This window comes from Nannobrachium achirus, assembly GCF_963921795.1.
Source record: "Nannobrachium achirus genome assembly, chromosome: 5".
Taxonomy (NCBI): domain Eukaryota; kingdom Metazoa; phylum Chordata; class Actinopteri; order Myctophiformes; family Myctophidae; genus Nannobrachium; species Nannobrachium achirus.
Genome location: NC_137814.1, coordinates 35,121,397 through 35,193,485, shown reverse-complemented (window position 1 = coordinate 35,193,485; position 72,089 = coordinate 35,121,397). Strand labels below are relative to the sequence as shown.

The following is a 72,089-nucleotide window of genomic DNA, read 5'->3' as shown; positions in this document are numbered from 1 at the left end:
ACAGTGAACACACACACACACACACACACACACACACACACACACACACACCCTCAGTATTAGGTGGAGATCCCTGGTAGAGCTGTCACCGTGGCAGGTAAACTGAATGACACTATCTACACGTTCACCGTTGCCCTGGAGGTACAAACTGTAGGCTGCTGCTGACAGACAGCCTTGTGGTTGGAGCACGCCTGGAGCTATTAGGAAATCATTGGAGAAGTTCCTTTCCCCTTCACGTACTCTGAACTAGTGATTCACCTCTTTCACACAGTAGAGGACAGTGACAAATGTCAGCCATATTCCACCGTCATGAGGTGAGTATTTTACTGTGACTTCATACAAATCACAATACAATAGGTTACTTTATTGTTTGACCACTTAAACCCTTCGTACTTAGTTGACCGGATTGCAGAGATCTATATTTGGTCAACCTAGTTTTTTCCCTCTTTACCAAATCTCTTAGGCAAATATAGCCGCTCTACAAGCTCACATTGAGATTTGATATTTTTTGCGAATGTTCACCTATTATGACATTTCCAGAATGGAGATACCAGGCTTCATGTGGTTAAAACAGCTAAGTCGTACATACTGTACCACATCAGAAAGAACATCCAAGCACATTGGCGGCTGGTATTCCATACCACTTCCTTTCCTGATAGGCCAACTTTCATTTGAAAAATGTAACCACATGATTCACAAGTCATTACTCACAAGAAATTGAGATGAGAGTTGTCGTGCAGATTTTCTGTGGTTTGTTGGCGATCACCCACAATCAGGGGCGTCACAAGGGGGGGGGGGGGAGTGGGGGGAGTGGTACTGAGTTACTAGGGCCCAAGGTGGAGGGGCCTTAATTATTTTATATACTTTAGCTATTGAAAAATAGCATATCTACAAGCCCACAGCGCGGCACTGAGTGCAGCACTGTGAGCTTGTAGATCTGCTATTTTTGAAAAGTCGTGAAAATGTGTGCAAATCTTTGAATACATGAATTTTTTAAGCGAAGGTCCATGGTCAAATACATATCATTTTGGGGGTCCTTCACATGAAAAAGTTTGAGCACCCCTGACATAGAAACATAGGTTTTTCAACAAAAAAAAACATAGAAGGATTTGAAATATTCAAAGACTTGCACAAATGTTCACGATTTTTCAAAAATAGCAGATCTACAAGCTCGCAGCCCGGCACTCGGTGCCGCGCTGTGAGCTTGTATATCTGCTATTTTACCCAGGGCCCAGAATTTGGTGCGACACCCCTGCCCACAATCTCCAGAGGTGTCTGTCTGTATGGAGCTTGAGTGCCAGGTTTCTCTCCTCTTCTTTCCCCCTCTGTGACCGTTGACCTCAGTCAGTTCAGAATCAATCATGTTCTAAGTGTTCTGTATGATCTTATCTTCTTCTGTCTGCTTAAAAATTATGCCTTCTCCATCGGACAGTGAGCCCCAATGTCTGGACTGTTTCACCGTAGCTCGTCCCAGCATTGACGCCCATTGAACCCGACACAACTTCATTGTCAGGCACTCTTACCCTTATACAGAAAATGGTGTGTCCATGCGCTTTACATATTTCATAAAAGGCCCACACGGTAACACCCCATTTCAACAGAAAAAGGCGATATTCCTTACTATCACATGAAGCCCTTTCATATCTGGCCTCGGTGAATAAAAGGGGTCAGACAGTCAAGCGTAACTGCCGATACCCCAGGCCTCTGTGCAGCGCAGCGATAGGGGTTTGCAGTCATCACCACGGCAGTGAGCGCTCTATCTCCTGCTCTCGATGACGGAGATGCCATAAAAAAAGAGATTTATCTGTCTGCACATCCGCACAGACGTACGAGGTGCTGCGTGAGGTATCGCCACGACCGCCTTCCTTCGGTTTCACTGCTTCAGGTGCCTCATATTTCCTGCCCAGCACCCCTTCATTTGACTAGTGAAGGTATGCATTTATCAAGAGGAAGAAAGCTAAATCATTTCTTGCACCCAAGCTAGGGGTTGGAATGCTAACGGGTGGGGTGGAGGTTGTGTGTGTATGTGTTCACGTGCGCATCGGTGTGCATGTCTGATGTCCTTTAATGTTCAGTTTATCTCTTAGTGCTCTATATCGTCGTTGTCGGGTGGAAACCTTGTATGTCCAAAACCGATCGTTTTGCATTTATCATTTTAAAAATGAGTTAAACTAGTGAAAACAGCCGATCTACAAGCACACAACGCCTCGCACCATGAGGCGTTGTGTGCTAGATCTGCTGTTTTCACTACTTTTGTGCGACAGCCTCGTATGATGAAGCAGGGCTTTACTTGCGATTTAAAAAAAAAAAAACATACATTTGAAACTTGGAGATACGAGGTTTTTGCCTGACAGTGACGATATACATGTATACTCCACAGTGTTACCCCGGCGAAGATAGAGAAGCAAGCACCGGATCATAACAGAATTAAGTGAGGTAGGAATACACCGGTCTGCTGTTAATGCATTATTGTATGATAAGTGCCATCAATGCCAAGCCCACACTTTGGCACAACTGACAATATTTTTGGGAACATGGGACATTTATCTGGGGTTATTTGAGGTTGCTATTTCATTTGGCAAGGTGATTTAGGGGCAGGTTGACTCTAAATCATTCCATAAATCTTTCACACTGGGCATTGATGAGCCAGTAAAACAAAGTAAATTATTGCTTGGAATTGAGCCTATCGCTCACTGCCATTTCCTATGGAGTGTTAACCCATCAGCACCTCTAAAGTATCATCCTGTGAATTTCCCCCTCTGCATCAACAGGTTAACTATAAGTGGGCCATTTCAGTCTATGGATGCATCGATGGTGAAATGTGTATCTTGGTGTGAGCTAAAACGGAGAAAATGCATTGTTTTCTTATTTCAAACTATGATTTTGCAAAAACTTTTAAGCTATGAATTGTCAGGATATACAGTATGATTTATATCTAGCATGAAGCAGGGCACGTTGACTGCAAGTAAAATTAGATGTTACAAAAATCTAATTGCATAGCAACACATTGGATCCATTGGATGTTTTGGCCTGTGTTTATCTATGCCAGTGGTTCTCAAAGTGGATTTCAGGAACTCTCTAGTTTCCATTATGGGGGTCTAAATTGCCCCTTACAATGTGTAACTTTGACAGTGTACAAAATGGAACCGAATGGACCGTAAGGGGTCAATTTGGTTCCATTTGTACACTGTCAAAGTTAAGGGGAACCACTGTTCTATGCAGTGCTGTCCCACCCTGCTTGGTGAGACTGCTGCATAGCAGGTGGGGCTCACATGTAGGTTATTTAAGGGTCCTCTGCGTTCGCTCGTCATATGTACAGTATATGTCAATAACGTGCTCTGGACTTGATACTGTATGTATCCTGTTTTACTAGGCTTGTTGTAAAGCCAGCCAGCCAGAAGGGGATTTCTGCACTCCTCGCTGCAGTAATGCTGTGTGAAGTGATGGACAGCTTATTTCATTTTATTGGGTGAGTGGACAATGTGTATGACATGTTCGGATTTTCAGGATTTACAATTTTATCCTGGACGTTTGGTTTACAACCCGCGTAACTATGCCCATAAAATTCGCGACTGCTTGCGGGAGCCAACAGTCCGACGGATAGGACACATCTAATCTACCGTTGCGGAGACTTCCTGAAAAAAATGGCAATATAAGACACAATGCACAATGGCAATATAAGACACAATGCTCACTTCACTGACGAGCACCAACTTTCTTTTAAAAAGTAGTTGGGAGATCATCCAGGGGGGAGAGGAGCCGGAGAGGTTTTAGTCTCTTTTGATATCCCCTAAATCAGGGGTCTTCAACGTGTTCAGGCCAAGGACCCCTTAGTTCAGAGAGAGATGAAGCAGGGACCCCCACAACCTGTTCATAGACTCCATATGGTTTCATCGTTTGACAGCACAATCATCAGTGTATTTTGGATTCATGTCAATTTGTGTTTTCAGATATTTAACCACTTGAACCGTCAATACTTAATAAACTTGACCTTTCACTCTGTACTTAGGCTGCTCTTTTTCCCCTCTACACTAAGCTTCTTTGCCGAAAATAGCCGATCTGCTATTTTTGGCTAAAGTTTCAGAATATGGACACTAGGGTTCAAGTGGTTACAGGTAATATAAAAAAAAATGTTTCTATCACACAAAGACTTGGAGGACCTCCTGTAGTAACTCTGAGGACCCCCTAGGGGTCCCGGACCCCCTGTTGAAGACCCATGCCCTAAATAGCCACCAAAAGTCTTCCATTACATAACAGCAATAGTACCCTGGATCACGGCTAAAGAGAGAGAGAGAAAAAAAAAAGCTCCCCCTCAAGAGTTCCTCCTTCAGAGCTCAGCCATTTCCTGTTGGGATATCCCCTTCTCTTGACCTCCGAGGGGAAGAGGAGAGATGGCGGAGAGGAAAAAGTGAGCGCGAGACTGGCATGAGGCTCATTACGGGCGTGCCCTCTTGAGAGGAGCTGGGGTTTGGAGAGAGCAGCTATACGCCACGCCTGACCTATAATGGATGTTTGAGAGTGGCGGGCAGTCGGCCGCTGGAACAGGTGACGAGGAGCGTCTTGGAAAGAGGCCCCGTCTCCATTGTTCTCCCTGTGGCGTTCCCTGCCATGCTCCAGCGAGGGCAGGTGCTCTCGGGTGTGAAAAGAGGAAGCCCTTTTGGACAGGCTTGGCCGACGTCCATGCTCTCCTGACATAAGACAAAAGCGCCCACTCTCACCTCCAGCACAATAGGGCGAGTAAAAAGTGAGAGCAGGTCTTCTCCTGAAAGTTGCCAGAGACACTCATGCTCAAACAGGAAATGGCACTGACTAACCTTTAGACCTGCGTGTGTCTGCTCCCTGGAAAGAGTTGCTCATCTCCCTTGGTGTTGTTTGTCATATAGTAATGTTGATGATGCACTAATAATACTGTTTCAACCTTAATTCTATTCTTTTCGGCCTACGAATCATGGTCATCTATCTGACCAAAAACTTCTTATACTTCTAATACTCTAATTATATTTGGTATGCATAATTTTAAGAGTGAAATGATTCACAAAGTAGAGTAGGCCACTGTCCAAAGAAGACAAATTGTTTTTCTTAGTTTTTTTCTTTTTTATGATAGCCCCCATCTGAATATTTTCCACAAGATTTTCCTGTCAGGATGTTATGATTGTCTTCATGTTTGGTGGCCAGTGATAAATGGTGTCGCTCTTTCTGCGCCTGATGTCATACGACAGCTTCAAGGCCTAACTTCCCCTTCCAGTAAGTGTGAGCTGAAGGATGCATCCAGGGCAGCGCACGTGTGTGTGTGTGTGTGAGTGTGTGTGTGTGTGTGTGTGCGTGTCTACGCATAATAATGTACACGTGTGGCACACTCACACCACTTCTCTGCTCAAGTGGGTTGGCGAGAAGGGTTTGTTTCTGAGTGGCAGAGGTGTGGCAAAGTGCACAGGATCTGCACTTGTGTACTGCTCCAGAAGAGGTCCTTACTCCTTATATATTCCTTCAGATGCAAGTTTTCAAATGTATTAAAATCTTGAAATTCGCAAAAATACAAGCTCACAATGTGTCACATCACGAAACATTATGAGCTTGTAGATCGGCTATTTTCAAATAAATATATAAATGTATATAGGGCTTAAGTGGTTAATGTATGTTTTGTAATTATAATCAAGTAACTAGTAACTAATGTTTTCAAATAATTGAAAAAAGAAACATCTGTGAAAACACATGATTGGCAATGAATTAGTAAATGTGTTAACGGTTTAATTACAGACATAATCAACCATGGGTGCCAGCTCCCACCTCAAGTTATGTGGGAGTTCTGACTGTTCCAGACTGTACTGAATGACCGCTTGCTTGCATAACGTCTTCAGATTGGGAACTCTAGGATCTAAATCTAGGATGTACAGATCTTTAGGTGTTTCAAATCCTCTGAAGAGGATGACACGATCTCCCACCATGCAACAGCACATCCCAGACATCTTAGACGGTCCTTTCCCCTTGGGCTCAACCTTCTTCCAGGAGATGGTATCTGGATTGAATTTCCACAGATCACTGAAGGTCTGGTCCACGTTGCGACCACCAAATATGTACAGCTCTCCGTTGTAGGCAAAGACTGAATGATCCAAGCGTCCTTCTGGATGAAGCTGTGCAGAGGTATCGATTTTCCGCCAGTTGTTGGTCTTTGTGTCAAACACTCTGATGTCGTTGTAGGGGTACATCTGCCCATAGGCCCAGCCCCATAATACAAACATCTTTGTCCCGATGATAGTGGCAGAGTGATTAATAGCAGTATGTGGTTTACTGCCTCTGGTTTTAATTAAAGACCAGACCATTGTTGTGGTGTCCAACTTGTACATGTCATTAGTCCGTGCAGTCTGGGTCCATCCTCCATGGATAAAGATGACCTTCCCCAAGCCACAGGCTGAGTGGAGGCACCTTGCCTTTGGAACAGTCCCAGAACATCTGGGCTCGAACCATCTGTGGGTGTCCACATCAAACGCACAAAGCACAGAGACATATTTTTTATTTTTTAAGTCATTCCCACCCCAGATGTAGATGATATCTTCTATAAGCACAGCTGTGTAGCCACTGCGATGTTCCCCTGTTCCAGGTGTTACTGTTACTTTCCTCCAGTGCAAAGTCACTGTGTTGAAAACATGCACATCAATCTGACCATTGACCCAGTTCGTAAAGCAGTACACCTTGTGCTCCACTGCAACTGCTGCAGCATTATCACATAGTCCTGGTCCTCTTTTCAGATGCAGCGCCCAGGAAAACATTTCTAATATAGCTTAAGTCTTGCTATTAAGAGTAGAGTCCTAATATGTGCTCTGCTGCTTATATTGGTTCAGTGTCAGTGGCACAAATAACTCACAAAGTTTGACAAATGCACAAAGCAAAAGCTGATGAGTTGGGTTTGGCCAATCAAGTAAGCCGAATGGCTGTTGATAGAGAATCGATGGACAGACAATCACAGTCCAGGTATCTTCTGGGAATCCTTTTCTACGCAGCAGTGTTGACGACTAATGATGATGTTTTGGTTTAGTCAACATTATATTTGAAAGGACATGGTTGTGATGATGACATTGTGTTGTCATTAAGTGGTTGAGTGAGTCTAGGATGTACAGGCTATGCTACACACACACACACACACACACACACACACACACACACACACACACACACACACACACACAATGCTATGGCAAAACGCTGAGGAGAAATGGCTACAGACACACACCCAGCCACTCTATGGAGCGGTTTACCACCGCTCAATTATACCTAAATACAAAATAATTGATGTCTGGCAGACATGTTTTATTTTCTGCTCAAAAAAAGTGTATTTTATAGTGGTGGAGAGAGGTTTCCCACCACGAAGAATAGACTTTCATTAACACAAAACTACCTTTGCTTAGGTGAGTAGGCAAAGTAGTTTTGTTTATGTTGACTGAAGTTGAGCCCTCATAGGGCAGTGGTCCTGGTCCTGTCTGTGAGTCTGCTTCCTGGCAGAGTGTTCTGGACCAGAGCAAACTAAAGGTCCATTCTACAGGAGTATCTAGTCCAGGGGTTTTCAAAGTGGGTGACGGGGCACCCTGGGGTGCCGTGACGGCAGTCCAGGGGTGCCGCAAGATCATTTGATAATATTTGGGATTTATTTGGAGACTTGAAAAAATATTGAGTATAATTTTAAACTTGGAAGTACAAAGTTATTTTCAGTCAGTTCTAACCAAAATGGCTATTATCTCAACGTTTTCCTCACAACATAATCACTCACCTCGTATCTCCAAGTTTCAAATTTGTACGTCTTTTGGTAAAGCAAAGCCCTGCTTCATCATACAAGACTGTTGCACAAAACTAGTGAAAACAGCAGATCTACAAGCACACAACGCCTGTGCTTGTAGATCGGCTGTTTTCACTATAGTACATTTTATAGATGATAAATACGAAACAAACGGTTTGGGACATACAAGTTTTCCACCCGACAACGACGATATGCTATAAATATAAGGTGCTGGGAGTGAAAATTATAATGTAGGGGTGCCTCGGATTTAAAAAGAATATTCATGGGGTGCCCTGAGACAAAAAAGTTTGGGAACCCCTGATCTAGTCTATCCCCCTCAATTCTACCAACTCCTAGCAACAGACGGCACGTCCAGTTCTTCATCAACGGGTCCCGGGTCTATCGACGGCAAGAGTCTCTTGCCGACAAGCTCCCGATGGCTCCCTGTCGGCAGCAGATGCTTTCCGATGGCAAATCATGGCCGAATCGGCACAGTTAAAAGCTGCGATTTCTTTTTTCAGGAGGAGGTTTGGGGTGTTCATTTGTCCACACTTTCCATCATTGTACCTGTTTCCTGAGAAAACAACGGAGTCTTGACTTGGTTATACTCTGGTCTACTGGTGAACCAAAAAAAGCCTTCCCAGCCTGCATTAAGTTTCGGAAACAAGAATCCATATTGCTCAACAGAAGCAATTAGATCTATCATCGTATAGGCTCGGAGCCTGCCACAAATGCCGTTATTTGGTCGCTGTGCTTCTGGTTGTCCCTCAGTGCAGTGTGGAATTGTGAGGGGCGGAATGTATTTTCGTTGGCTGTCCCGAATGCTTCCCCAACAATAACGTATGCAATGACATTAAGTCAACAAGCGTATCTGTTTTGTTTGTTTTCACAATGTGGCTAACGCTCACTCTGCAATTGGTTGATTAGACTTAGATTTCCTGTAGTGTAATAAAAACCATTGCAGGAATGTGTCACGGGCACTAGCGGAGGCAGGGGCGTCACACCAAATTCTGGGCCCTGGGTACAAGGATTCACTGCGGGCCCCCCATGAATGTTAACTATTGAAAAATAGCAGATATACAAGCTCACAGCGCGGCAAGCTTGTATATCTGTTATTTTTTTTTTTTATCGTGAAAATGTGTGCACGAAACCTATGTCAAGGACCCCCAAGATGATATGTATTTTGCCACGGACCCCGATCTCAAAATATTTCGTTCCAGGGACCCCCAGAAGCTAAATTTGAGTTAGACATGTTCGCTTAAAAAATACATAATATATTCAAAGATTTTCACAACTTTTCAAAAATAGCAGATCTACAAGCTCGCAGCGCGGCACTCGGTGCCGCGCTGTGAGCTTGTATATCTGCTATTTTTCAATAGATAAAGTTACTAGGGCCCCTCCACCTTGGGGCCCCAGTAACTCGGTCCCACTTTCCTACCCCTTGTGACGCCCCTGAGCGTAGGGCACAGACACAAAGGAATGACCAGCACTTACTGTATGCCACTGCTAACCGTTTTGCAAATATTTTCATAGAAACATTAAAAACACATGCCTTACACACCAGGAGGGATATTAATTAAAAGTAACTTTTTAAACAATTATATATGCAATGTATATAAAATACGTCCAATAGGTTGATTGTTTATGAATGGACGTCTTCGGGAGTCGCACTGACGTGATGTTGATACATCAGCAATGCTAAATATATGAACGGAAATAATTTTAGTAACTGCCAGTGCTTGCAAATATGCCATTTATTTTGGTTAAAGAATTTGGGCATACAGCGGTGTCAGTTCAGCAAAAGCGAAGGTATGGCAACATGACTGGTGTCTTGCACGCGCACCTTCAAGACACCAGTCATGTTGCCATACCTTAGCAACAGGCATGATGACTTTATTTTAAGAACTTTTTTTCCCCCCTGTAGCCAAGGTATGGCAGCTGCCATACCTTGCCATACCCAATTGACGCCTCTGGGGGCATATTGTGAAAAAGGCACCTGAATGTGAAGGGGTTAATTGCAACTTGACCCAATGACTGCATTTTCCAGCCCTCTCATCTCTCTACCTCCTGGTGGGCTGGTAATCTTGATTGAGCAATTCATTATTTTGCAGACACCTCAGTGGTGATGTGTGTGTGTGTGTGTGTGTGTGTGTGTGTGTGTGTGTGTGTGTGTGTGTGTGTGTGTGTGTGTGTGTGTGTGTGTGTGTGTGTGTGTTTTGTGTTTGTTCTCTACTTGTGCGTGTGCAAGTGTGTTTATATGTGCTTGAGTGCATGCATGTGCAATACTGTTTATGTTTCTGTACAGTGCGTGTCTGTCTGTGTGTGCGTGTGTGTGTGTGTGTGTGTGTGTGTGTGTGTGTGTGTGTGTGTGTGTGTGGATGTGTGTGTGTGTGTGTGTGTGTGTGTGTCTGTGTGCGCGCGCGCGCACAAGTGTATCTTTTCTTTTTTCGTTTATCCTCTCTCATTTTTCCTATGTGCTTTATCTCCTCTGTCGGTGCTGGTGAGATTGCAGGCTGACTAAAGTTTCCCCGGCGATGCCAGAGGGAGCCTGTGTGGCCATTGTTCTGGGCTGTGACGGCATTCTACAGGGCTCTCGCTGATGGACAACAACACTGATTCACTTGTGCTTCCTGTGCAGACTCAGACAGAACTCACAGCTTGCCTCCGCAGCTCTTATCACGCCTGTCACCGACACAGCCAGCAGAGAAAATAAGAATAAACAGCAGGGGCGGGCGGAGTGGGAGTACTGAGTAAGAGCAAGAACGCCAGCGCCCGACTTATAATCCGTCGTACGAAGGCGTCCTGTGACAAAAATTGCAGATCTACAATCTCACAATGCATGGCACCATGAAGCATTGAAAGCTCATAGAGTTGTTATTTTTGCCATAGGCCAGGGGTCTTCAACGTTTTCAGGCCAAGGAAGGACCCCTTAGTTGAGAGAGAGATGAAGCAGGGACCCCCTCAACCTGTTCATAGATTCCATATCATCTTTTGACAGCACAGCCGTCAGTGTATTTTGGATTCTCAGATATTTTTCAGATTTCAGATTTTCAGATATTTAACCACTTGAACTGTCAATACTTAAAACAAACTTGAATTTTCACTCTGTACTTAGTCTGCTCTTTTTCCCCTCTACACCGAACCTCTTTGCCGAAAATAGCCGTTCTACCAGCTCACAACGCCTCGCAGCGCGAGGCGTTGTGAGCTTGTAGATCTGCTATTTTTGGCTACAGTTCTCAGAATATGGATGCTAGGGTTCAAGTTGTTGTATAAAAAGGATTGGAAGATTTGGAGGACCCCCTGTAGTAACTCTGAGGACCCCTTAGGGGTCCCGGACCCCCTGTTGAAGACCCCTGCCATAGGCACCATCGCAAGGCAGCGTATATGGCAGGTTTAAGAGGGCTGTCTCTCTGTGCTCTTTTAGTTGACAAAAAGCCGACAGCCATTCAAGCTTGAGACACTCATAATGAAAGTTGTATTTTGTCCCTCGCCTCCCTCCTCGTATATCACACGCATAATGCACATAATGAAATATACGTGGTGTGTTCTCACAGAAACCCTGTTTGGACACGACAAGATGTAAGATTGTTGCTAGCGATAAGATCAGAATGTAGCAGTCGCTTGCTCCAGTTGCAGAAGGAGGAAATTCCTATCAGATTGAATTTTCACTTTGTATTTTGAATGGCGAGGATGAGGAGTGATACGTTCAAGCATGTGACGTCCCCAGGGTGTGCGATGGCCTCCGGGCAGCATTCATTTAACTCCGAGAGTGTCCATGCGTCATTTGGACATTTTGGACACACTCAGAGTCACAATTGTTTGAATGTATGAGTAACGTTTGATGTAAATACCTGCAGTGGGCATGACTTTGTAGCTTCTAGCACTGCTCGGGCAGAGATTTGACGTGACACATTATGGCACCACGTTGTACAGCTTTCATGCCCGTTTGATACAGCTGTTTGAATCATTTGATGATTATACAAGGTAATGTAAAGCAATAGCTTTTTATAACAATCCTTGACATGTGGTGAAAACTGCTCAGCTGTCCTGCAGTCAAAAGGACAGGCTAAACATTTCTATTTGACACTGAGACCATTTAAGGTCAGCTCCCACAGTAGTGGCACCAGTATTAATCAGCAGCAGGGAGAATGACTAACTAGGAAAAGGCAGAGACTGGAAAGCGTAGGAAAGGGTTTCTGGAGATCCCCAGCATACTGAAGTCCTCCTCCGCCTGCTATTGTTGCAGCTTTTACATAGTCGAATCTTGAGTGTTCATTTAACTCTGATAGTATACCGATTTTCATTTACAGTTGTGCTCTCTCAGAGTTGCAAATGGAGTCAACAAAGAGGGTATTACTGAATAACCAGTGACTTCATGCAAACTTATTTCAAACTTAATAATAAAGATTTTCCAAGAACTTGTATTTTTCAGATAGATGGACGTCACCCAAAGAAGATGAATTAATTGCATTACTGGTTAGAAAATATACATTTTGTATAATAATATTCACACTCAAATGGCCAGGAAAATAGGTGTTTACTGCTGTACAAATTAGAGCTCAATGCTTTTATTCTGACACTTCACAGCAAGCGGATGAAGCTATGCCCTGTTATGCCCGATGTTGCACCAAATTCTGGGCCCTGGGTAAAGGATTCACTGCTTCACTATTTTGTGCTTTAACTATTGAAACAATTGAAAAAGCCCCTCCACCTTGGGCCCTAGTAACACTCAGTCCCACTCCCCCCCCCCCCCCCCCCCCTTGTGACACGCCTGATGCCCGCATCAGAGTCCTGAAGGTGAAGTGAAACGCAGCTCCGTACCTCTACAGCTGGCTGAGATGAGGGCTCTGTCTGCGTGGTGGCCCCTCCTTGCCCCTGTGTGCTCGCCCATACCCTCCACAAACGCAACGTCGTCCTTCCAAAATAGTCGTCCTTTCACAGCAACAAGAAAAGAGATCTTTGACAGTTGCCTTTGTGTTCTGATGCGGCGGGAGTGGTGAAGCATGGGCAAAGTATTGTCAACATTCAGGGAGGAAAAGGAAGGATTTGAGATGACAAACATGTCAAGATTGGATTCCTTTATCTTTCTGTTCTTTTTTCGAAGAAAGGAAAACCAATAAAAGGCCCTTCCGTCAGACCGATTGAGTCACTCAGAATGAAACCCCGGCTTCACGATCCCAATCACACACTCGGAGCCCTCCGTGAAGTCAATGCTGGGGTTTATTTTCATTAGCAGTAGCAGCATTTCCTGTATGCAACAACAAGGACTGGCTGCCTCAGTCCCTCTCAATTGCTCTGCTAAATACCAGAAAACCACAGACAGAAGCGGGGTTCATGACGTTTAAAGTGGACTGACGTACTGGACTCTTGACCTTACTGTCAGGCGCTTGTCAGACCCCATATGTTTGCTCACTCGTACGCGAGGAACGAGTTAATTATTAAGAAAGTTGCGAATGCATGTTGTTCCCAAGGTCGAATAACGTGTGTGACCTCAGACCTGTGCATTGTTGATTGATGGCTGCCTCACAACGTCGAATCACACACGCAGCTCTGAGTTTTCTTGTTGTTGTTGTTTGTTTTTTCTTTCTTAGCTTTTTTGCAGTGTGCGGTTCTGTGCCAGGTGGCTGAAGTGCAGAGCTGTTTATTTCTGCCCTCTAGTTGGGACTGCACACCCTGCAAGCGGTCACAGACAGAGCTTTCATGTTTCCCCACACGGCATGCCCTATGCAATCCACTCGCCTGTTATGAGCATAGAGTAAACAAAACATTAGGTCATCATTAATCACAGGCCAGTGACATGTCTGGGGCTGAGATTAGACAGCAGAGCGGCGGAGTGCGGAGCAGGGAGGACGGACTCCGGTAGCAGATCTACAAGCTCACAGTGATCACACTGCGACGTGTTGCATGAGCGTGTAGATCTGCTGCTTTCGGTGTGCGACGCCGCGTGACCAAGTATAAATCAGGCATCACCAGGGGCGTCACACCAAATTCTGGGCCCTGGGTACAAGGATTCACTGCGGGCCCCCCATGAATGTTAACTATTGAAAAATTGCAGATCTACAAGCTCGCAGCGCGGCACCGAGTGCCGCGCTGCGAGCTTGTAGATCTGCTATTTTTCAATAGCTAAAGTTACTAGGGCCCCTCCACCTTGGGCCCTAGTAACTCAGTCCCACTCCCCCCCCCCCCCTTGTGACGCCCCTGGGCATCACCCTCTCTCCGCTTGCAGCGGCTTCTCTCCTCTCTGGTCCCTATGTGTAAGATCATTATTGAAATTGGAGCCCAATTAAGATAAGACTAAATGACTTTCTCTGTCTCTCGCTTTGATGTCCAGGGGATTTTCTCCACTCTGCATCTGAAAAACAGACGGTGGAAATAGAGTAAAGAAAAAAGTAAAAGGAGGAACAAAGTGCTTTGATCTCGGAGAGTTGTAACTTTGCATGAGGTTTTGGTTTGATTGAAAATGCGGCTCATATTTTCACTGTGTGGTTAATTGTAGGCAAAAGCTACATTTTTGTAACAGAAAGCTACCAGTCCATTTACATAGTCAATTTAACCTTTTTTGCTGTTGTTTTCAACTTTTGATGAACTCCTGTGTTTGTTGCCACATGTGGCTCTGGATCATTCATTGTACATGCTGGATGTAATTGAGTGTAATTGAATATCTTTCCTACTGAGGGGGACTATGGGCAGGCCACAGCGTGTGAACTAAAGGGCTCAGTGTATGCCTGACAATCCCACTTTGCTCCACAGGGATGCTGACAAAAATAGTGTGTTGTTCAGCCCATATGAACATCCGATCCCCATCGGCAGTGGATCAGACAAACACTTAGAAAGGAAAGAAAAACACAATATGTACTAGTAATTGGGTGGTTATGCTTTTTGCTTGTTTTCTGAGCCTTGCATCCTCCGGCTCAATCCTGCAGTCAACAAAGTGGCGTCACACTCTTAAATGCACTCCAGCGTTGTGGTGCCGTTCATTGACATGCCTACGTGCCATTTCAGAATAAAAAAACGTTGTTGGATTCATGTACTAAACTACACACATCTCGTTTCTCACCACTTCAAGCCAATACATACCTACCACAAGAGTCTATTGTTCACCCGCCTCTTCTTTGTCCTAAAGTTCACGTATTTGCCTGACTTCTCACTGTAAACACAATGGTGAAAACATCAGAGGTCTGTGGACTGGGGATGTTTACACGAGCCCAGAGCTTGGAGATGGAACAGAGATACGAGGCACTGATCTGTGAGAGGAACCACCGCTTGTAGCGCTGCCGCTCGCTCGCCGTCGCACACAAACACCATCTGGATGTCTCTCGCCCAGACGGGGAAGACCTCACACCTGCACACCTCATAGAAATCCTTGAAGATCCATTCGTATTGTAGTCTAGTAGGAAAGGGGGGTCCACGCGCATAGGGTGGATCTTTTTTAGCCACAAGTTTTTTTTCTTAACCCTTAAAGGTTATATTTTAAGATTCTGCCAGGTAACAAGCTGAAATATCATCCCAAGGGGTTCATTTTTAATGATTTCTTGCACCTACCCATTCACTTACTATACAAGAAAGCATGTGAGGGGTCTAACTAGGTTTTCTTTTCTTAATTCTGAATCCATAGCAAGCATTTGTTTGGCATGAAACACATTCCTTGGGCAAAAAACTGCCCCACAAAACTATGGTTTTGTGGTGAAAAGTGATGAGTCATCACTTTTCACAGTTTTGTGGGGTCCATTTTTAGCCCAAGGAATGTTTTTCGTGCAAAACAAATGCTTGCAATGGATTCAGAATCATGAAACACCCGTAGTTAGACCCCTCACATGCTACTTAAAGAAGATTTTTTTTGGGGGGTCTTTTTTTCCTGTATACAGCATTAAGTGAATGGGTAGGTGCAATAAATCATTAAATATTAACCCCTTGGGACGATATTTCAGCCTGTTACCTGGCAGAATCTTAAAATATACCCTTTAAGGATTAAGAAAAAACAGGTGTTGAAAAAAAATCCACCCTATGCGCGTGGACCCCCCTTCCCAACTAGACAATTGTATGTATTTGCTTTAGCTTGTCTGAGAACCCCACCCCCACCCCCACTACCACCAGCTCCTCCCGAAGAGCTGTGAGGCCTGGATTGTAACTTCACAACATCTTTGTGAAATGTGTCATGTTTTGTTCTTGTTGTTGTTTGTTTTTACTTTGGTGTGTCTTTATACGATTATTATTTTCACATTTCTTTTTTTCTTTTCTTTTTCCTTTTTGAACTTCAGATGTGTGTTTGGCTTCATCAAAGCGGCTTGCTGTCTCTGCTGAGCATAATGCAAAAATGTACATTTAATACTTGAGGTTTTATGAAGACCTTGTCAGATGGGCTATTTGCCCAATACTAAACACCCAGTAGACTTCTGAAAGCTTCAGACTATATTCGTTGGTTCTTTCATTTCTTTTTTTCTTTTCTTCAAACACTGCTGGCACCGTTTCAAACATGTTCCACTGAAAGAACAATTCATTTTTCCAGCTAACGATAAACTTTACTCGTAGGAGCCACCAGGGCTGAATGCAACACAGTTGTAACTCTGAGATCGTACATAACCAAGTGGACCCGCAATAATACATTTGGTTACATTTGTACACTCTCAGAGTTAAATTAACGTTCAGGATTTTACAGTGTACTGTAGAGAAGTGGAATGGGGTTGCTTCTTCTAGCAATGCCCATTACCTTCTAGCAAACTACCAGCTAGCTTATAGCTGTTGTATGTGGAGGATTGAAAACCGAGAGGGATTGTTAAAAGAACTTCCATCTTAATAAATGCCACTTCACATTGGAAATTAAAACAAATATCTGTATAAGAAACACATGTTATATTGTCTGAAAGCAATCAAGAGCTTATCAGTATTCAGTCCTCTCCCCTATTGATCCATCTTTGCCAACAAAAACACTTACGATACTTCTCTGTGTGAAGCTCCTGCATTACTCGTTAGTCTTCTTTCTTCTTTTAAAAATGTTATAGTTTACATTTGTCTGCAGTATAATAATCCCACTTTGAACTACAGTGTGTGTATCTATGTCCCTTTCCTGTGTGTGTGTGTGTGTGTGTGTGTGTGTGTGTGTGTGTGTGTGTGTGTGTGTGTGTGTGTGTGTGTGTGTGTGTGTGTGTGTGTGTGTGTGTGTGTGTGTGTGTGTGTGTGTGTGTGTGTGTGTGTGCGCGCTGTTTAGGAGCCAATTACAGTGCAACCAAGCATGCTAGCAGTAAAGAAAGGAGGACTCAGAGAAATGTGTTAACTGGCTGGAAGACAAACAATAAGGTGCTGAAACGTACCGCCAGGAGGAAGAGCGCGACTCAAGCGGGTCAAAGGTCACATTGTCCACTGACACTGGCACTGACAGCCGACACTTGAGACTCATCTTGAATCTTCTTTGAAAACCACAGTTTCCCACGCTTTAGCATTTAGTAAGTGTGTGTGTGTGTGTGTGTGTGTGTGTGTGTGTGTGTGTGTGTGTGTGTGTGTGTGTGTGTGTGTGTGTGTGTGTGTGTGTGTGTGTGTGTGTGTGTTCATAAGAAATTGATAGATTAACACAGGAGATTTGAGTGCGTGCATGCGTGCCATTTCCAAGAAGGAAGCCAAGATGTTTCCATTTTTATAGCATTTCTCAGATTGTTCTTATTCATCCTACTATTTGCTTATAAGATCACATAGATAAAACAGGATCTGCATCCACTTGAGGTTAGCATTACATAGTGAACTGGATCCACATGATGATTATGTGCTGTCCCATCTGGTCATAATTCCTATTGAATTCTATTCTATCAAGCATTCATTGCTTCAGTGTTCGTATAGGCCACTCGTTCTCAAACTTTTTCAGGCCAAGGATCCCCAAATTGGTATAGTTATAGTATTTGGCTAGGGACCCCCATGTGGAAAGCTTTTGTGCCAGGGACCCCCATAAGAGAAGATTCAGATAAATTAAAATAAAAAGATGTTTCTAACTTGCAGATCTGCAAGCTCGCGACTCATCACGTTGTGATGCGTGATAGCATTATAATACTAGTAAGACGCCTCAGGGCAAGGTCGCGCATGTCTTGGCCGTCTGGACCAGTTACCCATATATGGAGACTCCTGGTACACATATATGGGGATCCATGTACTATGGAGATATGCTGTGAGACCCCAAACATGCATACTCAGTTATTCGTTATATGAAAATCCTATGACGTCTATCACATCTGACGTCTACATACATCCTGTTATGCCTATCCCTGTCTGAACCAGCCACACAGATATGGGCTGTCTTCCTCCATAGTATGGGCATTCATTCCCATATGAAGTCCTGTTAGATACATATTATGGGCTTAATATTGATGACATCAGGGATCTCCATATATGGGCATAAAGGGATTCTGTTAGAATGGTTCCCATGACATCACAACATACAATCCCTTTTATGCCCATATATGGAGATCGCTCTCTGAACCAGCCACACAGATATGGGCTGTCTTCCTCCATATACAGTATTGGCATTCGCAATTTTCCCATATGAAGTCCTGTTAGATATGGGCTTAATATTGATGACATCAGGGATCTCCATGTACAGTATGGGCATAAAGGGATTCTGTTAGTGTGGTTCCCATGACATCACAGTGATGTCAGAGCGGCAAACCCATAGACCGTAAAAAAGTGTACAAGTCCAGACAGACAGAGTCAGCATGTGCCGTTTCACAACCTAAACTGCGACCTTCGGTTGCAAAAACAGGCTTAAAGTCCTTAAACTGAAATTGTAATTCTATATCAATGTAGCTGGTCCCCAGACCATACTTTGAGAACCTCTATAGGCAGTAGAATGTTCTAATAGTTGTGGGTTTAATGAATGTTATTCCATTAACCGGTTTGGGTTTCTGTGTGTGTGTGTGTGTGTGTGTGTGTGTGTGTGTGTGTGTGTGTGTGTGTGTGTGTGTGTGTGTGTGTGTGTGTGTGTGTGTGTGTGTGTGTGTGTGTGTGTGTGTGTGTGTGTGTGTGTGTGTGTGTGTGTCAGCAGGTAAATCCCTGCTTCCTGCTATTCTGGTTGCAGGGACTGATCATAATCTAGTTGGAAACACGGACCATGCATGAGTGCAAGGCTGTCACTCCAGCTAAGCCTCCTCCTTGCTCCTTAGTACTGTCTCTACGGCCTCTCTTTCGCTCTCTCTCTATCATCATAATCTCTCTGACACACTTACACACACACACACACACACACACACACACACACACACACACACACACACATACACACACACACACACACACACACACACACACACACACACACACACACACACACACACACACACAAGTTTGTACAGTTACAAATCATTTTAAAGATTTAGGTGTTTGCATGATTAAGCAAGCATACGGTTTAATGATAATCATCTTATTTAATGTATGTATTAATATAAATGTAAATGTAAAGAGACAAACAATAAAGGAGGGTTGCCTGTCATTGGTTATATATTTAATGACATCAGTTGATGTATTATCTCTCCCATAGGTTTCTATATGAAAACATGAACCTCTGATGTATTCACGTTGAATTAACCACTTACCCCAAATACTTAGTTGTATAGGACAAATACATGCAGCAGAAATATCATTCTTTATTTGTTTTTCTTTTTCAAATTTTTGGACATTAAAAAGAAGATATACAAAAGGTTTCGCCTATAATGACATACCCCAAAATAGGGACGCCAGGGTTAAAGTGGTTAATATGAACTAGTTTGTTTACTCAAGCAGAGTTGAAATTACCAGCATTGCATAATTTAGTGAACTACACCATTACTGCTGCTCTGTGAACTCTGAGACTCCCTGCAACAAATCTCGAATGCACGGGAGAGCAGATTTGGCAGACTGGAACACTTAGTGCTGCATAAAGGCAAATAGCATTGAGGGGGACATCCAGCCAAAAGGGAGCACGAGACGGAGACAAAGAGGGAGGTCCGCTGCAGACAGCACTTCTGGTGGTCCCGCTTCAAGTCCCAATGGGCCTGCCTGCACGGCCAGAAACACAAGAGCAACACAATCCTACACAAGCATCCTACCACCACAACCACTCCATCCCACACACACACACACACACACACACACACACACACACACGCATGCATGCACATGTGCACGCACACACAAACAATGATTTTCATCATTCCTCGTGGCGGCGCAGGCTGACTTTTGCAATGGATTGATGGAGTGCATCCCACCCGTAACCCCCCCCCCCACACACACACACACACACACACACACACACACACACACGTACCCCACCCCACACACGGCACCGTCACTGTTCAAATCAGAGTCCATGTTTGTTTGGTTCACATTGGGCCCACCACCTCTTCCTTCACAAACCACTGGTGTACAACATATTATTGTGTCTGTCTTAAGGAAAGATGGTGTTTACTATGCAGCCCCTATATTCATCACTGTCTCTCCCTCACATCTCCATGTGCAGCTCTCTCTCCCCGTTCTACCCATGCATGGACACTGACAGTAACAAAGTAAGTACATTTACTTGAATATTTAAGTAAATCTTTGGGGTAGGCTATCTGTATACTTGACTATTTGTATTTATGTCTCCGCCAGGCCGAAAGGCATGTATGGCCGAGACTGTGTTTTGCTCCCTGTCCGTCTGTCGTCCGTCTGCCCGTCCGTCTGCCCGTCCGTCCATCTGTGTGTGTGTGTGTGTGTGTGTGTGTGTGTCCGTCTGTGTTCAAAAATGTTCTTAATTTGTATTTTTGAATACAATGAGTGTATGTGTATGTGTGTGTGTGTGTGTGTGTGTGTGTGTGTGTGTGTGTGTGTGTGTGTGTGTGTGTGTGTGCGTGCGCGCTTGTGCGTGTGTGTGCGTGCGTGCGTGTGTGTTTTATTTATTTATTTATTGAAAGTATGTACCTTTGACTTGCTCCAGTGCTTAATGTTCACTTGTAATATTTGACCTAGGATAGCCTATCTATACTTTGACTCAAGTATACTGGGGTTGAGAGTACTTTGTCCAGCAGTGCATTTCTCTGCCTGTGTGGAGGGACTGAAGGCCTGAGTGTTGTGATGGGTCACTTCCATGGCTGTCTGCTCTATCACCTCTGATGACATCCTCCCACAGTTAGAAGGTGTGAGGAATACCAGGGACAGAGGGAAAGCTCTGGAGATAACAAGTAAAAATGCGTGCATGTGCACATGTGCATATGTGTGTGTGTGTGTGTGTGTGTGTGTGTGTGTGTGTGTGTGTGTGTGTGTGTGTGTGTGTGTGTGTGTGTGTGTGTGTGTGTGTGTGTGTGTGTGTGTGTGTGTGTGTGTGTGTGCGCGCGCGCACATACATGCATCCTTATCTTGTGTATGTATGTATGAGTATACTTACCAGCAGAACCCCTTTGTATGTTGTGCCAGTGACCCCCTTCAAAATTAATCCATATTTTCCCACAATTCTTCAAGATTTTTTTGACAACATTAGATCTACAAGCCCGCCGTGCAGTGCGACGCGTTTGTGAGTTTGTGGGTCAGGTCTTTTCAAATAGCAGAAGTTTAAAATATAGTTAAAGTTGTTAATCAGATTTTTTGCTCTGGACCCCCTGGAACCCAATTTGAGAACCAGTAGGCCTATGTGTGCTCCAGCCTCCCACTAGTGTAAAATCCAGTGTACAATTTCATTTACCCGCAATTTTTGTATTTCACACAAGAGCTGTATTTCACTCAGGATTGTGCTAGTACCATTTAGAATGCAATGCACAATTTATATTAATAATGAAAAATAAATAGATAGATAGATAGATAGATAGATAGATAGATAGATAGATAGATAGATGGATGAAAAGGAAAGACAGTCATGTATTCGCCATGACAGAGGGCTATCATAGCCTATAAATTGTATTTTTATATATTGAAAATCATAAAGTGAAAACCTGCTTGCATTAATATGGCTTATCTACATGACTATGGGCAAATTCATATTTTTGTCGTTTTATGCAAGCAACAAATGTTTTCCCACTAACGTAAATTTGAGATGAAAATATACAAGGCAGCTCCTATACAGAAACAATAATATAGCATACACACAATGAATATAAGAGCACAAAAATATGTTGCTGATTTCAATCCTTATTAAAAACCCATTAAACCGGGAAACTATCTTACTGTGTCATTTACATTTTTTGATCACCAAGCTCATGCAAAAAATATATAAAATTGAGAAGCATGATGTGAATTGTATTTGTATATTATAAAGATGAGACTTCGAGAAAAGGTTGTTATTTTTGAACATTTTGGAAAAAATAAAAAAAAGTGTGTGTGAGAACTAACGGATTAGAAGGCATTGTAGAATCGGCCTCAGCAGGTCTTATGTGTTAAAAAATATTTATTAAAAATAAATATACTCTTGTAAAAGCAGGTCACCTATCGTCCTCCTCTGTTGATGTTTGAATGGCCCAGTGGCCTCCTTATACCATAAAATGAGATGAGACCCGCGAAAGACACAGACAACTGCTACTGTGGCTCAAATAGCAGTAGCCGGGCAGCTTTGAAGTAGTGCTATCATGTGACATGCGGCAGAGTTCAAGTTTGTTCAGTTTGAGCTCCTCTCCTAGCAGGGAACAACTGGAAACCAGAACGCCCCGAGTGGAATTCTGCATATTCAACTAGGCTGTATTCAATCATTCATTAAATTACGAATGTATTTATTTATTCATTATCCTGTTTGCTGTCGGGGCTGATAACAATAATATGCAATGGCGAGGCATTTGCGCCGTTGTTTTCCGAACATTTCTAGCCTATATATTTTTTAAGGCCTGCGCCTGCCTGGTCAAACACCCCAATAATAAAGTGACGTGGCATTTGATTGTTGCAATTCAGCCATCGTTTGGCATTTTAAACTATAACAGTTTAGGCCACCCTATATGTGGTGGGCCTGTATACGTTTAGCCCTAGCCTACTATTATTATAGCCATATTATGTCCAACAGGGTTTGTTGTTATGCTTTTCATTCTCAGCTGTAGAAAGTAGGCTACACACAATAGGAATTGGCCAGTGATACATTAATTTAAGCCCCTATAACATAATTTTGACCTAAATAATCAAGTGCATTCGCCTAATTGATCTCGCAATAAGCAGCAGCTATCACATTTCTCACTCGAGTCTTGCATTCCACGTTGTCACCTCACCTGTGACACGGAGCGAAAATTAAAGTCTGGGGATATCATACGACCTCATCGAAATGCAGTAGCCTATATTATATATGCATTTGAAACTATACATTGAACAATACAACAACAACAAAAAACAGTATGCGTCAAGCTCTTAGAATTGGGACATTCAATTGGCGGTACGCGGTGCGTATAAAGGTGCTATAATTAGAAGCTGTGGAGGCTCAGCAGAGAGAGCAGAGAGGTAGGTTTGTTTTGTGTGTAACTTCAAGGCGGGTCACTGTTGGTTTGAGGCTTTCGTGCCAAGGTTCTCGGGTTATCCGTAGGTCGTCGGGCACGGCCGTTTCCCCTCGCTCTGAAATCACACTGCCCCCATTATTCCACCGCTGCACCGCTGCTGCAGTAAAGCACTGTGCTTCTCAAGCTTCTTCATGACTAGAAGAACCCCAATATTATTATGTAGCCTATTTGTGTCTATTTGGCCGCCATCTGAAAATAACGAGTTGTTCATTGTGTAGAATTATTTATTTGTTTTCTTAAACATATATATTTTTTAAATAGGCTATAAGATTCTTTGGAATAGCCCATTGTTAAAATTGTGGTTGAACTGATTTTGATACTATAATTTGGCTGGGGACCCTCTAGAACCCTGGGGGACCCCTGGGGGTCACCGGACCCCACTTTGAGAACCACTGACTGGGCAGAAGCACGTTTCAATGTATTTGATCCTTTTTTTAGTAGCCTATATGAACAATTAGATGTTCATAATAAAATAGGCCTATGTTTGCATTTGAGGGGCATTTACATTTTGAATTGCGTATATTTTCCAAACGCTTAAAATAATAAAATAGCAATTGTATTATAGTCTATAGCTGTAATTGTAAACCTTTTCATTTACCCGGCCCTGAAGGCCAGCATTATGATGCATATCCGAAGTTAATGTAAAAAGAACAACAACGAAACAATATTTGATCACGGTTAATATAACACACACTGAGATATGAAGAAGCTCTATAGTACGCGGAGTAGAGATTGTTTCCCTCCAAAGACAAGTGTTGGACCTCCAGCCTTTTATTCTGGCTTGTTTGACTGCAAAGCACAGTCTGTCTGCGTATAGGGGGCTCCGTCCTAATTGGAAACAGATGGTCTAGCTGGAGTTAAGGCCTTGTAGGCTATACAGTCGTGAGGTAAAACACAGCATTTTCCATTGAGCGGAGGCAGTTGTACATGCATGGAGCCACACAGGTGCACGGCGGGTCCCTGGGGCCACGGCGCGCCGTCCAGGCCCACGGCGGCTCTGTGTGGAACATGGGATGATTTAGCAGTCACTGCTTCACAAACACTGGGTCGAGACCCATTTGTGGGTCGCGGACACATTTTTCGTGGGTCCCTTCATTTTTTGTTTTGTTTTTAATTATATATATATATATATATATATATGTGTGTGTGTATATATATATATATATATAATTCAATGATTTGTCTAAGTAATTTAATTAAAAAATAAGATAAATCTAGTATACTGAAAATAGCCGATCTGCTGTTTTCACTGTTTGAGTCCCGGGCAAACATTTATCTCTTTTGGGTCCCAAAAGGTTTGGGAACCATCGATTTAGCTGGAAATTAGAGAATGATTTAAGTTTCTTTTTCAGAGAAGTAAGGGTTACAAAAGTGCCCCCTCACCCTGGCTGCAAAGAATCAGTGGTGGAAAAAGTACTCACATTTGTTATAAGTAAAAGTAATATTGCAAAATACAAATACTCGTGTTAGTAAAAGTCTGTAATTCAAAATTGAGTAAAAGTAAATGTTCGGATCAAAATGTATACTTAAAATACCAAAAGTAAAAGTAATCATTATGCACAATGTCCCATTTAAAGTTTTCATATTTTGAAAATAGCAGATCTACAAGCTCGCAATGCCTTGCATTGCGACGCATTGTGAGCTTGTAGATTGGCTATTTTCAAATGGACGAAATATTCATAGTGCATGGTTAATGTATGTTTTGTAATAATAAAAACCTACAAAGTAACTAAAGTTGTCAAATAATTGTAGTGGAGTAAAAGTAGCCTACAATATTTGTCTCTGAGATGTATTGCAGTATAGAAGTAAAAGTCCTGAAAATACTCCAAAATTAAAGTAGGCTACCTCAAAATTGTATTAAGTACACTTAAGTAAATGTACCAATAGTTACTTTCCACCACTGAAGAATATGAGGGCAAGATGTTTGTATGTATTTGTATCAGGGTGGACGAAATAGTCCCACATGTAGGCTAATACAACTCATCCATTCGCCCATTATAAACAGCTGAACCCAAAACATCCTGCATGTTGTCGACGTTGAAAATCAAAATAAAAAAGTGTTGGTTATCAGTCCCAGTCCAGAGGAGAGGCTGTGATTGTCATAATAATCTCTATTCTCTATCTTCATCATGCGTCCTGATCTGATGCTGTATCGGACACACTCTGCAGGACATTACGCACAGGAGAAGCTCGTGCGCAAACATTAGCCAAATAAACCATTTTCCGTTCACTTTATTTTCTTTGTCATTTATATAGGTCTGTTTATGTATATTACAACACGAAATGTTTATCGTCATGCTTTTAAAAATCATTTAACGTTGTAATCTATGGCACTTCGTGATTTCCTTTTTTCTTTTCTTTTTTCTTTTTTTTCTTCTTTTTTGCGTGGGGGGGCGTATTTTTACAGTAACGAACTTTGACCTTTATATTCACATTATTCTTTGGTGGTCCTTGTCCATTCCACAGGCCTGTCCTGTATTTGTGTGATTGTAATGATTAGCCTTTAAACAAAAAAATCTAACTGGCCTACCCTATAACAGGTCGATTCGTTGAAACCATGCTTTTATTGTATAGTCTATGTTTTAAAAGTAGCATATAACACATGAATAAAGTATATATGCCTACTGAAGTATTCTTCCCTGTTAAAAAAAGAAAAAAGTTTTGTTCACATTTGTGAACAAAATAATAGGATAATGCATGCTAATAGTTTTTTTTAGTGTTTGTTTTGCCTTTTTACAAATAGTCTAGTGATTAGGCCTCAACATGATCTATGCATGAAGATGTTGGTGTTGTGTTTAACTGACTATCAAAGGCATGTAGAACACAGTCACTTTTGTCTTTGGTATTTGACCCAAAGAAATGAGGGAGAGTGTTGTTACGGGTCTGTGTTGACGCGCATGCGAATCCGTGCATTTTAAGGAATGTAGCGGAACATTTTCGGGAAACAGAAGAAAGGAAAGGTGACGCGAATGTGAACCCAGAAAGAGCATATATACTGTTGATGCCTTTCCATTAAGAGAAAATAATAATTAATATCAAATAATAGACTACATCACAAATCTAAATACAAGTAAGACTGAAGTCTACTCTGTCTGCAGCATACTGGCGTATAAAATCATAATAATAATGTAACCACTTGAACCCCAGCGTCAATATTCTGGGTGAGCTTAAGCATGTTTGTTTGTGCTTGACTGCTTGTAGAATATTTTGGTAATTTGTTGTAGAGGGGTCCAGGTACAGCTTTTCACCTCTGGTCCGTTTCACTATAAAAATAGACTGGAGAGTTAAAGAGCTTTGTGGACAAATGTGAATATTTTTAGGGCTTAAACATTTTAAATCATGAATGTAGTTTGTTTTGTTTTGTTTAGTTTTTTTTGTATTTTATTACAATACAGTTATGTCTATGTTGTTATATATGCTATTGGAGTTGTATAGGCTGTACTGGAGTTGTACCGTGTCCTATTGTTGTGCATGCTATTGGAGTTGTACCGTGTCCTGTTATATTGTTGATGGTGCTCTGGTGGCCGACATCCTCCTCATTGACCCCCATCTCAGTCTCTGCCTTTTTCCGTCTCGTGAAAAATGATTCCAGCGCTCTGATTGAATTTTATTCCTTCCTGACCCGGCTCTATTCTGCGAGGGCGCCATCAATCTTTGGGCTAACACGACGTTTGTTTATTAGACCTACTTGGGAAAGGATCTAATGGCTTTTATGAGCCTGATTACACAGTCGCCGGAGTGAGAGAATCCAGTGAGCCATTTGTAGCTCAAAAGCTCAATTGAAAAATGATTGTTTGCCAGTGGATGATTTTGTTGTTTCCTTCTTTCTTTCCGTGACGGGCGCAATATAAGCCTACAGGCAGAATATTAACAGCAACAGAGGGCACGTGGAAACAAAACTTGTTGTGAGAGGATAATCGATATCTTGAGCTTCTCTGCTGCTGTGGCTGCTGATTGATTGGTTGATTGATTGATTGATTGAATACTTTATTTGAAGTTCGCGTAGGAAAAAGTACATGAGGGAAACAGTTCAGATACAAGGTCTACTAAAAGGATTTAAACCACAAGAAAGCGCATCAATTGCTTGTTTGCATTGGGGTCCTTATACTATACTATTAAACTTTTAAATGTATTGCTTTGATTTCATGTTAAAAATGAGCGCATCCAATGGTGCTGTGAAGGTTATACCATACACAGCACGCCACAGGGCCAAGAGTTACCCAGTCTGGCTTTTACAAATTTGAATTGCATTTGTGTTAGCATCCTCTCCGTATTTCTGTTAAAAACTAAAAGTTTAGAAATTGTAAGATGCTGCGAATGACACACCTATGGAATAACATTAGGCCTACCAGAGCATAATATTGTGCTGATTATGATGCTTGTTATTATTGTGTTTTACAAGGCAATTGCCATTTTACCTACATTCTTATATTATTATATCAAAATCCGTAAAAACAAAAACGTTAAAATGTTAAATGTAGGCATATTTATATATGCCAGCTTATCAGTAATGCGTGCGCTAAAACAGTATTTGCAAAATACGCTAAACGGTTTTGTTAGCAGACATCCAACCTGTAAAAAAAGCAGACTATTTAGATTTATATTCAAATTGAATCCAGGTAACACACACAAAACAAGTATTTTGTTAAGTAGTTTGAGTGTTGTTACCGTTTGAATAAAAGTGAGTAATTTAATTTAATTAATCAAATGAACAGAGGCGAAACAAATGATAAAACAATGGAACAACACATCGCAAGCGCATAGCCATTAATGCATTATTTAGTGTATTGAACCTAAAAAATAAAGGTAAATTGCTTCGACTTTAATTGCTAGATATGCCTATTATATGTTATAGCTTAACTGCATTTACATTGCAATTGCAGTTGACGTATAACATTTAATTACAAATAATATAGCTCATGCATATTCCAGCTTCACGATAGATCTTTCGATGTTTTTAGGTTCTTTTTACAATTCAACCAGCTCCAGTGACAACAAGACTATGTTTGGCATGCGTGGTATGATATTAACTAATGGAATGCAGCAGTAAACACACGTGGCTATCCAAAACAAAGTGTTGCTGTGTGGACTTTAGCAGGCTGCTTCAACAGGACCTGATGCCTGGGGTCAACATGATGTCAGCTCGTCTGCTATAGCTGACAACAGCAGGAGATAAACATTTAAATTGTGAATTATTTGTAATTATAAATTAGGATGTCCCTACACCTCATTGTTGCGCATACGTTTGGACCTCTCATTTGCTGCATGGGGATCTTGGTTATCAAATGATTTATATCGATCTTAGGCTAGTCTTTTTTTTTTCTTTTTTTTTTTTCATTAAGAAGTTGAACAAGTACATCATATTTGTACGTTTTTACATAACTGATACTGGTTTAGTTGATGTGAGAAATGTACATTTTATTTTCTGCAGTTATAGCCTGATATTCAATTTTGACAGATGTTTGGCGACTGGCCGATACAGTCTCTTCCCATGTTGCTACCCTGTTGCTAAAGTAAAAACAGTAAAAAAATGGACGAAATATTCATATTAACCTTGGCATCTATTCTGTTTTAAAATGTGTATCAATCATTACTATAGCCTTGATTGATGCCATAAATGCCATTAGGGAATGACCGTGCGCACAGACACAGGGTCAAATGTGTTTCATAACGTGGCCTATCTGCCTCCCACACAACATTAACTGCGTGGCGCCACGAGCCTACACACCATAAAAAAAACACTATTCACGTTTTTAAGAAACCAGTCGTATTTAAACTCACATAAAATGACAATTTATTAAACAAACAATGCAAATCCTTCAGAATACTTTTCAACAAAAGATGAATCTTTGAAATAGTACGACGATATACAAGTTCCTTTTTTTCCTTTTATAGTGGAACAATTTCGGACAATTAAGGCAATTCAATTTAGAAACACTTTTTGGTGTTTGGTCCATAATATCTGGCTACAGTTTAGAAATAAATTACTATATGCAATTTACATATTATAATATGCCCGTGAAAACTGACATATCCTAAACATAATATAAAGTCACAAAAGCGAGAAGAGACTTACGTGTTATTTGGCAGTAACACTGTTCTTTATAAACCAAGATCAAGTCATGCTGTCTTTTGTTTGAGTATTCTGTTTCATATTTGTCCATGGTAGTCGGGCCAGGCGAGTGAAACAACTTCACTGGGGTTTACTGAGAGTCGCAGCAACACCATGAAAATCAAAGCCTCTACGGTTTGGTCAGAACTTGCTGCAGTCATACACGAAAGCTCCCGAAGTGCGATAGAGGGACTGGCTCGGCGGGAAGGACATTTGACAGCTGTTATTCCCGTTCACCGGCGAGTTATTCAAGCCGATTCTCTGAGACTCGAACATCTCTCGCACGGAGTGGAAGTTCTGCTGCTGGCCCGGGTAGGCTGCGCCCAGGTGGCCCAGGTCCCCCGCCTGGTTAAGGTACCACGAGGTGAGCCTGCCCTGGTGGGGATGGTGCCCCTCCTGCCCTGCAGAGTTTAGGTTCCCGTGGCCCAGAGAGGACGAGGTGGTGGTGATGGAGTAATCTGGCAACGTCTCGTCCACGGTGGTGCTGGGAGCCAGGTGGCCTGATCTGTCCCCGGCGTATAAACTCATGGCCTGCATGTTACAATGATAGGTCGCGTTCGAGGTAGTGGAGATGGAGTTTTGGTTACAGGGCGAGCTATAGACCGACGTCTGGTTGGGGGAATAGTTTAGGGACAACGACGGTGTTATACCTGTCCTGGTGGAGGCTACAAGGCTCGGGGGGAGCTCGCCGGCTCCTTGTTGCGGGGACCCGCGCAGGGAGGTCATGATGTTGTCCACGCTGAAGCCCTGCGTCGAGGCCTGGCCGTGGTGGTGGTGGTGCTCGGAGCTGTCCATGCCGATGGAGCGGTTGGAGGGGATGCTGTGCGGGCTGCCGCCGCTGCTGGACATGCTGCTGCTGCTGTCCGGGCTCTCGATCTTGGGCACGGTGCTCAGGGAGGGCGAGTCGGCCTGCGGCGGAGTGGCGTTCCCGTTCTCGGTCTTAATATCCTGGATCCTCACGGGCTGGGAGCCCTGCACCGGCTGCTCCTCCCGGCCCTGGCCCCGGCTAGGAGTGTCCTTCTGGACCCGCTCTTCCTTCTCCTTCAGCACGTCCTTCTTTTTAAACCTCCGCCGCCTCCTCAAAAAGCTCCCGTTTTCGAACATGTTGTAAGAGTCTGGGTCCAGGGTCCAATAGCTCCCCTTGCCTGGCTTTTTATCGTCTCGAGGCACCTTGACAAAACACTCGTTCAGCGACAGGTTGTGTCTGATGCTGTTCTGCCAGCCCTGCTTATTGTCTCTGTAGAATGGGAACCTTTCCATTATAAACTGATAAATCCCGTTCAGGGTCACCTTCTTGTCTGGCGAGTTTTGAATAGCCATAGTGATGAGCGCAATGTAACTGTACGGGGGTTTGACCATATCCTTCGGCTGTGGCTGTGGGGTGTACGGTCCATAAGCCCGCGCCATGCTCCCACCGTACTGGTCGTGGGCCGCGTGAGAGTACATGTTCATGGGTGCTGGCATGCCTGTGTATCCTCCACCGGCAGCGGCCCGGTAGTAGCTCGGGTCGCTGCTAATGTAAGGCACGACGCCCAGTGAGTTGGGACTGGAAACGGAGTAGCGTGCCTGCATGTCGTCTCCCCTCCGCGCTATTCGATCCTGTGAGAAGAAGAAACGCTCCAAAAGACGCAGCCGGAGAGGTCCACGTTTTCCCCTCTGAAAGCCGAGGCGCTCAAATCACAGTCGCTGTCCGCTCAATTTAAAAACAATGGCCTAACAACTTGTGCGCGCTGATTGGGATCTTAGCAACGTCTAAGCCGTTCCCATCTCTGTGGTTCTGAAGCACACATTGAAAAAGTTCTGAACTTTGTGCATCCGTCACTACACGGGACTTTTGCTTTGCGCAGTTAAATTCTTTCCTCCTTTTTGCTGCCAGTGGAGCTCCTCCCAAAAGGATCCACGTCGTCCAATTGGAAGTCAAGGCAATACTAAGAGCAGGAATGGAACAAGCTCCTGGCCACACACAGGGCTTTAGAAAAACCAGAGGAGGTGTCGGTAACTCCCAGCCCACTCCAGCCAAGATTTCAGACGTGAGAACGCAGCTCACATACACATACACAATCAGACTATGGCATCTTGCATATTGCTGCAGACTGGGGAGAAGTGGGGGAACAAATCTATGATATGCCACTGTATTATTGAACATAAAAAAATAATAATCTGTGATTCATATCCAAAAGAATATCAATTGACAATTTAATTTGACATGTGCAGACCTCTCTCTTGTTCTTTAGGTGTTCTTTTTCAACATGGACTTGGAAAAAGTAGGCCAGCAATCATGGGATTTTAACACGGGGCTCTGTTGTGGGATAGGCGTTTGCCACTGATTAATTAATTATTATTTAATTAATTGATTAATTAATTGAGTGAAAATAATAAACATCAACCTAAAGTTTGATACAATAATTAATTATGCCTTTCCCCCACTTTGTAGAGCCTTGTGCTGCTACTGATGTTTAAATGTTTCAATCAACGGATCGCACCAGGATCAAAGCGCAGAGTGCTTCACATCATGGGCAGTGGGCGGTATGTGCGATCTCATAACAACGAGAATTAAGACAGAGATTGGCCAAAGGTGTGATCGTTTAAGGTATTCAAGGCGAGAGTAAAAGACAAATGGCATTGCAATGACACCTAACGTGTCGTTTTTCAACACTTGAAGGTCTAGGCCTAAAAGTCACTAGGCCTAATAGGCGGCCTAGGCCTAGGTGTATGTGCAATACACAGGTATTCCATATATTCCATTTTAGTTGGCCTGGCCTATACTGCAAGAATTAAATTATTCGATTAGTTAGATTTAAATGAATTATACCAGGATATGCAGTCTCCATTTTATAATTGATTTAATCAGAAAGACGTTCGAATGATCCGTTTTTCAAATGTATTTGTTGTACTTGTACCCCTATATTTTTAGGAATTATTTGAAATAGTTGGTAAAACAAAATGGGGAAGCAGGCTTTTGGGCGAAAAAGAAGATGCACATCGGATGCCTGCACTGCGCTTTGCAGGCCTATTATTATAGGCCCTTTACTAGCCCACTGCTTCATGCCAGGCCCCAGTGCGAAAGAAGCGAGTAGGCATGAAATTGTTAATGGTCATTGTAAGGCAAAGTTACGGTCACATATAGCTCTAATCCTATACAGCTCGTCTTAATTAAACGGCCGCGCACTGGCCTGCTGCTCCACCGGTCTCCTCTTACATGGACCCGGGAATGAACTTTTTCCACCGCCTCGGGCTGTTTATACAATTCACAACGTTCCTTTTACTTTTAGTCCCATGGACTGTTCAAGTAGTCCAATATATAGACATGTTATCAACCTTATAGCCTATCTATCTATGAGTGAAGAAAGTGTTTATTTGTTTATTTATTTTCTATATTATGTATTTATTTTCTATTTATTTTTTCGAGTATAGGGTTATCATCACTCAAGTGATGATAATAGGCCTACCGAACCTTTGGTGATTGGGTTAACGATTAAATACAATATATGTGAATTGTGGATTGGGTTATTTTATGGGCCAGCAAGGCCATGCGCAATAATCTTTCTTTCTTTACCATAGCCTAGTAAGCCTACACAAGTTCATGGTCAAATAAGAGGCACATATTGTGGGCCGTTATTTTAATTTTATTCGTGACGGTATTTGCTGACCTGACTGACTGACCAGTTAGGCTTCCAACTTAGACCTACCACACCAATGTAATGTATGTTGACTTTGATCTCGTAATAGCCTAGGCTACGGTATAATACATTATAAGGAAGACAAAATAAATATAAATATGTTTTGTGTTTTCGTTTGCTTTGCCTTTGCTTTCGCCACCCTAATGTTAAAACGAAACATTGCTCAAGGTTATAGCTACTGGCTAATAATACTAAGCATTATACATTTCGACAGTAGGGCTTGCCTATGTATGTACAGTATGAGAGAGAGAGAGAGAGAGAGAGAGAGAGAGAGAGAGAGAGAGAGAGAGAGAGAGAGAGAGTGAGTGTTGGGTGGCGGTTGTAATCAAGTTAAAAGGTTGGAGGTGAAATGAGACCCTTTGCCCCAGTCACAGAAATAGGCATATTCAATGTTCACTGTGCTATTGGCTCCCTCTAGTGAGTAATTAGGGGAACTTGTTATTTAAAGTATAAATTCGCAATACCGCGCCCACTTTCCGTTCAATCAAATACAATCCCCTTATGGAAAGTCTAACGTTTGATTTTGATTCATCTAAATATTTAAGGTATTGTAAAATGTGAGAAGTCAGTGGAATATTGGGCAAAAGTGTGAAAACGTGTCTTAAGTTGTCGTTATGCGGGGGTCGATATTCTGACCATTGGCAAATAGGTTCATTGAGAAGACACTGCTGCCACCATGCGTTCAAAGTCAACATGACATGAAAGCATGTAGGCCTAAGCAAAGGCCATTAATCATTATGAAAAACGAATAAGCACAGGATGTAGCCAGCAAGGCCAGCAAGGCCATGCGCAATAATCTTTCTTTCTTTACCATAGCCTAGTAAGCCTACACAAGTTCATGGTCAAATAAGTGGCACATATTGTGGGCCGTTATTTTAATTTTATTCGTGACGGTATTTGCTGACCTGACTGACTGACCAGTTAGGCTTCCAACTTAGACCTACCACACCAATGTAATGTATGTTGACTTTGATCTCGTAATAGCCTAGGCTACGGTATAATACATTATAAGGAAGACAAAATAAATATAAATATGTTTTGTGTTTTCGTTTGCTTTGCCTTTGCTTTCGCCACCCTAATGTTAAAACGAAACATTGCTCAAGGTTATAGCTACTGGCTAATAATACTAAGCATTATACATTTCGACAGTAGGGCTTGCCTATGTATGTACAGTATGAGAGAGAGAGAGAGAGAGAGAGAGAGAGAGAGAGAGAGAGAGAGAGAGAGAGAGAGAGAGAGAGAGAGAGAGTGAGTGTTGGGTGGCGGTTGTAATCAAGTTAAAAGGTTGGAGGTGAAATGAGACCCTTTGCCCCAGTCACAGAAATAGGCATATTCAATGTTCACTGTGCTATTGGCTCCCTCTAGTGAGTAATTAGGGGAACTTGTTATTTAAAGTATAAATTCGCAATACCGCGCCCACTTTCCGTTCAATCAAATACAATCCCCTTATGGAAAGTCTAACGTTTGATTTTGATTCATCTAAATATTTAAGGTATTGTAAAATGTGAGAAGTCAGTGGAATATTGGGCAAAAGTGTGAAAACGTGTCTTAAGTTGTCGTTATGCGGGGGTCGATATTCTGACCATTGGCAAATAGGTTCATTGAGAAGACACTGCTGCCACCATGCGTTCAAAGTCAACATGACATGAAAGCATGTAGGCCTAAGCAAAGGCCATTAATCATTATGAAAAACGAATAAGCACAGGATGTAGCCACCGCTGCCAGCCACATTAAAATGCTTGAAAAATAGCTATGTACAGCTGGCCTGGAAGGTTGTCTATAAAATCACGAGTCTATAGAGGTTGAAAACCCAGCTCGGTACCAGGAACTGCAAGGAAGTTACCTCAGTCCCCGGTTAATTATCCTCTCAGGCTGACTTGACACTCCTCTGCAAAGACTAACAGAGATGAGTGTGGGATAATATCTGGGGTATGCAAGGGGCTGCCAACCACAACACAACATTTTCTGAACTATAATAATTTGGCCTTCTATATGAGACCACAAGTTACAGTGTGTTCTGGACGTGAAGCAACATCTCTTGCTTGATTTATCCAGCTACTTCCCTGAAATTAAGTTCATTTATTCAGTTTTGTTGGGATACCATTTATAAATTATTTTAGGAAATGTTTTATTTCAAATAGAGTGAATATAGCTGGGATATGCCACTAACACCCCTTTTTTCTGAAACCTTCTGACAGATTTGTATTTGTATTACATTTTTTGTTGTTCAGATTTTCAATACAACATTACATTGACATTTAAAAATCAAACCTCGGTTCGAAGTGAAGCGGTGACATTTTATTCTATGTGTTCTAGAGCTATGAAATCTGTGTTCTAGATCTATACATTCAGTGTTCTAGATCTATACTTTCTATGTGCTTTAGTTAAATATTTTTATGAATTCTGAATGAATGAATGATTTTGTCTGGAGGGCCAAATTGTCATGTGAAGCTTGACCAATCCTCAATTCTGCATGCACGGGACATCTACGGGACACACAAAGCCACTCCTTGGAAGCAGCTTTCACCGCTTAAAAAAACCCACACATATATGATGTTTATAGGCACTTCTGATAGCACGTGAAACCAAGTCATCAGGTGAGGTGGTCAAGCTGTCCATGAATAATGGAAGTATGTTCCTCTCCATGATGACTGTAGCAAAGGGTCCAATATGTATATTTTTATTAATTCTGAGTAGATGAATGGTTTTATCTGGAGGGCCAAATTGTCATGTGAAGCTTGACCAGTGCTCACATCGGGACACACGAGACGGACAAAGCCACTTCTTGGAAGCGGTTTTCACCGCTTCAAAAGAAACAGTACTTTGTAAGCAGTGTTCTACTTTGAGCAGTGTTCCTGTAAGGAGCTGCATGAGCTCCAACATCTGGCTTTGTCCGTTTGTCCAAAGTTTGTTGTACTCCCATGTTCACATTGGCCATGCTGCTTAATGAAATTAACTCATAAACGAGTCCTGTGCCCGGGGGTGTGTACTGTATAATGGTGCACATGTGAGCCGTTGGGCAGAATAGTCACCATTGACGTCCAGTTGTCCAATACCCGTTGTATCTGTCTGTCTGTGTCCCTTTCATGCCCATATATGGAGATCTCTTATCTCTGTCTGGCTCTCTTTTATTATCGGTAAACCGATATATCGGGCACCGATATGCCCTTATTTTGTCATATCGGTATCGGTAAAATGTCTCCCCGGTAGAAAAAAAGAATTGCATTTGCAAGATTTGCATTGTTTCAGCATGCGGCGGTTATCATGGTTGTATCCGTCCGTCTGTCTGTGTCCCTTTAGTGCCCATACATTATGGAGATCTCTTATCTCTGTCCGTCTGGCTCTCTTTTATGCCCATATATGGTGTTCCGTGTCCAGGCCAGTCTGTGATGTCATCTCCAAATGTGGTCACTGTAGTGATGTCAGTTAGTGATGTCAGTCATCTCCAAATTTGGTCACTTATTTAATCGTGTCATAGATAAATCATTTGGGCATCGTTTCAGCATGTGGCTGTTACCATGGTGGCGATACTGTAATCTAGTATCAATGATGTCAGCATGCAGACAGACAGCGGACAGACATTCCGTAAATTAATAGTTACTAGTCCTGTGCCCGGGGGTGAGGGATTGAATGTAGGAGTCTCAGAAGTAATGTTGGAGAACCCAGACCGGTGCCCATTGGGCAGAATAGTCACCATTGCTGTCCAGTTGTGCAATACCTGTTGTATCCGTTTGTCTGTCTGGCTCTCTTTTATGCCCGTGTCCAAGCCAGTCTGTGATGTCATCTCCAAATTTGGGCACTGTGGGGTGATGTCAGTCAGTGATGTCAGTGGGGCATTGTTGATGTCCAGCCTCATGTTGAAACAATGCCCAAACGTGGAGATGAGTAACAGCCGCATGCTCTTGCTGAAACAATGCCCACATTTGCAGATGAGCATGCTCACATCACTGATACTAAACAGTGTCACCACCATGGTAACAGCCACATGTTAGGCAATGTTGATGTCAGTTGGGCATTGTTTCAGCATGTGGCTGTTACCATGTTTAGTATCAGTGATGTCAGCATGCAGACAGACGGCAGACGGACAGACATTCGATAAATTAGTAGTCAGATAGCACCGCTCACTTCACACTGGGTATTTATTTTTTCTTATTCTTTTCTTATTTTGTCAGCTGCCTGAAGTTCATCCCCACCGTAGGCGGAGTCACCTGCAGGACGGACAGACCACCGAAATTCATCAGTGTGAGCATCTCCTTGGTGTCGGGGTCGACCTCAATGGCCTCCTGGTCCAGGGCAGACACCTCTGGGACGTAGTTGTCTCTCCTCTCTCTCTCCTCCTCCTGCAGCTTGATGGAGATTCCTTTCACTGGTCCCTTCTGAATACGCCCCATCAGGTGGGTCACATATCCAGCCACCTTGTTGCGGAGCGCCTTGCTGGGGATGGTGGCGATCTCCTCACACACCCTCTTGTTGGTGTGGAAGTCGTTCCCAAGTCGGGTGTAATATTTTTCTGTGATCACACTGGCCGCCTTCTTCACGGTCTTGGTCCTGACACGTCCCATCCTGGAATAGTAATAAAGGAATAATTTGTACTGAATACTTAAACATTTGCTTGAGTATATAAGTGTCTGGATCATGCCCACATGTGGACTTGGCTGATGTCACTGTATTGACATCATCCAATGCTGGGTACCCAAACACGCTTGTCAGCTAGGTAAAAAAATTATAACGTTTTACCACTTTATGGTTCAAGTTTACTATATAGTTAAGTTGTGTGTCTGTCTGCTGGCAGGGGAAGGATTGTACTCAAATATGGACATGTTCGTTATCAGCACAAATTGGTGTTGTTCGGCAACGGTTTCAGTATAGGCATAAGTTGCGATATACTGTAGGACCAGAGCTAGATGAGCTATTGAAAATTGGAGGAGACCTTTTTAACCATGCTTTAATTAAAGCCAGCTAGCGCCTGGTATTGAAACCTAAATATGCTGATCGACATGTCAGCAGTCAGCACAATAACCCAGCAACTCCAGGCAAGCTGATAAGTGCCACGTTTTCACTGAGCATTTTTCGGGGCTATTGGACGTCTAATATAGGCCTACGTCTAAACGCTAGTCTAAAATTGGTCTAATTACAATTTAGGAATTTAGCTCTTAATCCAGAGAGACTTACAATAAGCAAGGTAATACATCAATACAATAAGCAAGGTAATATACATCAAATGCAAAGAAATATCAATATATAACATATTTCAAGTAGGAAATGAATACAAACCATAAACATCTGTAATATATGCTTTATTTGTAACATCCATTTGACTTTAATTCAGATGGCTATGAACTGATCACTCAGACTTTCAGAGCTCTTCCGCAACATAATTATGACAAATAGGCAGTATATATTGAGTCATTGAAGCACTCATTCGCACACACATGAGTGTGCCATTTCAGATCATGTCCTACAATACAATAAAATGTTCCTTATTTTGCTGGAGACCCCCTGGAACCTCTTCAAGGACCCCTGTGGGTCCCTCGACCCCACTTTGTAAAATAATTGCGGTAGTATTTACTCTCCTCATTAAGTAAGGTCTTAAGCTCATCTTGCGCGGGCTGTGTGTGACTCCAGTCTCTCAGTCTTGGCTGGTCAGTCCAGCAGCAAACTCCACCAGCGTACCCTTGCCCGACATGCCTTTCCTCAGGTAGGGGATCTCATCTCTGTTGGACATGACCCTTGCGATGTCCAGGTGAGCCCAATGACGCCCTGTGACAAACTCTCTCAGGAAGGCAGCTCGCCCATGTTATTGAGGTCGGCCAGTTGGCTGTGAGTCACCTGCTTGGTGTAGTGTTGGAACAAAGGCATCCGCCACACCCTGTCACCTGTCCAGGGGTGTCCAAATTCTGGGCCCTGGGTACAAGGATTCACTGTGGGCCCCCCATGAATGTTCTTCATAGGGGGAGGGGACTTAACCCATTTAGACTGGGAACGCGTTAATACGTATTATTTTGTGCTTAACTATTGAAAAATAGCAGATATACAAGCTCACAGCGCGGCACCAAGTGCGGCGCTGCGAGCTTGTAGATCTGCTATTTTTGAAAAATCGTGAAAGTTTGTGCAAGGTTTTTTGAAAAACCTATGTTTCTATGTCAGTGGTGCTCAAACTTTTTCATGTGAAGGACCCCCTTGGCCACGGACCCCCATCTCAAAATATTTAGTTCCAGGGATCCCCCCAGAAACAAAATTTGAGTTACAAATAAAGTTTGCTTAAAAAAATACATACATTCAAAGATTTGCACACATTTTCACGACTTTTCAAAAAGAGCAGATCTACAAGCTCACAGCGCAGCACTCAGTGCTGTGAGCTTGTATATCTGCTATTTTTCAATAGCTAAAGTATAAAATAATTAAGGTCCCTCCACCTTGGGCCCTAGTAGCTTCCCCCCCGTGTGATGCCCCTGCACCTGTCACCACACTGGCCTTGTGCAGCTTCTGCCAGAGCCAGTCAGAGTTTGTGAACTCTCCAGTTGCTGCAGAGCCCAGAGTGGCATCCATGGCCCCTGTTAGCGTAGCGGCATTGACTATGGCCCTGGGGTTGAAGGTGTGAGCATAACAGAGAGCATCAGCCAGGATCAGCCTCCCTTCTGAATCTGTATTATCAACCTGGATGGTTTTAACATTCTTGGCTCAGACTACATCCCCTGGTTTGTTGGCCTTTCCACTGGGCATGTTCTCACAGAGGGGAGCTAGACCGATAATGTTGACTGGCAGCTTGAGGGCTGCATGCTGCTGTGACGATGGAGGCACACACGTTGCATGGCGGCTCCACCCGTGTCAGCTCGCATGGCGTCCATTCCAGAGGACGGCTTCAGGGAGATACCACCACTGTCAAAGGTGATACCCTTGCCCACCAGTAGCAGAGGCGCCTGTGTGTGATCGGGGCAGCCATTGTAGTAAGGATGGGACGATAAGCGATATTATCGTTTATCGTGATAAGAAACACTCACGATAATCGTATCTATTCACCTTTTATTTGCCGATATTGCCGATTATCTGCATATCCGGTACCACTTAAACCCTCTATAATTTGTCTTTTTTTCACTCTCTATCATGTCTTTGCCAAAAAGATAGACGATCTACAAGCTCACAATGCGTTGTGAGCTTGTAGATAGTCTATTTTTTGGCAAATTCCGCCCCAGGATAATGGATGTTGGGGGTATTTTGATTATCACGATGATATCGTAAATCACGATTTCTTTGATCACAATAATTGTGATATGAAATTTTCATATCGTCACATCCCTACATTGTAGTGCAGCTCCAGGAACACAGGGGGCTCATCTGACCCTTTAGATACGCTGAGAAATGCTCCCATTTCCTGCTCCTCTATCCAGGCCTGACCCCTCTTGTGGACTTTGACTCGGTCAGTGTATGTATGGTGCCAGCTGCATGCTCCTAGATGGTGTTGGCAAACACCGTCGGAGTAATGTGATTGGCGGGTGCTTCCATGAGTAGGCGGGCCAAGTTTTGGCCTTCTCCATACAGGACTCCTTTTTGCCATGCCTCCATATCGACACTTCCATGTTAGCTGCCTGGTCACTTTGGTCTTCTTGGATTTGAGTTGGTCGTATTGAAAAAATCGAACCTCTGTTCGAAGTGGAGCTGTGTGTGTGTGTGTGTGTGTGTGTGTGTGTGTGTGTGTGTGTGTGTGTGTGTGTGTGTGTGTGTGTGTGTGTATTGCAGTTGATGCTCAGGGCAGGCTAGACTCAACAGCACCTCTCTGGTCACCCAGGATCATGTGTACCGATTTTTGTGACATTTGAAGAAAATATGTAGGAAAAGGAGCAAAAAGTGTGTTTTGGAGAAAATTCAAGATGGCGGAAAATCTATCCTGGCGCAAATGGGCGTGGCCTATATGGGGAGATGCGTCTTGACCCAAGGAATCCAGGGAAAAAAGAATTTTAATTTTCCGATCTACGGTTCAAGAGTTACGGGGCAAAACGTAAAGTGGGCTGTTATAGCGCCACCATGAGGCCGAGTGATGTAATTATTTTTCGATTCATTCTTAAAATCATTATGAATCTCCTCTCCGAGGTTTGAAACTGTAGCTGGTTTACGAGAGAAAAATACTTGAAAGTGATTTCTTGCATTGTCCCATTATAAGTCAATGGGGACAATTAAGCGTCGTTTTTTGCCGATTACGTCGGCATGGTAAGGCGGATCGGAACGAAAGGTAATAGAACACCATTCCCGGCCGAGCCGCACATTTTGATGTATATATTGCGCGAGTGGCGTAAATGGTGCGGCACTAGTTACGCGCCGAAGTTTAGGCTACATACACGGACGGAGACAGACAGACAGACAGACCCACACACACGGCCACGTATAGGGAGCTTGTGTTCCACACAGCTCCAAAAAGCCCAGTACGGCACCCTCTGCTGATGACTGGGCGTCACCGCAGCTGTCCACCTCCATGTGACTCAACTCCAGGTCCTGAAGCAGCCTGCAGCCCGTTGATTCTGCAGCTCCGTTGATTCTGCAGTTTTCCTTGCAGGTGTCCCAGGACTCTGCTCCACACACACTGGCATCTTTCTTCCCCAGCCCCACCAGTGCAACGCACGGAAAGTCCTTATGGAGTCCGTAGAATATTCTGTTGCCGCCTTTCAAGAGGTGGACCAGAGATTTTCAGCACCTCGGACAGTGTTCCGGACACAGTGTTGTCAAACCCTGCTCAGTTTCTGTCAGATGAGGACTGGAATCTTCTCCCGCCTTCTCATACACACCCAACACACAAGACCCTTTCTGGCATTCAGTTTGGCTTTTGAAGCAGAGAAGAATCTACACGTGTTGGTGCGTAGTGCTATCGGGATAGCTGTTCTTAAAAGAAGCATTGTCACTTGTTGTACAAACGTACTGTATTATGTTCAAAATGTTGATCAAGGTACAAGTGACCTCAGTCCTCTGTAACATGTAAGCCATTTACCATGAGAGGGAGTGGGTTGTTGGCTGATTTACCACTGTTTCAGGGTTGTGCCACGAGCCGCCAGGCGAGTGGCAAACAACCCTGAAACAGTGGTAAATCAGCCAACAACCCACAACCTTGAAGGGTAAATTGCTTTTCTACCACTTTTTACATATAAATGAAAGAAAACACAGTTGTAACTTGCAAGGATCTTTATAGTTACAATCATTAATTGTTTCAGAATACACATAAACTTCCGCCACCATAGCAAATAGTCCCATAAACACAACATTCTACCACTTTTTCTAGTCACCACCAGATGGCGCCAACTCCATACTGATCCATACTGAGGTGCATAACTAGCTTACAGCTAGGCTAAAGCCCGTATTGCGGTGTAGTGCCGTGTAGTCTTTTTGAGCGTTAACGTTGTAGTTTTATGACTCAAAAAGACTACACGGCACTACACCGCGGTGGATAGCCGTCCACCGCGGACCCGACTCTGATACGGGCTTAACGCCAGTTAGAAGCACAGTTTCAGCCGCAAATAGAGGATGGTCGCTTCCAGAAAAGCATAGGTTCAGAGAAAAGAAGCTTTAAAGTTGGCGGATTGCATTGGATCCAATGGAATAAATCGGCGACGATAGTACGTTCGCTAGTAAACATAGGACGCCCGTGACCATGGACCTACGTCATTGTTGGTTGGGGAAAGGTGTTCCGACTCTGAAAGTACCCGGATGCGTTGTGAGGCGCATTGATCTCGGAAATCTGCCTCATTAGCATGACAACGGATCCGGGTCTAAAATTGGTCTAATTACAATTTAGGAATTTAGCTCTTAATCCAGAGAGACTTACAATAAGCAAGGTAATACATCAATACAATAAGCAAGGTAATACATCAAATGCAAAGAAATATCAATATATAACATATTTCAAGTAGGAAATGAATACAAACCATAAACATCTGTAATATATGCTTTATTTGTAACATCCATTTGACTTTAATTCAGATGGCTATGAACTGATCACTCAGACTTTCAGAGCTCTTCCGCAACATAATTATGACAAATAGGCAGTATATATTGAGTCATTGAAGCACTCATTCGCACACACATGAGTGTGCCATTTCAGATCATGTCCTACAATACAATAAAATGTTCCTTATTTTGCTGGAGACCCCCTGGAACCTCTTCAAGGACCCCTGTGGGTCCCTCGACCCCACTTTGTAAAATAATTGCGGTAGTATTTACTCTCCTCATTAAGTAAGGTCTTAAGCTCATCTTGCGCGGGCTGTGTGTGACTCCAGTCTCTCAGTCTTGGCTGGTCAGTCCAGCAGCAAACTCCACCAGCGTACCCTTGCCCGACATGCCTTTCCTCAGGTAGGGGATCTCATCTCTGTTGGACATGACCCTTGCGATGTCCAGGTGAGCCCAATGACGCCCTGTGACAAACTCTCTCAGGAAGGCAGCTCGCCCATGTTATTGAGGTCGGCCAGTTGGCTGTGAGTCACCTGCTTGGTGTAGTGTTGGAACAAAGGCATCCGCCACACCCTGTCACCTGTCCAGGGGTGTCCAAATTCTGGGCCCTGGGTACAAGGATTCACTGTGGGCCCCCCATGAATGTTCTTCATAGGGGGAGGGGACTTAACCCATTTAGACTGGGAACGCGTTAATACGTATTATTTTGTGCTTAACTATTGAAAAATAGCAGATATACAAGCTCACAGCGCGGCACCAAGTGCGGCGCTGCGAGCTTGTAGATCTGCTATTTTTGAAAAATCGTGAAAGTTTGTGCAAGGTTTTTTGAAAAACCTATGTTTCTATGTCAGTGGTGCTCAAACTTTTTCATGTGAAGGACCCCCTTGGCCACGGACCCCCATCTCAAAATATTTAGTTCCAGGGATCCCCCCAGAAACAAAATTTGAGTTACAAATAAAGTTTGCTTAAAAAAATACATACATTCAAAGATTTGCACACATTTTCACGACTTTTCAAAAAGAGCAGATCTACAAGCTCACAGCGCAGCACTCAGTGCTGTGAGCTTGTATATCTGCTATTTTTCAATAGCTAAAGTATAAAATAATTAAGGTCCCTCCACCTTGGGCCCTAGTAGCTTCCCCCCCGTGTGATGCCCCTGCACCTGTCACCACACTGGCCTTGTGCAGCTTCTGCCAGAGCCAGTCAGAGTTTGTGAACTCTCCAGTTGCTGCAGAGCCCAGAGTGGCATCCATGGCCCCTGTTAGCGTAGCGGCATTGACTATGGCCCTGGGGTTGAAGGTGTGAGCATAACAGAGAGCATCAGCCAGGATCAGCCTCCCTTCTGAATCTGTATTATCAACCTGGATGGTTTTAACATTCTTGGCTCAGACTACATCCCCTGGTTTGTTGGCCTTTCCACTGGGCATGTTCTCACAGAGGGGAGCTAGACCGATAATGTTGACTGGCAGCTTGAGGGCTGCATGCTGCTGTGACGATGGAGGCACACACGTTGCATGGCGGCTCCACCCGTGTCAGCTCGCATGGCGTCCATTCCAGAGGACGGCTTCAGGGAGATACCACCACTGTCAAAGGTGATACCCTTGCCCACCAGTAGCAGAGGCGCCTGTGTGTGATCGGGGCAGCCATTGTAGTAAGGATGGGACGATAAGCGATATTATCGTTTATCGTGATAAGAAACACTCACGATAATCGTATCTATTCACCTTTTATTTGCCGATATTGCCGATTATCTGCATATCCGGTACCACTTAAACCCTCTATAATTTGTCTTTTTTTCACTCTCTATCATGTCTTTGCCAAAAAGATAGACGATCTACAAGCTCACAATGCGTTGTGAGCTTGTAGATAGTCTATTTTTTGGCAAATTCCGCCCCAGGATAATGGATGTTGGGGGTATTTTGATTATCACGATGATATCGTAAATCACGATTTCTTTGATCACAATAATTGTGATATGAAATTTTCATATCGTCACATCCCTACATTGTAGTGCAGCTCCAGGAACACAGGGGGCTCATCTGACCCTTTAGATACGCTGAGAAATGCTCCCATTTCCTGCTCCTCTATCCAGGCCTGACCCCTCTTGTGGACTTTGACTCGGTCAGTGTATGTATGGTGCCAGCTGCATGCTCCTAGATGGTGTTGGCAAACACCGTCGGAGTAATGTGATTGGCGGGTGCTTCCATGAGTAGGCGGGCCAAGTTTTGGCCTTCTCCATACAGGACTCCTTTTTGCCATGCCTCCATATCGACACTTCCATGTTAGCTGCCTGGTCACTTTGGTCTTCTTGGATTTGAGTTGGTCGTATTGAAAAAATCGAACCTCTGTTCGAAGTGGAGCTGTGTGTGTGTGTGTGTGTGTGTGTGTGTGTGTGTGTGTGTGTGTGTGTGTGTGTGTGTGTGTGTGTGTGTGTATTGCAGTTGATGCTCAGGGCAGGCTAGACTCAACAGCACCTCTCTGGTCACCCAGGATCATGTGTACCGATTTTTGTGACATTTGAAGAAAATATGTAGGAAAAGGAGCAAAAAGTGTGTTTTGGAGAAAATTCAAGATGGCGGAAAATCTATCCTGGCGCAAATGGGCGTGGCCTATATGGGGAGATGCGTCTTGACCCAAGGAATCCAGGGAAAAAAGAATTTTAATTTTCCGATCTACGGTTCAAGAGTTACGGGGCAAAACGTAAAGTGGGCTGTTATAGCGCCACCATGAGGCCGAGTGATGTAATTATTTTTCGATTCATTCTTAAAATCATTATGAATCTCCTCTCCGAGGTTTGAAACTGTAGCTGGTTTACGAGAGAAAAATACTTGAAAGTGATTTCTTGCATTGTCCCATTATAAGTCAATGGGGACAATTAAGCGTCGTTTTTTGCCGATTACGTCGGCATGGTAAGGCGGATCGGAACGAAAGGTAATAGAACACCATTCCCGGCCGAGCCGCACATTTTGATGTATATATTGCGCGAGTGGCGTAAATGGTGCGGCACTAGTTACGCGCCGAAGTTTAGGCTACATACACGGACGGAGACAGACAGACAGACAGACCCACACACACGGCCACGTATAGGGAGCTTGTGTTCCACACAGCTCCAAAAAGCCCAGTACGGCACCCTCTGCTGATGACTGGGCGTCACCGCAGCTGTCCACCTCCATGTGACTCAACTCCAGGTCCTGAAGCAGCCTGCAGCCCGTTGATTCTGCAGCTCCGTTGATTCTGCAGTTTTCCTTGCAGGTGTCCCAGGACTCTGCTCCACACACACTGGCATCTTTCTTCCCCAGCCCCACCAGTGCAACGCACGGAAAGTCCTTATGGAGTCCGTAGAATATTCTGTTGCCGCCTTTCAAGAGGTGGACCAGAGATTTTCAGCACCTCGGACAGTGTTCCGGACACAGTGTTGTCAAACCCTGCTCAGTTTCTGTCAGATGAGGACTGGAATCTTCTCCCGCCTTCTCATACACACCCAACACACAAGACCCTTTCTGGCATTCAGTTTGGCTTTTGAAGCAGAGAAGAATCTACACGTGTTGGTGCGTAGTGCTATCGGGATAGCTGTTCTTAAAAGAAGCATTGTCACTTGTTGTACAAACGTACTGTATTATGTTCAAAATGTTGATCAAGGTACAAGTGACCTCAGTCCTCTGTAACATGTAAGCCATTTACCATGAGAGGGAGTGGGTTGTTGGCTGATTTACCACTGTTTCAGGGTTGTGCCACGAGCCGCCAGGCGAGTGGCAAACAACCCTGAAACAGTGGTAAATCAGCCAACAACCCACAACCTTGAAGGGTAAATTGCTTTTCTACCACTTTTTACATATAAATGAAAGAAAACACAGTTGTAACTTGCAAGGATCTTTATAGTTACAATCATTAATTGTTTCAGAATACACATAAACTTCCGCCACCATAGCAAATAGTCCCATAAACACAACATTCTACCACTTTTTCTAGTCACCACCAGATGGCGCCAACTCCATACTGATCCATACTGAGGTGCATGACTAGCTTACAGCTAGGCTAAAGCCCGTATTGCGGTGTAGTGCCGTGTAGTCTTTTTGAGCGTTAACGTTGTAGTTTTATGACTCAAAAAGACTACACGGCACTACACCGCGGTGGATAGCCGTCCACCGCGGACCCGACTCTGATACGGGCTTAACGCCAGTTAGAAGCACAGTTTCAGCCGCAAATAGAGGATGGTCGCTTCCAGAAAAGCATAGGTTCAGAGAAAAGAAGCTTTAAAGTTGGCGGATTGCATTGGATCCAATGGAATAAATCGGCGACGATAGTACGTTCGCTAGTAAACATAGGACGCCCGTGACCATGGACCTACGTCATTGTTGGTTGGGGAAAGGTGTTCCGACTCTGAAAGTACCCGGATGCGTTGTGAGGCGCATTGATCTCGGAAATCTGCCTCATTAGCATGACAACGGATCCGGGTATTTCACACAGACGAGTAGAGTTGCCTGATTTACTACTGTTTTAAGCCAATCACAATCCAGTATTTGAACATGTGACTAGAAAAAGTGGTAGAAGTGTACTTTGACTACACTAGCTTAGATATAGAAAGACGTCTACTAGCCGACTTTTGATCACTGGGATGTGTCATCACCAAGATAACGATTTGGATAAATAGAAAAATCTTTGAATAGAGTAACTCAATTTGATAAGTGACTTATTGCCATAACATTGGACATGTTATGTTATTGTAGGTTCTATCCCTGATGTGGACCAAATGTGACCAATGAAGCCTGCATTTCTGCAGAAGGTGAGCATTCATGGAAAGAAGGTAAAGACAGCCAATATATCCATATATCTGCTGTGTTGGATATATTCACACACAATATACCCTACAATGTTGAAAACAACCTCAAATCAATGAATGATCAAAGAAAGTTATCAGGATCACCTAACTGCATCCATGGAGCTTAATTAACTGCATTTCGAAGCTCAAGGACAATTAATCACATAAATGCTTGGCTTACAGGTTGTACGTCTCCAAAGAGATGAAACACCCTCCCAGTATGTCAAAGTTTTAATATCAGGTCAATTGTAAATATATGTGAACAACTTAATTTTTCCTATGTTTCACTCTGTGATGCTAGCCAAAAGATTTACACGGATCTCCTTTTATGGAGATCTGTGCTCATACACAAAGTAACGACGTCACGGACCATACAAGGAGAGATGCACGTGTGTCGTGTTTGCACGGCTCACTTTGCATGGGTGTGATTTCTTTTTGTTTTTGAGATGCGCTCCTGGAAGGAGCTAAACTCCAACGTCTGGCTTTGTCCAAAGTTTGTTGTACGTGGGGTCTGCATCATGTTTCTTCCTGGATCACATTTCTTCCTCAAATCAAGAATAATATCCTTGGATTTGTGGTGTTCAGCGAAAGGTTATTCACTGAGCAATATTGCTCTATAAGCAAAATGGTCGAGGGAGGTATGGTTTTAATATGATGCAGAACTAATTTCTCGAAGCACTTCATAATCACTGGTTTAAGTGCAATTGGTCTATAGTCGTTCAAATCTAGAGTTGTGTGTGTGTGTGTGTGTCTACATCTTCTCATAGGTGAGCTCATGTCCACAGGTGCATGTTTTCTTGTAAAGGTCGTCCTCTTCATCGAGCAGCTCTTCTGGCCCATATTCATGTTGGTGAACGCTGGTGTCTTTGGTCCACATGCTGCCCCGTACTGCCCTGCGGAGCTCTTTGACCTTCTTGTTGAAGCGTCTTTGTTTATTCACGTCTCTGTTCTCCTCCCTGGTCTCTCTGGCGACCTCTAGAGCATCCTCTGAGCCCCACACCTCCATACACCTCCTCTCTGCCTGTAGTTTTAGGTAGAGCTTCATGCCTCCCCAGCGGGGGTTGTGAGGGTTCTTCCTCAGTGTAAACCTTAGTGGAGGTTCTCTCTTGTCCAGGTCACAGTCTTTGAGTAAGTACAGCTGCTTGGCTTCTGTACGGGAGATGAGCTTGTGTTTCTCGTCGCTGTCTCTGCAGCTGTCACACACGGACAGGTCAAAGGTATTGCTGAGGTAGGAATCCATGAAACGTTTGTCACAGTCGTCACATATCAAGTAGTCTGGTTCCATCACTGGAGCTGGCTGGTGCACCACAGTCTTGACCCTTTTCTCCTCTTCTTCATTCTCCTCTTCTTCAATGAAGAATCCACCACCAGAGTCAATGGTCCTGGCCACTTTTGCAGAGGTGGCGCCCTCCACTGCGGCCACAGATCGTCTCGCCAGTCGGGCTTGACGAAGCATCAATGCCCGCTGTCTGTTACGTTCGATTTTGGCTTGTACTGCTGCAGAGAGCTCTCTGGAACTGGAGGTACCAATTTTGGAAGCATCTGAATCAGGGGCAGATGCATCCACCACCACCTCCGTTGATTCTGACATATCCATCTATGATCCTTGGAATGACATTAACTATGTTATATCAATGTTATATTGTGCATTAATCTGTTGTTGTTGCCTTGTTCACACTGTTGTGGTTGTTACAACATTGCAAGATAACTATGACAGCTCTGCTCCGGAATGTGACACCAGACAGTTTTTAAGTTGCTTGATACAATATTTAGGTATTTGATATTTATTTCATCAGACACGAATATAAGAAATGGGAAGACCTTAATTTTTCAGTTACCGGTAGCTATTCATTTCATATACATGGACTTAAAGGACTCCTCGATGCTTTACAGAAAATATAAACTTAACATTAGGTTGGGGCATCACACAATTACCCACAGGGTGAGTAACCAACAAAGTATTAATTCAATGTGCCCCCCATGTGGATATCGGACTCCTCATGTGGCCAGTCTATGATGTCAGTCATCTATTACGTATCTATGACATATGACTCCAAATTTGGGGATGGTTTCAGCCTGATCTGAGCTCTGTTGATTTCCATTCCAACATGTCTCCTTTCCGACATGTCTCCTTTCCGACACTAACCCTATGGAAGAGTTGCCACTCCGACAATAAGAAGTCACTGTCGGAGTGGCGACATGTCGGAATGGAGAGCGCCCCCCGATTTCCATTATACCTGTGGTACCGGTGGTTGTATTAGGTGGCTGACTAGAAAAGAGGGCTCTGGTCCTTTTACAGTGCTGACAGTGTCAGAAAGAGGTTAACAGCAGAAAGGGTTTTTATTTGTAATGAAAGTCGTTAATGTTCGAAGTTTTGGCGTATACTGTCGACTCTGGCATATTGGTCGGCTTGGCGATGCAGCATAGGTGCCTCACCTTGAGCCGAGCTGACCAATATGCCTGAGTCCTAGTTGGGGCTTTGTCAGAGTACCCGTTGTACCCGTCTGTCTGTGTCCCATCGGTGTCCATATATGAAGATCTCTGTATCTGTCAGTCACTAATGCCATTAGTAGTATATGGCCATATCCTGTATAATGGCATATATTGGTTGGATTGCTGGTTCTGGACACCTGGATATCCATATATGGACGTATTGGTTGGATCAACAGTTTTGGACAACCGCTTATACGAACATGCCAATGTGCAAAGACTAGTCGGACAGTCGGTCGGTCGGTCCCATATATGCATGTGACGTGAGTCGACCATATATGCCATATATGGTCACGTCACTATATATGACTGAGACATAACCATATAAACCTGATAGCCCAGTGGCCTTCTGTTTGGCAGATAGACTTGGAGTCTTGATGTTATTCAGCCTAATACTGGGTAAGGAAACCTGGGAACCAATGTTAATGCTTTTGTAATTCATTTTGGCAATATGGTGACACGTTTTAATGAGTGGCATTCTACACTATATCCCCTTTATAGGGGATGATTTGGCCATTGTATCCCCTAGTAGTGCACGGTTAAGTTTGATGTAAAATATAATGCCAAAAAGAGTGTGGTAATGATATGCAGGACCAAGGAGGACCTGAAACTCAATTTTCCTTTTCCTGTATTTTATTTGTCTGGTGTGCTGTGTGTAACAGTTGCAAATACTTGGGGCACATCATTAACGATAAGATGGAAGATGATTCTGACATGCACAGACAGAGACGTATGTTGTATGTGCAAGCGAACATGTTAGTCAGGAAATTTTACTAATGCACAGATGAGGTCAAGGTGAATTTGTTCAGAGCCTACTGTACTCCTTTATATACAGCCCCCTTATGGGTGAACTATAAAAAGAGAGCTTGCGCAAGCTTAAGGTAGAGTGTAATGATGCACTCAGGATCCTCCTGAAGAGGCCTAGGGGTGGCAGTGCTAGCCAGTTGTTTTGTGACTCAGGTCTCACCACCTTTCAGGCTCTCCTGAGAAACCTTATGTTTAGTTTTAAAAGTAGACTTGATGGGTCTCATAATGAGGTGATTAAGATGTTGATCAATCCTAAGTACAGCTCTGTATGATATCACTCTCATATGTGGAAACATTGGTACGAGTGTCTTTTATTAGATGTTTTTATCTGTGTTTTTTAGATTTTCTTTATGATTTTAAATTGTATTTTAACTGTTTGTATGTCTACCTTTGGCTTCGGCTTTAATAAAGTTTGATTGATTATAGAATGTGGTATGTATGAGGGGGAGCTGTGACACCGCCAGAATCTGTAAAGGGTAGGGGTTTTTGATATCAATGTTAGGCTTGCTGCCTAATTTATTGTCTCCACCAGGCCGAAGGCATGGGGAGACTTTGTTTTCGTGTGTAGGTCCGTCTGTTATCAGCTAATCTCTGGCGCCGTTGGCCCAGTCTTAGCAAAACTGTGCACACACACAATTCAGAACCTCTGCCCCACATTTTTCTCATGGGCCTTTTATAGCGCCACCATGAGGCAGATTCTTTTTTTCAAAGTTTGTAGGATAGGTCGTTTTGAACAAAATGCCTCAAATCATGAACGCAGCATGCAATTTTTGTGAAATTGTGCATGCACATTCCCACTAGGCAGAGGAAGAAATGCCACTTCACATTTTTCAAATCAGCCTCATGGTGGCGCTATAACAGGTCGATTTGTGTTTTTACCAATAACTCCACGATCATTGTCAAACTTTGTACGTGCACTATAGAGGCCAAGGCCAAGAGGCCAAGGAACAACCTATTCCAGCCTTTTATAGCGCCACCAGGAGGCCGACTTATGTAAAACACATTTTGGGATATTACTCCTTCAGATTTTATGGGGCGGCATAGCTCAGGGGTAGAGAAACCGCTATTAGAGCACGAAGGGTTCCCGAAGGGTTTCCAGTTCGAATCCGGGCTCCCCCTGAGTTAATGTCGAAGGGTCCTTGGGCAAGACTCTGAACCCCTAATTGCTCCCGGTGAGTAGGTTGGTGCCTTGCATGGTTTACGCCACCGGTGTATGAATGTGTGCGTGAATGGGTGAATGTAATGCAAATCAGTACACAGTATCTCTACAGTCATGTGATCAAGATGGATTTGTCCGATATTTCATATTCCATCCTGATTGGCTAAGATTGGCCTCCAAACTTTGCAGGATTGGTCTGTTTTGAACAAAATGACTCAAATTATGAACGCATTCTTCTCTTTCCGTGAAACGTTGTACGCACATTCACACTAGGTCAAGGAACATATTAGCCTGATTTCAGACTCAGACGCTTGGGTCTGACATTGTGCCCTGTCTGAACGATTTGCGGAGGGACTTTTGTGCGAGCGTGCACGCGTGCAAGTGATCGCGACGCACAGTGATCGCGACGCACAGTGATCGCGGCGCACGGTCACAGTATATGTGCCTGCCTGCCTGCCTGGTGTGTGAACTTCCAGAAATGTAATCGTTTCAACTGCTGCGCGGATTGGATATTCGTTAGATCCGAAATGGCGGCTCCTCCAGGGTGGCGGTGGGTCTAACTTAGACCCACCGCCACCCTGGAGGAGCCGCCATTTCGGATCGGTAAACTGCCGATTCATTTACTCAACTCCAGACCAGAGAAACAGTCCACTCTGAGAGTGGGCGGGTCTATGGGCTGGAACCAAGCTAGGAACAAATGCCACCCTTTTCACATTTTATAGCGCCACCATCAGGTCGACTTTTTCAAAACATTTTATTTGGAACAAAATCATGCGTGCAGCGTCCGTGAAGCCCGGAGAAGACCTGGCACCATTTTCACATTGGCCTATTATAACGCCACCAGGAGGCCAGAATCAGAATAACCTTCCTGACCTGGAACCTAGAGTTATTTGAACACTGCAGTGAGGCCACAATATTTCATTAAGTAAGTTCTCTCACTCCCCTGTATTAGGCTACATCTACTGTACATGCCCCCATGGGGTACACAAACCAACTTGTGAGAAACACTGGTCTAGCTGATATGACTACTATGTTAGCATTCTGACTTGAGTTGAGTGAAATTTAAGTTTGCAAGGTGTTCATATACGTACCGTATATAGGCTGCAGGAAAATAATTGCAACAAATTGTGCGTGTGTGTGCGTGTGTGTGTGTGTGTGTGTGTGTGTGCGTGCGTGCGTGTGTGTGTGTGTGTGTGTGTGTCCGTGTGTGTCTGTGTGTGTGTCAGAATCAGAATCCATATTGTATGCAAACATTCAACAAAATGGTTTGCCAATTCCAACGCATAAATATACAAGACACAAACAACACACAGTTAAAACAATATGTCCATATACTGCTAGCATATCACATTAAAGTCCATAAAAGCAATAATGTCCATATCTGTAACTAATCTAGAGTTGCAAATGATATTAAAGTGCAAGGTGCAGGGCAGTATAAACTAGTCTCTCAGTCAGTTTTGCTTTTATTGTTGTTTACGGTTAGGGTCGATTTGGGAAATAAACTGTGTGTGTGTGTGTGTGTGTGTGTGTGTGTGTGTGTGTGTGTGTGTGTGTGTGTGTGTGTGTGTGTGTGTGTGTGTGTGTGTGTGTGTGTGTGTGTGTGTGTTGTCTTTGGCTTTCCACACACAGACAGGCACTAAGTTGTGTGAGAGTTGTGTGGGGGAGGCGGGGGGCAGAGACAGCACAATGCATTGCGGATGGAAGTCTAGTGGTTTGAAGTCTAGTGAGAGTCCTGTGGTTGCACAGAGCACCATCCAACAAGCACACAACACGCACTAGACTTCAAACCACTAGACTTCCATCCGGAATGCATTGTGCTGTCTCTGCCCCCCGCCTCCCCCACACAACTCTCACACAACTTAGTGCGTTCCAGTGAGAGTGCAGCCTTTAACCACGGTATAAAATTGTGTTCATTATTGGTACATCTTATAGTTTTAGCAGGCTTGGTCCTTCAAATGATCTTGCTTAGATTGAGCACAATTGTACGCCATTGTAGAATTTGTATTTCTCATGCAATTTACTTTCTTCCATCTGCAGTGATAAGACAGAGGCAGTCTCACTTGACTTTTAATGCACCTTTACAAATACACATGGTGTACAGTGCACTTTTATAATTTGTAAGAGCTAGGTAAGTGTTAAATAAATTATTAAAGTTAAATAAGTATGGATCTATAAATCCATAACCAAAATAAGAGAGACGAGCCAAAGGACGTATCTTAGATTGCTGTATTTAGAGAGGGTCAGACAAGGACGACAAAACAGTGAGCTGCCATCCGGGTGGCAGCTTGATAATTCTCTCTCTCCTCCAAGATGGAGGAGAACAGTATATAAAGAGTACAGTTTATGACAGTAAGATCGTGGGACTCATTCATTTGTTCCCAGATCATAACAAGGAAGAAAGACAGTGACATTATAACAGTAGAAGTCGTGGGACTCATTGATTTGTTCCCAGATCATAACAAGGAAGGAAGACAGTGAGTGGTAATTTTCCACTAGTGACATACAGTATATCATGATTTCGTAGTCAGGGCAACCAAAGTTACTATGACCTGTAATCAGTTTGCCTGAGCTTAAAGTATCCGACCAAAATGTGGTCTCTTATACTGTAAGTTCAGTTCATAATATATATTATATGGTCATATGAGCCTCATACACAAATCATGAATTATGTATCATAATTCTTATCTTATCAATCTACCCTTTAATTTTTGTATGAGGTTCATATGACCTCCACATTAAACATTTTATCAGGGTAATAATACTAATAATAATATGAAGACTTTAATAATATTTAGAAATTCAAATTTTCAAAGAGGACTGTAATAAATCCTTAAAGTTAAAGAGACATGACCAATAAAAATATTTCATCGTTTTTTACAGATGAATGAAGACAGAATTAAAATTGAATAAACAAATAAAAAGAAAGAATAAAGAATGAAAAAAGAAAATATGAATTAAAAAGTCCTTAAGTCCAGTGATCGGATGACGATGATGACGATGATGGTGATGATGACGGTGGGGCTTGGAGAGACGGCGGTGAGGACATGCAGAAGCTGTGGGTTCTTCTGGGTCGTCTTCTTTCAGGTGTTTCCTACGGAGCAGAGAACCTTTGGCCAGTTTATTTGTTCACGACAATTTAGTTCTTCATGATAGTGTTTGTACTACATGGCATAACTTCAACAGTGCAACAGAAACTCACCGACCAGGCACGATTGACTCGTGCCGCTGCGGTGGATTGGCATGCACTGTCCTGGCCTGTCCAGGTGGTGGTTCGTCTGCACCCCGCCTCATTCGTGGTTGTTTTCCGGGGACCCGATTCTCCTTCCCCACACTGCATTCCTCTCTCCGTCCAGTCTCAAGCCCATGAAAACAGAAATATTTCAAATTAAGTTTAAAATTGAAATCATAAATCTTAAATCAATGAAAAACCAAATTAAATTAATCAAAAACAAATCAAAATTAAATCAAAATTAATCCTTAAACACTCCCCCGTTTTGGCACATCAATATAGATGTGACATAGAAGTTAAATAAAATAATTTAAATAATTTAAATCAATGAAAAGGGCACTATACAGTACCAGTCGGGAATGGGGAGAGTTGCTAGACACTGTGTCTAGTACCAGTAATACGCCTTAAGGGCGAGAAGCGACCTTGTGTCCTTCCCAGCAATGGAATCTAAAGGTTGTTATGGTAACCAGGGAACAGGAAGTTTCAACCAGAGATTTATGGGTAATGAAGTTTTTCTTAAATGTATTCATAACAAGACAGGATAGAACATCAACAAAATACTTTAGACAGAAAACAATGAAATGTTGATGATACCAGTAGAAAGGAGGACTAAACATCTAACATGTTCCCATAACAATTCTCACACACAGACCATCTGACCTTGAAGGCTGCAGATGTCTTCTAGCCACACAGGCACACATACGCTGCACTCAGACAGACACACACACTCACGAGGAGAGACAGAGTGAAAAGCGATAAGGGGTTAAAGCGACTTCACGCACACACAGGCGCATGCCCGCACTCACACATACAGTATTGGAACGGCACACACGCGTTGACGAAGAGAGAGGGGGGGGGTTTGAGCTCACACACTCCACCTCATACTCACGCACGCACATGCATGCACGCACACACACATACAGTACAGTAAATTCATTCTCACAGAATCCATTCTCAGATACACCCAGAAGCCTCCAGGAGGTTTTAAAACTTAACGTTACAATAGTTTAAATTAATTTAGACATCATAATTTGAGTTAGTTATTCTTAATCTTAAATCTTAACTTTAATTTCTCAGAGATATTTTAAAAGTTCTTAAAAGTACTTAATATTACAGAAAACAGAACTGGTCCATAAAAACGGTCTTAAAGATAAACATATTGCTTCTGACTCCCCCACTCTGCTTCGCGAGGGCAAGCGAGGGAGTGAGAGGCGTTGAGTAAACACAGTATTATCGGTACAGTGAACATAACAGTAACAAACTGACAAATACTGACCCTTCATAGGGTCCAGACAAACAAGCTATAACCACAACTGACTAGAAGTACACGTTAAATTCAGGCCGACTAGAAGTACTCGCCCTAGGTTATAAGCCAAACAAATAATGACCATTCATAGGGTCCAGACAAACTGACAAAACAACAAGTTGAACAACAACTTGTGGACAAAAACGACTGTACCGAAAAAAAAAGTTAAAGTATGAAAATCAGTATTGTCTCTGCCTCCTCATCACAATGAGAGAGCGAGACCAAACCAGAGAAATAGATAAAAATAGAATAGGGATTGTGCACACCTCCCTGAAACTTTGTAAGATGAAACAAAGAGATTTACGACCATTCAGTATCTAGTAGATAAGGGTTAATTTACGACGCGTGTCAAACCAAAACATTATTAGGAGCTTTCGGACTCCTCCAGACGGGGAGAAAACATAATTCACAAATCATATCTCTCTCCTTACATTAACATCGTTAATTCAAAATTCAAAGACACGACACGTTACGGGGACTAAGTAAATATGTACTTATCTTAATAACTTAGGAATTTGACAGGCGCAGAGATCCAGGTGCAGCCGGGCGGTGGAGCATCGGTGGGATATCCAACCTTTCGTCACGGTCCGGTGCTGCTCCTGGATGTCCACGCGGGTCCACATTAATCCAAAATAAGATAACACTGTTGTCCAATAAAAACCTTTGTCTGAAAATACAGCAATGTAGAGATTTTCCTGGCTGGTACTTTTCCATACGTGTTGCAACATTGTACCACCGGGGGAGAGAGTGAACCATGGCTAAACAGCCTGAACACTCCGTCCCTCAGTCGGCCAATGTTGACAAACTGTATGCGGCTACGACGGACCATTATTGTTAAATAAATTAATTAAAGTTAAATAAGTATGGATATATATAAATCCATAACCAAAATAAGAGACAGAGACCAAACAACGTATATCTTAGATTGCTGTATTTTAAGAGAGTCAGACAAAGGAGACAAACAGTGAGCTACCATAGCGGCAGCTTGATAATTCTCTCTCTCCTCCAAGATGGTGGAGAACAGTATATAAAGAGTACAGTTTATGACAGTAAGATCGTGGGACTCATTCATTTGTTCCCAGATCATAACAAGGAAGAAAGACAGTGACATTATAACAGTAGAAGTCGTGGGACTCATTGATTTGTTCCCAGATCATAACAAGGAAGGAAGACAGTGAGTGGTAATTTTCCACTAGTGACATACAGTATATCATGATTTCGTAGTCAGGGCAACCAAAGTTACTATGACCTGTAATCAGTTTGCCTGAGCTTAAAGTATCCGACCAAAATGTGGTCTCTTATACTGTAAGTTCAGTTCAAAATATATATTATATGGTCATATGAGCCTCATACACAAATCATGAATTATGTATCATAATTCTTATCTTATCAGTAAGTTGCACTTATTTAACCACAACTCAAGTCAAAACCACTTGAATTTACAAGATAATGGTGTAACATTATCATGATTGGGCATTTAAACAGGTCAACACACGAAGAAAATGTATGATTTTGGAAGAAAACTTCTATGTATTATTTTTTTGTTTCTACACTTAATTAAAACCCACAAGTCTGACCAGACATAAATCAATTCAACCTGCCAGAATATCGTCATACAGTATCTCTTTTTATATATATAGTATTTAAAGCGTTACCAAGTGACTGAATGGGGTAGGGAGGGCGGGGTCTGTTGTTACCTTTTTTACATTTTACTCTATTACTAAACAAATACTTGCTCAATTGAGACAAAAATGCAAAGTTAATAACTTTGAGATGTCTGTCAACTAATGGTGGTGTTTATTTGATTCAATCTCAAACCTATAAGCCACAATTTCTCTTCAAAAAGAATATGTGCACCGGAACAATGGACCCACCACCATACACCGGAACAATGTATGGGCCAATTGTTCAGCTCATTCTAAATTAAATAAAAAGGTTATGTTAACTATTTATTATATTTTTTTACTCATAGTATGTGTTCAGGGACATGTTTTCTTTAACTTGTGTTTTACTCTTAATCTTAACCATGAAGTCAGGTAGGCCATTGTTGCAACTTCCAGGCAAAACTCATTTCCTCTTACCATCTTCACTGTGCAGTCGTCTCACCATTCATAAGAAGTAGGCCTATACTTGCAAAAAGCCTAATTATCTGTCTAATTTCTTAGAATTATTTAATAAATAGTTAAGAGATTTGAAATGTCACATGAGAATGATGAGACACTGCATGTTGCCTAATAAGCATAGTCTAATTCATCATATCATAGGCCTATAGACTAACTAGTGGCAGTAAAGTGTTTTGCAGGCATTAGACAAAAATTAAAATGAGAAAAGACAAATTCCACCAAAAACTCGGCCCAGCTGATGAGAGAAGTCTCTTTAGCCTCTATGCTAATCATTTAGCATTAGCAGCAGCTTGTTATCATAACAGGTGGGGTCGGTTGTATATCTTTGCAGGGGCTGCACAACGGACCCCTTTTGACTAAATTCACTGTAAGACCTAAAATAACATATTGATTTTTGATACAGAGGGTTAAAACTTACATGGCATAATAGAGGACAGATAGATGATTAAAATTAGGTATATTGTGACTGTTTGACGACTGAATTCAAAGTGCTAGACGAAAATTAGCCGACAAGCTGTTGGTGAAAAGACCTGCTTGCTTGAGAGCTGGTCCCAAAATGAAGTGAAATCAGCTTGGCACACGTTTGCAATCGTCATGAACCGGAAGGGGCTGTCCAATGTCAGAAAACTGATTGGCAGTATTTTATATGATATATTATTGGTTTAAATGAAGAATATCAACTGGCCCCACTGCACAACGGGCCTTACCCTCCCCCTAACCTATTTTGGATGTGTCAAATGTTAACATATTTGCTTTGTTTATAATATAATATATACTTGTTTTTAATATTCAGCGTGTCTCTTTATTCTATCAAATCATGTTATTAGGTGGCTCCATGCAACCTCTGCAAACTGCCACTAGATGGCGGTACTGTACTACTATAAAAGTGTGTGCTTTTGTGTAATTTTAGCCTTCTTGTTTTAGGCTGATGTGTGTGATGTGTGTGATGGCTATTTTGCTTTGCTTTGCAAATTGCTTTGTTTTTCTCTTTCTCACTCATAACAGAGAGCACATGTATAACATCAGCAGTACATGTACAGAACTGATACACTAAGCCCTTTCTGTTCGCAATCCACATACAGTACTGTGTCAAATCCTTCTAATTCAAATCTACGTCAAATCCTTCTAATTCTATCAAATGCTGTTTTTTTTTCAGTTAGTCATTTTTCAAAGGTTATTGTATTCCCTAAAATGTTTTAATTCATTTATATATATATATATATATATATATATATATATATATATATATATATATATATAAGACGCCTCAGGGCGACAAGCGCCCCTGCCCTAAAGGGCGAGGTCGCGCCATGTCTTTGCCATCTGATCAGTGATGTATATCGGACTACCCATATATGGAGACCCCTGGTACCCATATAGAGATCCATGTACTTACTGTTTATGGAGATATGCCGTGAGAGCCCAAACATCCTTTCTCAGTTATTCGTTATGTGAAATCATACCCTTTTATGCCCATACATGGAGATCCCTGTCTGTAGAACCAGCCAAACAGATATGGGCTGTCTTGACCATATATGTTAGTGTGGTATGTGGCCGATGTGGCCTCCATATGGGCATTCCCAAATGAAGTCCTGTTAGATATGGGCTTAATATTGATGACATCATGGAACTCCATACATGGGCATAAAAGGGATTCTGCTTGTGTGACATCACAGTGAAGCCAGAGCTTGATGTCAGAGCGGCAAACCCATTCTGTTAGACTGGTTCCCCTGACATCACAGTGATGTCAGAGCATGATGTCAGAGCGGCAAACCCATAGACGGTAAAAAAGTGTACACGTCCAGACGGAGTCAGCATGTGCCGTTTCACATACTAAACTGCGACCTTCGGTCACAATAACAATTATATATACACACACACACACACACACACACACACACACACACACACACACAATATCAATATATGGAAGAAGTGGCAAAACATTAAATATCTACTCACTGTCAACAGCAGAGTATGGAAAACTGCACAGTGTAAGATAGCAAGGGCCATCAACAAATTATTTGAAAATATATACACATGCATTATATGCTTATTGAAAAATATCTAAGGCCTACTACTACTAACAATAACCTAATTGTGATAACAATTTAAATCAAAATATTTACCCACGGTTAGGTTAATATAAGAGTATTATTCTGTGGCCTACTGTGTTTTTATTTTAAAAAGACAGAAATGAATGTTTCAGACTGAAATTATTCACCTATAACGCTGTTACATTTTGGTAACTTTTACTGTCACTAAATTTACAACTGAGCTATTTCTCAAGGGAAAGAAGTTGGATGAAAGCATTCATTTAATGTTGGGTTGTTTTGTAAAGTTCCAATTGTTATGCATAATTCTTTAATATTCACAACTTTTATAATGTCCATATTCCATACCAAGAGAGTTCTGTAATGTTTCTGCCCAATTAAATAGATTTGACAAACAAATACCTGCACTTGGTTGATTTATTTTAACAACAAAGAATTCTCCGAAATAATTGAGTCAACAAATCTTGTCAAGCTATTTAATTGTTTATATATATAATTTTTATATATATTATGCTGTGTATTATTAACATAACTTACACCAAACGTAAGAAAAAATGTATCTTTATTGACAACTGAAAAAAAGAAATAAGTGCACGAATAAAGATATTTAGGCAACCAACCGTATATGTGTTTTGTCAGTTAACATGTGTTTGGATATTGCATTTAAGATGTAATCACAATACAAAAATAAACACCATTCACATCATGATGTGCTTAAAGGCAAAGATCTGGCATACAAAAAGGGCCAGCACAGCATGAGGTTCCTTTTAGCCATTTAAACATTCCTCGTCATAAGAAGTTGCCCTTCAAAACTTTACTGGAACTGATTCCACCTTTGGGTTTGATTAATAGAAACTTGAAAAAAGAGAATGCAAACACTCGTCCTTGTAGGCAGGCTATAGTTCTTTCATCTGCGGATTTGATGATGGTATTATTGCCACATTTGGCAACACAGTCAAAGTGAACAGACTGTACACCTTGAACCTTCATCGGGTGCACGGGTGTGTTGGTAATCCAGCAAACAAAAAACACCAGCGCTTAAGTCCTTTTAGGCTCCCTTATTTATTCATTCCATGATCCAGCATCTGTTGGGTCATGAAATAGATAAGAGTTTAAAGGAGTAGTTCACCCCCACATCGACTTTTCTTTTTTCTATTGATTACTCACGCCATGGAGACTTGAGTTCAATAATATTTTTTTTTTGTATTTGTCGCATTCGTAAGAGAAACGTTTGATTATAGTAAATTTACCCCCATTGATTCCGGATGGGGACCCAAGTGCATTTGGGTCCCCACCCGGAATCAATGGGGGTAAATAAATGAATTGAGCAAAAAACATATAATTGAACTCAAGTCTCCTTGGCATGAGTAATCAATAGGGGGAAAAAAGTCATTTTGGAGGTGAATTACTCCTTTAAAGGAGTAGCTTTTTTATTATTGATTACTCACACATCATATCTTTTGTTTTTTGTTTCCTATTCCTAAGCCAATAATTTGATTACAATACATTTACTATAATCAGAATTTTGTCTTAGGAATGCGACAAATACAACAAATATTATTGAACTCAAGTCTCCATGGCGTGAGTAATCAATAGGAAAGAAAGTAATTTTTTACTCCTTTATTAGGATTTATGTAAATGTTGATGTTTTAGTTTACTGGATTAAAGAGAACCCCATGGCATGATTTGATGACTTTGTATTTCACTTGGCCCACTGCTCATCACATTACACAAGGCTTTACGTCCTGATACACACTCTGGTGATGGTGATGATGGAGTTGATGATAGTAAGATCCTCCAGTGCTGGGATGCACAGAGGAGATGCCATTCAGATTGAACACAAAATCCTTCCTGTCACACATAGGCGCCGAGTGGTTGGAATATCGTGACAGTCCCACTGTGAAAGAAGTGAGAGAAATGGAATTAGGTCATGCATGTAAAACGGTGGTTCCCATATACTTTTTTTGCTTGAGACCCAAAAGAGATAATATTAGACGTTTGCCCGGGACCCAAACTAATGAAAACAGCAGATCTACAAGCTCACAATGCTTCGCTTTGCGCCACCGCGTGAGCTTATAGATCAGCTATTTTCACTTCTTCTTAAACATTTGTGTTCCAATTTATGGAATTTCTTAGAATTTTCTTTTATTTACTCATGAAATTACTATTTTTAAATTATTTTGAAATAATAAAAATATAAAACAAAATGTAGGAAACAAAAAATAAAGGGACTCACACACTGGTCCCGACCCAGTGTTTGGGAACCAGTGATGTAAAAAAGAAATAATAATCTTTTGTTGTGACGTTATAAATTCCTTGGTATTAATTTGTCAGTACAAATTATTCTAGATTATTTAGAGTTAGGATTGTTACAGCAAGAAACATCAACTGTTTATTTTATTTTATTTACACATTGCTAGAATCATCTATATTCAAAACTCTTCCATTTAATCACTATAAACAAATATTTGGAATCAACTGGTTTATTATGTGTCAATATTTCCAGTGGATGGAAGGTTTCTCAACAGAGCTTGTAAACAAAACTCGAGTAGGAATAGTATGGCCTAATCTCCAAAATTACATAATTATGTCGAATTTTGCATGTCAAAATAGGGAAATATATAGGCCTATCTTTATGTATTTATTCTTTCTTTTTTGTCTAGGATATTTGCAACACAAAAATAATCAAATTAACTATGTTTCAGGTAGAGGTAAAAAGTTTCTAGTTTATTTTCTACAGCAGGTAGATGTTCTATAAACATTTAAAAAATAGGCCCAATTTAATAATAATAATAACAATAATAACAACAACAAATGAATAATACTAATACTAATAACTGAATCTCTCACTTTGATCGAATTTATGCAGATGTGTAAGCCTAATATATTTATCCCCAATAATAATGCATGTTATAGCCTATAAAATAACAAACATGTTGCCTAATTATCAAAATTGAAATCAATTGAAAAGGAAACTGGCCAATGGGTCCGTTTCCATTTTGATGTGGCAAATGTTATTATTTTTTTCTTTTTAATGAATGAAATATGACTATAAATCCAACAACCGTTTCTTACCGTCGGCCTCCTGTTATAATTTGTTGTAGAGAGCAACTGCACATGATTTATAAAATAGACCAAAAAAGAATAGCTCTATACCTGCAATGTCTGAAGAGTCTCGACCATTATGATGAATATAGCTTTGTTCTAGAGAGTAAGGTGACATTCCCGAGTGCAAAGTGGAGGATGTGGGACTGTTTGACTCCAGAGATTGTTTGATATATGAGGGCACCCCAGATGGAGACCAGTGTGAAGTGGCAGCATTAGCATAAGGCGACTGACAGTCCAAGGTACCCATCATCACCGGGGAAGACTGCAAGGGGCTGCCGCCGCTGTTCGGGCAGTAGTCCGCATTAGAGGCCACCTGGCAGGCCGTCATATACCCGGAGTTTGGGGACATGTGTGGGGCATGGTGTCCCCCTCCTAATCCGTCGAAGCTCCCTGGCACGGCGTTGCCCATTAAGTCCAGGTTGTAGCTGTTGGCATGGCATGCCAGCGAGGCAGAGGTTGACTGGAAATCAAAGTTCTGGGGCAACATAGAGGCACCGAATCCGAGGCCGTTCATCATTCGATACATGGGTTTCAGAGCCTGGCATTTCCTCCGAAAGCCCCGAGGTCTGCGACGAAAGGAGCCCTCCTCGAACATGAACTCGCTGCCGGGGTCGATAGTCCAGTAGTGGCCCTTGCCGGGTCTGCCGAGACCCTTGGGCAGCTTTATGAAGCACTCGTTCAGAGACAGGTTGTGTCTGACGGAGTTCTTCCAGCCCATGTACGACCCCCTGAAGAAGGGGAAGCGGGCCTGGAGGAACTGGTAGATCTCAGCCAGAGTGAGCCTCTTGGTCGGGGAGCTTTGGATCGCCATTACGATGAGGGCGATGTATGAATACGGGGGCTTCTCGGGTCTCCGCAAGCCAGAGTTCCCCTTCTTCCCCTTGGCGGACTCACTGAGCGGGCTGCTCTCCATCGCGCGCTGCGCTGCTGCGTCCTGCACGGCACCGTGGGCCGCTGGGCTGCAGCGCACAGGATTAGCGGGCTCCAGATGTGGCTGCGCGCGCTCGGTCGTCATGATGGTCGCCCCGTTTGTTTTAACATTCAGGATGGACTCACTCACTGTGAGATTAATGAAATATTCCGCCTATATCTTACACAATTAAAGCCTATAGAAAAAGTACCCCCTAATGCGATAATTGGAGCAACCAGTGCCGATTCAGCCTCGCATTTAACCTATCGCTCTTCTAATCAAGAACAACAGCTGTGAGTCCACTGTGTCAGCATGCGCACTGCTCCCCAGTCCCCTCTCCCTCTCTGTCCATTGCTGGAAATAATCCTAGGAGTGGAAAACAAAGCTCCTCAACTTTGCTTGCGCATATCCACTTCACTTGGCCAAACAAAACTCGACCACCTATCAATTCCTAAATCTCTCTGCCCCCCTAGATCCCTCCAAATCTCTCCAAGAAATCTTCAGGAACTGGAGAAAATATTCCCTCCCCATCTGGCCAAACTCCAGGCATCATTCTCGATTCAAACAAAGTCGGACACATCATGAAAAGGGTACAACACAAAATCTCCTCCCACCGCTCACTCAAGTCACTTCCCAAATCACCTCCGTCTCATTTAATCTAATATTTGGCACCAGTCTCCCTGTAGTAAGTCATGGTAAGCAAATAACGCATGCTTTTCAGTCAATAGAGTGACCAGCCCATTCCATTTGACAACGTTAGCTGTCTATAACGGTGCAGTAGAAATAACCTAACGGTTGCGCTGTTCTGTTCAGGGTGCGCATGGTTTTTCCATCAGCTCCTGCCAACATACCACACACAGCGCACAAGTGTCAGCTTACCGCCTATACAGCGCCTGCCCTGGATAGTATCCCTGGAGAAATCAGTTAATTAAATAATCTATATTTGGCTTATATATATATATATATATATATATATATATATATATATATATATATATATATATATATATATATATATATATATATATATAAGCCAAATATAGATTATTTAATTAACTGATCAAATGAAATCAAATGGTGTTAGAGCACATATTATAGAAAATAGTGTGTGTGTGTGTGTGTGTGTGTGTGTGTGTGTGTGTGTGTGTGTGTGTGTGTGTGTGTGTGTGTGTGTGTGTGTGTGTGTGTGTGTGTGTGTGTGTGTGTGTGTGTGTGTCCCAACATGCTTGATATTGATTATGTTGTGAAAGCTTCCATGTAAGCCATTCGGATACATTTGGATCGTAGGCCCACAGTACCTACATGCCAATAAGAATTACATGTTATTACTTATTACTTCATCCAATTTCAGGGAATTGCTCAAATGCTATATCTGCTCAGTGCTTATAGGTAAAAAGAAAAACTAAAGAAAAAAAATCTACATGAGAAAATGGATAGCATACATTTGATTGCTAATAAAAAGTCATAACCCCTATAACGAATTTCTCCGTTGCTTGCATGATACAACTTGTGTTGAACATATTAAGGGGTCATGATGCTTTACATCGCTTGGTTGGGATTGGACTGCAGTGACATCAGGATGTACTATTTCTCATTCCCCTGCGCACGCATGTGTGGTGAAAGAGGCGACAGCTATTTGTAGAACCAGACACAAAATATAAATATTGGATACCCGTATCCGGTGACAGTGCAGCTTCACGGACATAGGCAAATAAATAATGGGGATTGAATTTCTCCATAATCGGTGAGTCCAATTTTATAATAGGCAACATACCAACTTTATAAAAGACAACATACGATTACATTATTATAAATACACTACAGCACAATCGGTGTTAATTTAACTCAGAGTATTAAGTATAGGCATATCCAATTGAATTTCACCCCGTCACTTAGTATGTAGCGAGGACATTTAGGCCTATAGAACTATGATCGTATATTATGGTTGCTATTGAAGTATGGCCTAATCAGCATTTTGTTGTTTATGCTGCTGTTGGCACTTGCCAGTCTTTTACTGTAAATACATACTAATTTTACATACTTTTTTCACTGACTGTTGTGTTAGGCCTGTGTTTTTTTTTGCATGTGTTGTGGTATATTTGTCTGTAATTTAATGTCTCTATATGAATTGAGTACAAAAGGACCCTAGGTAAGCCATTGTGCTTTCTTGGGTTTTAATCCTATTAGCTCTTCTGAGCTGTACTGTCCTGTGCTTTTTCTATATGCAACTGTTAATAAAGTATTCAATCAATCAACCAATCAGACAGCCAGCCAGCCAGCCAGCCAGTCAGTCAGTGAGTGAGTCAGTGAGTCAGTCAGTCAGTCAGTCAGTCAGTCAGTCAGTCAGCCAGCCAGCCAGCCAGCCAGCCAGCCAGCCAGCCAGTCAGTCAGTCAGTCAGTCAGTCAGTCAGTCAGTCAGTCAGTCAGTCAGTCAGTCAGTCATACGCTATATTTTCGTCGATGCTTTACCCTTTATACCTATTTTTTTTTTCTTTTTTTTTTTTTACCATTTTATACATTTTAAAATACTTCAATAATCTACCCAATCTACATCGACACGTTGTGAGCTAGCAACGTGTTCTAGCATATATGCTACAATTTAAAAATATTTTTCAAAATAGTAAAAAGGCAAAGAAATTTAGGGAAGGCATATGGACGAAAATAGGGCCCATGCACTATGTCCGCTGGTTAGGTCATCAAGCATGCAAATCTGTCACTTCATTCATATTTGCCCTTTTACTTATAGAGGCCTGCATTGAATGACATCATGAGTCCATGTTATCTTTACAACATATTCTGTGTACAAAGAGTAACCTGGTTTCCATGAGTCATTAAAGGTGGTGCAAGTCATGTGATTATTATTATTATTATAATAATTATAATTAAGGCTATTGTTGTTGTAAATAGTCCTATACGTATAATTAATAAATAGCTCCTCTATTCCAATTGCAGTATAGCGTGTGTTCAGTAATCTCTTTAGTAAAGCTCGGGATACTAATTTTATATAATCAGGAGAGAGAACCCATACAGGATAAAGTAGTCTATATAAACAGGATACAAATTGGAAGTTATAAAACAAACAGAACATGTAGGCCTATAGTCAAAATTGCAACTGAAGCCGAAGCGCAACACAATTTAGGCCGGTGTACTGTATGTGGTTCTCTCCTAGTCCTGTCTCCACCGGTTTGAACAAAGAGACCATCAAGTGCCTTGACTTAGGCTAAACAAACATTATAACAATATCACCAGACACACTCATTTCACAATTTAATTTCTTGATTTCTAGTAGGCCAATAAGGAACACAAATAAATAAATGCAACTGCACTGCATGTCTGCATTATAAAAACATATAGTCTTTATTGTCATGTAAAACGTTTGCTTCATGGGAGAACAGGAAAAATACAGAAAAACATATAGGCCTATACAAACTGCTGACTTGAAAACTTTGTCAAACTGTAAACAAACATTTCAGACCAAATTCAGTAACATTTAGAATAAACATTCCTGGTTAATCATGAAACTATAGCGTGCATGCGCCATAAACATCATAAAACATGCCATATGTTTTAAAACAAATATCATATCCTTGTTTTGTTTTTATATGCACACAAACGAAAAAAAAAACAGAGCTCCTCTGTCCTAAATGACCGGTTGTCAAAATAATAAAATATAATACAATACAAAGTGCACAGTTGGTAGAAATTACTCCGTAATTGCCCCCCCCTCCCCTCCCTTTATTGTCCACCATCACAACACATGATTTCCAGTCGGTGACGAGAGGACACTGAAGCATGGAACATTGAGTCAGAATTAACCACTTAAACAAACCCATAGGCTAAACTTTAAACTGGACCTAATTTGGCTCTGTAGTATAGATGGACTGCCTTTGCCCTCTACTCTTCGCCGAAAAATAGCCAGTCTACAAGCTCAAGATCTGCTGTTTTTGTATGCTCACCATCCCAGAATATGGATGGCTGCTATAAAGCAGTGTTTCGCAAACGTTCAAATGTCAAGATATTCCCTTAACTCTGTCAGCGTAGCCTACAAATTGAACCCGACAGGGTTCATTTGGTTCCATTTGTACACTGTCAGAGTTACAGACTTGTAGCCTATGGGTCAATTTAGACCCCCCTAGAACCAACACAGTCCCTGGAATGAGTGGAATCCACTTTGAGACACTGCTATAGAGGGTCCTGGGTTCAAGTGCATGCTTAAATTCTGCTGCCGCGATGCCCCTTTGAAAAGAGCCCCCCGCCGTATGCCTGCAGCACATGCGCAGTGTACGAGTCCAGTTGGAACACTGACTTGACGTGAGGGAAGGAGACAGAGGCAGGTGGATGATGATGAGGATGATGAGGATGAGGCAGCACGTTCAAACCTGGGTAGAACGGCCAGCTGAAGGCATGGGGATGATGATGATGGGGATGGGGGACGACTGTCGCATCGCCGTCTTTACACGACGCCTCCGTTTTGAACGGTTTGCTGAGGATGCTGTCTATGGCGAAAGAACTGGTGAATTTGGCACAGGGTTCAACCGCTTTCGAGGCGGGTGAGGCGGACGGCGAGGGGCCAGTGTGCGTGTTGTTGTCCTCCTCCTCCTCCTCCTCCTCCTCCTCGCCCTGCTCGGAGACCTCCAGGTCCTTGTTGTTTTGCTTCTTGTTGATGCGCTTCCTTCTCCGCCTGAACACTCCGTCGGCGAACGTGTACTCGCTGTGAGGATTGAGCATCCAGTAATTGTCCTTGCCCCACGGTCTGGACGGGTCGCGCAGCACTTTGAGAAAGCAGTCGTTGAGAGACAGGTTGTGCCGCACCGAGTTCCTCCAGCCGGTGTAGCTGCCCCTGAAGAACGGGAACTTTTGCATCAGGTAGTCGTTTATCTCCGCCAGGGTCAGGCGTCCGGAGGAGGAATCGCGGATGGCCATGGCGATGAGCGCGATGTATGAATACGGCGGCTTGGGTCTCCGCGTGTAGGGCTTTGCCTTGTTGATGCTGTCAGCGCACGGAGCAACAGGTGGCGGCGGGCTGCGCGCCACGCAGTCCCCATCCGAGCCCAGCTCCTCTTCACCCGAGAGGGGCGATCGGACGCTGCCTTCGGCGTCGCTGCACATGTCCAAGGATTTCATATGGTTTCCGCAGAACACTTCGAGCTTCATGCTTTCTGATATTTATACTCCGTTAGAATTCTATAGGTCCAGTTTATTGCCACCGGGGAGGCATCAATTGGCTATCCGTGGAGTGCAGACGCTTGTGTCCCTCCTGTCAAAAGTGCGATGAATCTGAAAGAGCCTGGAAGCCGATGGAACTGATCGTTGTCATACCTGCAAGAGCTCTGGAGCCCGTCTCACCTACAGTCTGCCAGAGTGCACTTTATATCAGGCTCACCTCAGAGCCAACCCTACAGGGCGGAGCGTCGTTTCAAAAGCCTTTATAGTTCAAACAAACGTGTTAATATTTCGTGGATGATGCACCATAATAAAGGGATTCATGACATGGGTACATGGGTTTGTTTGTCAATGATGGCTCATGTGTTGTGTTATTCCTTTCATCAGCCCAATAAAAGCCTCGTATATTGACTCACCTGTAGAATTTGATCTGGCAAACAACAGGGAGTATTAGTAACAACAGGGGAGTATTTCACCTGAGACAACCAGGTGGCGTGCCTTTCCTGCACATGACTTGACGTCAATGTGCCTGCTCCTGGCTATTAATGATTGCCTTAAAATGTATCCTTAGTGTGTCTTGCTGCAAATGTGGCATTTTTATATCAGTCGTGAAGAAATTAGACATGGCTTATCATGTGCAGTTCATCCATGGCAAGTCCTTTTGTTGTGTCAATCAAGATGGATATTCCCATTTGTCAATGTCAATGTTATACTGTAAAGGCAGGTAGGGGAAATACCTAATGCTCTCATCTAATACATCAAAGGACTGTATTGTCACAACAAATGACACCAGACTTCATCAGTGACAGACAATTCTGTCTTTTAAAGTCAGTTATATTTCTGCTTTGTTGCATAGTCATGGGATGATGGATTATCATTATCTTGACTAATTACTCAATTATTGCAATCTATTTATTTTTTAATTCAAGTTATTCAACAAATATGTAACCCAGGCCATGCATGGGCTTTTGATGACTTTGGTGAACAGCCAGAACAGGGCAGTTATGGTGACATGATACCAAGGTTTCAACTCAACTGTGAAAATAGGGGATTGGCAGATGGCCATGTAATAGGATTCTAAAGGTTACACAAAGATTGAGTCAAACTCCAGGCAGGCTGTATATAAATCAGTGCAGGTTCTTTGGCAGTTTAGAACAAAATTGGAGACGATTTCGCATGATTTCGCATGATTGTGGTTGTGGGATTTTTTCTCTTCAATAATTGTGTCTCTGTAGATTTTATATTATCTGCTACAAGCATAGTGTTGCAGGGCTAATAGGCTATACCTGTTCCCCTAATGAATAATGTTTTAGATGAAGGCAGTTCCATGCATGTCAGCAATGGTTATCTCTTATCATATAGACCCGGGTTCCCCAATAGGCGGCCCACGGGCCATTTGCGGCCTGCGGGGGGCTACTGTCTGGCCCCCACCAACACCAGTAATAATGGTAGTATAAGAGCAGCAACAACACTAGTATATCGTCGTTGTCGAGTGGAAACCTTGTATGTCCAAAACCGTTCATTTTGTATTTATCATCTAAATAAATCACTAAACTAGTGAAAACAGCCGATCTACGTGAGGCGTTGTGTGCTTGTAGATCTGCTGTTTTCACTAGTTTCGTGCGACGATCTTGTATGATGAAGCAGGGCTTTGCTTTACCAAAAAACGTACACATTTGAAACTTGGAGGTACGAGGTTTCTGCCTCAGAGTGACGATATCTGAACTGTCGCTGGAGTAGCGGAATTCACCACCGTCGCCCCCTGCAATGTTGTGGCCCTCAGCTTGGTACCCTAGACATAATTCGGCCCTTGTAGGGAAAACTAATTGGGGAACCCTGATATAGACGTTAGGAATGCACAGTGAATTATCCATGCTCTTTGTCTGTCCTCTTGGCACATCTTCCTAAAGTTCTCAGACTGGAGCAGAGTGCAGAAGGGGAGCCCGTGAGACTTCTGAACTTTAGTAATGATGTGATTT

At 42.6% G+C, this 72,089-nt stretch overlaps 5 protein-coding genes and 2 pseudogenes across 7 annotated transcripts; all 7 read right to left on the bottom strand.

Moving 5' to 3' along the window:
- Positions 1 to 29,473: 29,473 nt before the first annotated feature.
- Positions 29,474 to 30,904, bottom strand: foxc1a (forkhead box C1a; the record flags this gene model as incomplete). The annotated part of the gene is made up of 1 exon (XM_080726222.1): positions 29,474 to 30,904. One exon carries the CDS (start codon positions 30,902 to 30,904, stop codon positions 29,474 to 29,476), a length of 1,431 nt encoding a protein of 476 aa, XP_080582348.1.
- A 6,268-nt stretch (positions 30,905 to 37,172) lies between these two features.
- LOC308285025 (small ribosomal subunit protein eS17-like) lies at positions 37,173 to 37,574 on the bottom strand (the record flags this gene model as incomplete). The annotated part of the gene is made up of 1 exon (XM_080725744.1): positions 37,173 to 37,574. One exon carries the CDS (start codon positions 37,572 to 37,574, stop codon positions 37,173 to 37,175), a length of 402 nt encoding a protein of 133 aa, XP_080581870.1.
- A 1,067-nt stretch (positions 37,575 to 38,641) lies between these two features.
- Positions 38,642 to 41,897, bottom strand: LOC308285848 (cytosol aminopeptidase-like; annotated as a pseudogene). The gene is made up of 4 exons: positions 41,412 to 41,897; positions 40,313 to 40,653; positions 39,471 to 39,953; positions 38,642 to 38,888 (listed from the first exon to the last, which is right to left on the bottom strand). The product of its transcript is annotated as a cytosol aminopeptidase-like (transcript).
- A 1,378-nt stretch (positions 41,898 to 43,275) lies between these two features.
- LOC308285847 (cytosol aminopeptidase-like) lies at positions 43,276 to 46,531 on the bottom strand (annotated as a pseudogene). Its single transcript has 4 exons — positions 46,046 to 46,531; positions 44,947 to 45,287; positions 44,105 to 44,587; positions 43,276 to 43,522 (listed from the first exon to the last, which is right to left on the bottom strand). The product of its transcript is annotated as a cytosol aminopeptidase-like (transcript).
- Positions 46,532 to 48,512: 1,981 nt separating this feature from the next.
- LOC308285024 (DNA repair protein complementing XP-A cells homolog) lies at positions 48,513 to 49,358 on the bottom strand (the record flags this gene model as incomplete). Its single annotated transcript, XM_080725743.1, has 1 exon — positions 48,513 to 49,358. One exon carries the CDS (start codon positions 49,356 to 49,358, stop codon positions 48,513 to 48,515), a length of 846 nt encoding a protein of 281 aa, XP_080581869.1.
- Positions 49,359 to 62,650: 13,292 nt separating this feature from the next.
- Positions 62,651 to 65,052, bottom strand: LOC308285850 (forkhead box protein F2-like; the record flags this gene model as incomplete). The annotated part of the gene is made up of 2 exons (XM_080726736.1): positions 62,651 to 62,826; positions 64,086 to 65,052. 2 exons carry the CDS (start codon positions 65,050 to 65,052, stop codon positions 62,651 to 62,653), a joined length of 1,143 nt encoding a protein of 380 aa, XP_080582862.1.
- A 4,107-nt stretch (positions 65,053 to 69,159) lies between these two features.
- Positions 69,160 to 70,101, bottom strand: LOC308285023 (forkhead box protein Q1-like; the record flags this gene model as incomplete). Its single annotated transcript, XM_080725742.1, has 1 exon — positions 69,160 to 70,101. One exon carries the CDS (start codon positions 70,099 to 70,101, stop codon positions 69,160 to 69,162), a length of 942 nt encoding a protein of 313 aa, XP_080581868.1.
- Between the last annotated feature and the right edge of the window lie 1,988 nt (positions 70,102 to 72,089).